At 41.3% G+C, this 72,089-nt stretch overlaps 1 protein-coding gene across 2 annotated transcripts; it reads left to right on the top strand.

The window, feature by feature from the left end:
• The first annotated feature begins 41,560 nt into the window (after positions 1-41,560).
• Positions 41,561-60,641, top strand: CUNH21orf91 (chromosome unknown C21orf91 homolog). 2 transcript variants are annotated; one of them, XM_087759160.1, is made up of 6 exons: positions 41,561-41,907; positions 41,938-41,980; positions 42,373-42,502; positions 55,879-56,412; positions 59,642-59,704; positions 60,173-60,641. In XM_087759160.1, exons 3-6 carry the CDS (start codon positions 42,379-42,381, stop codon positions 60,331-60,333), a joined length of 882 nt encoding a protein of 293 aa, XP_087615286.1. In that variant the 5' UTR covers positions 41,561-41,907; positions 41,938-41,980; positions 42,373-42,378; the 3' UTR covers positions 60,334-60,641. The 2 variants fall into 2 exon arrangements, with proteins under 2 accessions (XP_087615286.1, XP_087615285.1); XM_087759159.1 differs by lacking the exon at positions 41,938-41,980 and having other exon boundaries at positions 41,561-41,882.
• The last annotated feature ends 11,448 nt before the right edge of the window (positions 60,642-72,089 follow it).

Raw genomic sequence — 72,089 nt, 5'->3', positions numbered from 1 at the left:
TGTCCTCAAGTGCCACATCTACATCACTATGAACTTCAAAGTACAATGAACTCCAGTGGATCCAGTCTCTCACCTTTTACGTGAAAGACAAGAGAGGCAAGGGGGAGGGAAGGAGGTCTACACGCCACATTGACATATCTTTTAAATACCTCCAGGGATAGAGACTCAACCACTTCCCTGGGCAGCCTGGTCCAATGCTTGACCACCCTCTCGGTGAAGAAATTTTGCCTAGTATCCAATCTAAACCTTCCCTGGAGCAACTTGAGGCCGTTTCCTCTCATCCTGTCACTTGTTACTTGGGAAAAGAGACCAGCACCCACCTAGCTACAACCTGCTTTTGGGCAGTTGCAACGAAGTCTCTCCTGAGCCTCCTTTTCTCCAGACTAAACAACCCCAGTTCCCTCAGCCACTCCTCATAAGAATTGTTCTCTAGACCCTTCACCATGTTTTGTTGCCCTTCTTTGGACACGCTCCAGCACGTCGATGTCTTTCCTGGAGTAAGGGGCCCAAAACTGAACACAGTACTCGAGGTGTGGCCTCACCAGTGCTGAGTACAGGGAGACAATCACCTCCCTGGTCCTGCTGGCCACACTATTCCTGATACAAGCCAGGATGTTATTGGCTTTCTTGGCCACCTGGGAACACTGCTGGCTCATAGTCAGCTGGCTGTCAACCAGCACCCCCATGTCTTTTTCCGCTGGGCAGCCCTCCAGCCGCCCTTCCCCAAGCCTGTAGCACTGCATGGGGTTGTTGTGACCCAAGTGCAGGACCCAACACTTAGCCGTGTTGAATCTCCTACAATTGGCCTCGGCCCATCGATCCAGCCTGATGTTGCCCCTTTCTGCAATTTTTGTTCAAAGGAGCAAAAATGCCCAGGTTTACCATAGCTACCTGACCTATAAAGATGCCAGAAACTGATCATAGTGGAGACATCTCATCCCAAAATATTTAATCTGATTTTAACTCTGGGAACCTCTACACTTTTATACTTCTAATATTTTCTAACATATACTTCTAACATTTGAACTACTTCAGCTAAGGTAAGAATCATATCACAACATTTGAGGAAACTCAAAAAAGTTTACTTTTGTTTTCTTTCAGTCTTCTTCTTATATCTTTGCATTTCCTGATTCTGGAGAAATACCGGATCTGAAATACGATGGGAAACTTTTCCTGGCCTGGCCAACATACAGTTTCACTGGAAACATAGCAAGAAAATCTTGTTGTTGAGCTGTTTCTAAGCCAAGGGTGTCTGGATAAGCAACCAGTTTGTTGCAAGCTTGTCTTGATTTTAACTTCATGCAAATAAACCACTGTAGTACTATTGATGAACCAGATACAGGAGCTCCACATCTTTTTGAGACACCACCACCACCACCCCCCGGCATTTTACAGCTGGGATGCCTTGAGGAAGTGAACTAATTGATAAAAGCTGAAGAGCAGAGGTAGTCAGTGCTTTCTTTATCATTGCTTTTAAACAACATAGAAGTGCATACCCAATTTTCTTCCCCTTCTTTACTTGTCAAGGAGCCATTGTTGGTTTAAGATCCCAATGCTGCAGAGTCATTTAAACAGTCCATACTGGACTAAAAGTAAAGCCGTGCAGTGGTTAGTGGATTAGCCTACCGCCTCACTCTTATCAGGCACACATCTGACAAAATCGTTCCATTCCACATCTCTATTTCTGTGTGTGAAACAACAGGGTTTCTTCAGTTCATAGGGATGTTGTAATATAAAGGATATTAAAGACTGTGAAATTGTCAGCATAATTATGTCACTTACATAGACACTGAAGGTGTGAATTTGTAAGAAACACATTGCTTCTGTGTAAACTGTTAAAGCTGAGAGGGGGGATATATGCTGCTTAGCACACAATGCTACCGAGTACTACTGAGGAAGAAATACTAAATAGTATTAATTTTCAGTGGTCATTAATATATAATGTTAAGGTACTTCTCAAATTATTCTGTTGACTGAGTAAACTCAATCCCTTTACATTAACTTAAATTAGCAGAAGTGAGTTGCTATACTGCCAAAGAACTACTTAAATAAAATCTATTCTCTTACTGGAGTGAAATAAGTAACTAGTGTTCTTATCCATATAATCAGCAGAGGGCAGAGCACATCTTGCAAAGCACAGAAGAGGATTAATAGAGTCAACAAAATTGCTTGAATATTGCAGGATTCAGGAATCATTATTGTGGATTTTAAGTTCTATTTTTTTCTTTTGCTTTTCAACATTGTCCTTTTATTAATAAAGCCACAATCTTATTATAATCCAATACTGAATAAACACACCCTCTGTGTGCTTAAAATGATCAAAATTCATTAAATGAAGGATGAAACTCCTGCTATGGATAGTACCAATGATTTGGTTGAAGCAGTATTGATCAGATTAGATGGTAAACAATGAGTTAATTAAGCTCAAGTGACTGTGTTTAATTACTGAGTGAATGTTGATTGGTTTTTTTCCTGATCAGCTGGAACTAATTTATGGCTGTGTTGAATTATAGTATTCAGAAAATATTTAAACAGAAATCCATACAACTAAATGTGCACCAAATCTTTTTTAAAGAAAAACAAATCAATATATAACTGAACAGAAATAATCCTCCCAAAGGGTACAGGAAGACCGAAACCATTATTTGAGACTAACAGACTACCTGTATTGGGTTTGTGCGGCAAGGTTTTGGTAGCAGGGGGGGATGCAGGGATGGCTTCTGTGAGAAGATGCCAGAAGTTTCCCCATGTCCAATAGAGTCAATGCCAGCTGGCTCCAAGACAGACCCACTGCTGGCCAAAGCTGAGCCAATCAGCGATGGTGGTAATGCCTCTGTGATAACATATTTAAGAAGGGCAAAAACTGCTATGCAACAGCAGCTGGAGGAGAGGAGTGAGAATATGTGAGAGAAACAGCCCTGCAGACACCAAGGTCAGTGAAGAAGGAGGGGGGGAGAGGAGGTGCTCCAGGTGCCAGAGGAGAGATTCCCCTGCAGCCCATGGTGAGGCAGGCTGTCCCCCTGCAGCCCATGGAGGTCCATGGTGGAGCAGATATCCACCTGCAGCCCATGGAGGACCCCACACAAGAGCAGGTGGATGCCCAAAGGACGCTGTGACCCTGTGGGAAGCCCATGCTGGAGCAGGCTCCTGGCAGCACCTGTGGACCCATGGAGAGAGGAGCCCACACTGGAGCAGGTTCTCTGGCAGGACTTGTGACCCCGTGGGGGACCCATGCTGGAGCAGTCTGTTCCTGAAGGACTGCATCCCATGGGAAGGACTCACGTTAGAGAGGCTTGTGAAGAACTGTCTCCTGTGGGTAGGACCCCACGCTGGAGCAGGGTAAGAGTGTGAGGAGGAAGGAGCGACAAAGACAACATGTGACACAACCCCCATTCCCCATCCTCCTGGGCCACTCAGGGGGAGGAGGTAGAGAAATTGGGAGTGAAGTTGAGCCTGGGAAGAATGGATGGGTGAGGAAAAGGTGTTTTTAAGATTTTTTTTTTTATGTCTTATTATCCTACTCTGACGTTGGATTTGACAATATATAGAAATTAATTTCCTCGAGTCGAGTCTGTTTTCCCCATGATGGTATTGCTGAGTGATCTCCCTGTCCTTATCTCAATCCATGAGCCTTTCATTATATTTTCTCTCCCCTGACCTCCTGAGGAGGCAGAGTGATAGAGTGGCTGGGTGGACACCCAGTGGCCAGCCAAGGTCAACACATCACAGTCCTTTTTGGCACCCAACATGGGGCACAAGACAGTGGCATTTTTGTATAAAGCGTGCTATAGTTATACCTGTTATTAAGTGGACAGCTTCTGTGCATGTACACAAACAGTAGACTATTGTGGCCTGAATGAAGTCATGCCAACACTGAGTGCTGCTGTACCAGACATGTTAGATCTCCAATAGGAACTGGAGTCAAAGGCAGCCAAGTAGTATGCTACAACTGACATTGCCAATGTGCTTTTTTCAATTCCTTTGGCAGAAGAATGCAGACCACAGTTTGCTTTCACATGGAGGGGTGTCCAATATACCTGGAATTGACTGCCCCAGGGGTGGAACCACAGTCCTACCATTTGGCATGGACCAATCCAAACTGTGCTGGAACAGGGTGATGCCCCTGAACATATACAATACAGCAATGACATCATCATGTGGGGTAACAAGGCAGAAATGTTTGCGAAGGGAAAAAGAGTAATTCAGATTATTCTGAAAGCTGGTTTTGCTGTAAAAAGAAGCAAATTCAAGGGATCTGCACAGGAGATTCAGTTCTTGGGAATAAAACAGCAGGATGGACGTCGCCATCTCCCTATGGGTGTGATCAACGAGATAACTATGTCTCCACCAGCTAACAAGAAAGAAACACAAGCTTTCTTTGCTCAAGGACCTGGGTCTACTTGGTGGGTAATGCCGAAGGATAGGGAGACCTGGGGTGCGCCTCAAGGAGATTTAACCTTAGGGGAAAAATAATCTGTGAAGCGAGTTGTATGTTGTAGGAAGTACTGTGGCAGGAACGACCAGAACCAACAGAGTGAGCTTCGCAAGGAACCAGGTGAGTGCAATGATGGCCCAAACCAAGCCAGTATTGGTGCCCAATAATTGAACATGCAGCTTCTCCTGTCCAGAGAACCCATCTTGGCAGATGGGGCCCAAGTCATAGACTGTTATTCTAAACACTTGGAGGAGTGGAGGAACCCTATGGAATGGGAGAAAAACATCTATCTCTAAGGGACAGGGGATGGTAGTTAATGAGAATGTATAAAACTGAATATTAGGTATAAAGATGGTTTACACATCTAGTGTAAGTTATAAACAAGAACTGGAATGATACTCATTATCCTCACTATCCTCACTTTCTTTCACCTATTTTTTTCTCTCGCCTGTGTCCCCTCCCAACTTCTTGCACACCCCAGCCTACTCGCTGGCGGGGCGGGGTTGAGAAGCAGAAAAGGCCTTGATGCTGCGTGAGCACTGCTCAGCAACAACGAAAACGTCCCTGTATTATCAACACGGTTTTCAGCACAAATCCAAAACATAGCCCCACACTAGCTACTATGAAGAAAATTATCCCAGCCAAAACCCCCACAACTGTGTACAGAAAGGCCAGGACATCCCATATAAGGCCAGGCTGCCCCACCCCTCCATGGGGTGCTCGTGCTCGGGGCCAGGCCTCACATATAAGGCCCCACTTGCCCACCCCGGCCCGTGGCAGACGCTGTCTCTGCTCCTGCGCAGTGAAGGCAGGCAGCAGCTGACACACGGTCAGGGGGTTGCCGCCCCTCACAGACCCAGGGAAGGCGACTGGCGGTGAGCATTGGCAGCAGCGTTCGGTAGCCGACGACCCGCTCCCCACGCCTTCAGCCATGAGGCAGGAGGGTGCGGGCTGGAGGGCTGTGGTGCGTAGCTGCCCCTCGCCCTGCTGGGGTCTGGCGCAGGCCCCCAGCAGCCCTGTGCAGAAGGAGGAGCGCCGGCGGGGGCTGCAGGCGCTGTGGGCTCAGCAGGAGGGTGATTGTCTCCACTCCCACCAGCTGTGCCGGAGGGCCTGGCCTGAAGGCCCTCCTAGGCACCAGGGCCATCAGGAGATGCAGAGCTCTTGCTCCCCTGATGGAAATGGGCCCCAGGCCCTGGCAGCGGCCAGCTGCGAGATCAAGCCTCGGTCTTTCCAGCTGGCACTGCAGAAGAGACCCCCCAAAAGCCACAACACTGGGCGGCAGGCAACATGGCAGGCTGTGGCGGACACTCTGCTCCAGGTGCCAGAGCCTGCGGGGGAAGACTTGGTGCTTCCTGGCAGCGCACGCAGATGGCTGCTGGAGCAGAAGGCCTCCCTGCAGCATGCCCTGGAAGACCTGGAGAGGCTACACAGTGCTCTGGAGATGGAGAACCACCTCCTGAGAAAGGGATGCTCTCCGGAATCGTGCAAGGAGGTAGAGAGGCTCCAGGAGAAAAGTGCTAATCTAGCTGCCCTCACCGAGCAGCTGAAAGAAAGATGCAGGCATCTGCAGGATACCATCAAGCGCTGGATGAATCCTCCAGCACCACTGCCCATTCAAAGCACCACTGAGGAAACGAGCATGAAATCCTTGCCTCAGCAGAGGGCTGGAGAAAGGAGAGAGCCTGCCCGAGCTTTGCTGGCACAGGACAAGCAGAATGAAGCCTCACAGAAGGCAGCTGAGGAGCTTCAGGCCCAACTGGCTGCAGACAAAGAGGGCTCATATTATGTGAGCACACTCGGGCAAAGGTGTGAGGAGTTAGAGGTGAAGCTTAAGGAGATGACGAGTGAGAACACCAGACAGGTGGAAGAAAATTCTCGTCTCCGTGGGCAGATGCGCTGGGCAGAACAGGTTCAAGCTGAAAACACTGACCTGAAGGGGCAACTAAGGCGACTGGCAGAGAAGCAAAATTCAAAGTGCCACCCAAGCCACCAGCTGTCTTCAAAGCCGACTGGAAGATGCTGAGCGCAAACTGAAAGCCCTGAGAGAAATGGCAGAAAGAAGGCAACACCTGGAGAAGGAAGGTGAGGAGACAAAGTCAGCGCTTCAGAGGAAAGAAAAGGAAGATGAGTTTTTGCAGCGTGCTCAGACAGAAGGAAAAAGGGAACACCAAGAAGCCATGCAACTGTTTTGAGCCCAGGTGAGTGAGCTGGAGAATTGGTTTCAGGGCCCCTCAGAGTCAGCCTGGGCAGAGGACAGTCCTGGGTCCTGCCTTCTTTCAGAGGAGGAGCCCGCAAGTGAGACAGAGGAACCGGTAGCAGACAAACTGTCCATCATCCTGCAGGCTCTGGGACAACAACCGGGAAAGCTTTGAACATTCATAGCTCCATACAGCTACCATCCTTTGGATGGCCCCCAGTGAGCAGCCTGAACTAGAGCTTCCTCTAAGTGCTGGACAATATGTCTACATCTTTGGACAGGTGGATGAAGACTGTTGGTATGTGGGAGAGCTGGCAGATGGTAGAAGAGGCTTCATCCAAAGAAGTTTCAGATGACGACCTGGAAAACAAGAACTGGAATGATCCTCGTTATTATCCTTGCAGTCTCTTGCCTAATTTGGGCGAAGAGGAAGAGGATCTAGATGGGGGTGTCGGGGGCTAAAAAGCACAGAAACAGTGGATTTTAATAAATGTAGCCTATACGACCTTCCAGCATATCCTTGGCAATGAATTTGTACTTAGGAGGGATTTGGTTTAGACTCAGATTTTTTAGAGTGGGGGGACCTCTGGAGGGCAGCAGGGGCCTCCAACAGGCCCCAGCAAAGCCCAGATAAGGCCCTGGGGCACTGTGGAGGGTAATTAGGGCCCTGCAAAGGCTCCTGCAGAGCCCAGCAAAGGCCCCTGGGGCTTTCCGGAGGGCAACTCTGCTGTGGCAGAGCACCACTGCTGTTGGCAGTGATGGAGACCCTCCTGTCGGGGCTGGTGGCTGTGCATGTCCTCACTGTGGGGAGCTGAGAGCGGAGAGGAGCGAAACAGCGAGTGGGTCTGCCCAAGGGACTGTCTGCTTTCGCGTCGGTAATGCACCAGGAAAGGATTTTTGTGGGTATCGTGTTTTACACCCAGCTAGCAACTAGGCACCAAACAGCCACTTGTCCACTCCCACCATGGTGGGATGGGGGAGAGAATCAGAAGAGTAAAAGTGAGAAAACTGGTGGGTTGAGATAAAGAAAATTTAATAGGTAAAGCAAAAGCCATGCACACAAGCAAAGCAAGGAATTCATTCCCTACTTCCCATTGGCAGACAACTGTTCAGCATTCTCCAGGAAAGCAGGGCTCCATCATGCGTAACAGCTACCTGGGGAGACAAACACCATCTCTCCGAATCTGCCCCCCTTTCCTTCTTCCCCCAGTTTTTCAGTGATGAGTGTGATGTCATATGGTATGGAATATCCCTTTGGTCAGTTACAGTCAGCTGTCCCAGCTGTGTCCCCTCCCAAGTTCTTATGTACTCCCAGCCTACTTGCTCGTGGGGTGGTGTGAGAGGCAGAAAAGGCCTTGACTCTGTATAAGCACGGCTCAGCAGTAACTAAAATGTCCCTGTATTATCAGCACTGTTTTCAGCACAAATCCAAAACATAGCCCCATACTAGCTACTATGAAGAAAATTAACCCTATCCCAGCCAAAACCAGCACATTCTCCACCCTCACTCCATAGCATTTATGTCATGCTCAGGTCCCACTGATTCAGTCACTGCTGCACGTGCACTGCTCCTTCTAAGACTTGTCCTCCACTGGTTCAGGTGGTTCCTGCTATGGTAATTCCTATAACATGCAACTCCAATCATGGGTTACACTTTAAAGGTATATCCATGACAGTCTCCACACCTGCTCCCTCTGGGCCATGATATAGTTTTTAACATTGCTATGAACTCCTCCCCTTGCCCCTAGCCTGGCTAGCAACAATGGGCTCCTGCTATAGTAATTCCCATAATATGCAACTCAAATCCCAGGTTACAACAATTTAAAGGTATTTCCACTACAGTCTCCACCCCTGGTCTCTTTGGACCAGACCATAGAGTTTAACATTGCAATGAAGTCCTCACCTTTCCCCTGCTCCAGCTTGGACTTATCCACAGACTGCAGTCCCTTAGGGGCGTACCTGCTCCAAGTGGAGCCTTATCTATGAGCCACAGTCTTTTCAAGAGTATATCTGTTACAGCATAGACTTAACCACAGCCACAGTTGCTTTGAGGTGCACCTGTTCCAGTGTGGCCTTCTCCATGGGCCACAATGTCTTCAGAGATATACCTGCTCCAGCGTCACATTACCCACAGCCACAGGCCCTTCAGGAGTCTAACCCATGGTTACAGTCCCCCCAGGGGAGTACCTGCTCTGTTGTGGGCTTACCCATGGCCACATGCTTTGAGGTGCTCCACCATGACCTCATACATAGCCACTGATGCTTCATGGTGTACCTGCTGCAGCATGGACCTATCCACAGCCACAGATGCTTCAAGGTGTACCTTCTCCAGTGTGGACTTACCCTTGGGCTACAATCCCTTCAGAGGCATACCTGCTGCAGCACAGACATAACCACAGCCACAGACGCTTTGGGGTGCCCTGCTCCCACATGGACTCATCCACAGGTGACAGTCCCTTCAACTTGAGTTCACACTGGAGTTCCAGCCTGTCCAGTACAGCGGCACAGAAACAGCAGCGATGCCCTGGCCATCTGCCACCCCAGGCACATGGCCATTACTGTTATCAAAATGCTCCCAGGTACAGTAGAGTAAGACAATAAGCAGTACAGCAAGCAGCAAAAGCAAAAAGCAGCCACTAATGAGCACTACACTTTAATATACAGTGAGACAAGCAAGCCCCATGGCAAGCACAGGAGCCTGTCAAGTAATAGCTAAACAGCAATAACAGCTATAAATTCGATCTAGCACATTCCAATCAAACCTGTCATTATCTCAAACCCTTCAAGCCCCATGTTGGGTGCCAAAAAAGATGAAAATTAACTGTATCCCAGCCAAAACCAGCACAGCGGGACACCTTGAAGCCACTGCTGTCCCTGCATTTGCAGCCTGGAAGTAAGGTGAATGAATGGGCTGGGCTTGGCCAGGGCTTTCCAGAGTGTCCCTGTGCCCCTTCCCCAGCCCAAACCGGCCCTGCAGGTCTTTTGGCTCAGAGATGTTTCTGCTGGCTTCCTGCAAGTGTTGTCCATTAAAGCACTTCTGAGTGTGAAGCCTGAGGCCTGGCCACATAGCTGCTAATGGAGCACACCTCGTCCGCCCATCTGTGCGTGTGCAATTGCTGCTCACACACAAAGCACCCAGAGGAGCATGTGCTTGAGGACATGCCCTGTGCTTGTTGCTCATGCTCCCTGGGAGCATTTCACTGACTGCTTCTTCAACAGGCTGCTTTTTTTCTGAAAAAGAGCACTTCCTGGTCTGCCTCTGTTGCTCTTCCAAGAAAACAAAGAGCACCCAGGCTTTCCTCCTTCCTGGATCATTGCACACCATACTCCTGTGGGGCCCCCTTATGTGACCTTCTTACTTTCTTCCCCCCTATCCTGCTGAGGAGGCAAGTGATAGAGTGCTGGGTGGGCACGTGGTGTCCAGCCAAGGTCAACTCACCACACTACCTAACCTATGTTCGTGTTATCTTGTGCTTTTATTTCTTTTATTGCTGTTCCTAAATTCCTGTTGCAGTGAAAAAAATTGTAAAGACTGCAAGAACCACCTGTATTATTGTTTTATTTTTCTCAAATGCACTTTCAGTTAATAGCAATATATAAACTAATAGATATTTCTATAGGTCTGCAGAGAAGATTGACTGAAGTATATATTTCAACAAAGGGAAATAATACACTCTAACAGATCAGCTTTTTCTTTCTCTTATATTTTCTATGAACATGTGACTTTCTCAAATGCTTTTTAAGAGTTTGTAAAATATTGATAAATCATGAGCCATCAAAATTTTTGAGTGCTTCTTCTTTTTGGTCTTTGGGTTTCTTGGTTTACTTTTTCCATTTATTTAAAATACCTTTCTAGTAACATTCACTTTGACATTTCTATTCTTTTGGGTAAAAGGCATCATAGACTGAGGTACAGATGATAATAATTTTTAAGGGACCTAAATTAAACAAAAAATGCACTGCATCTCAGCTGTAAAGCTTCTGTACAAGATATTAATTTTTTTTTTTTTTGGTAGAGTTCTGCATGTTTCTGTAATGTATGTATGGGATGAGAGCTTCTGATTAACAAAAAAAATGCATCTTACAGGACCAGCAGTGTTTTATAATAACATGGAAATCTGCACTAATTTATGACTCTGTTCTGCTGTAGCACATCAGCTTGTTTGAAACCTGAATGTAGCACCTTGCTTATGCACAGGCACAACCCAAAAAATATGTATCAAATATGTAGACCCAAGTGACAAACTTCAGTCCTGGTTCTCCAGAGCTTGGATCTCAAGTTTTGATGAAGCCCAATACAGAAGGAAATCAGTAACACACACAACTGAGTGTCAGGTTGGACCTTCCCTGAAAATCAGGGAAAATCCCAGCCCTGAAGAATAGAGAGATGAGTCTGGGATTTTGAATACAAGATACATATCCAGATCCAAGCCAAGTATCTTACGAACATGCCCATAATTCCTAATAACAGGACTCTTACTGCCTCGAGCCTGGTCTTCAGCCCCAGAAAATTGATGTAGTTCCATTTATGTCTTAGCGCGACCCAACCAAATGGTGACAGGTCTGTATGAGACTCTGAGCAGTGTCAAAGAGATTGAGAACAGAAGAGCTATAAGCTTGCACTCAGGATTTGGGTTCTAAACTCCACAATCTGCTTTAAAAAAAGTATTGTACAATTTTGGGCAAAAATTTACCTGAAGAACTTACTCTGTTTCATAGGTGCTGTTTTGAACTATGATGAGAGATAATCTGGCAGATCGTGCCACGGTGTGAAAGTCCTGTCTTTTTGCATAATACCAACTGTGTTACAAGTGTGCTGCCTCTCAAGATTTTTCGGACTGGAAAGAAGAAATGTAGAACTGAGGCTGTCTTAGAAAAGGGGGCTTAAGTAGTTAAAAGATAACAAGAGAAAGTAGGTATTATTTTTCACAGACAGGCTAGTTGCCTGTGGTAAAGACCTTCTGGTTTGGTTATGCTTCTCTCTTTTTTTTTCCTCTGTTGTTAATTTCACATGTAACTTCTTGTGTCATTTCTCTTCATCTTCTTGTAACAAAGCAATTTGACAGGATCTCTAAATCCAGAAATCCCCTGGATCTAAGGTTCAAGACAGCTTTCTAATCAACCCATCCTTCCTCTGCTATGATGACAGAAAAGGAGAACTGAAAATTATTCAACAACCTGTATGGTAGCCCAACCCTGCATGGTAGCAGTTTTAGGGGCTGTTTAGGTTAAGTGCCATGTTTTCTGTCATCCTGGAACTTTTTGGTTGATCACAACCTTGATCTAGCATCAATGTGCTCCATAAAAATGTTTTTCACTTCTGTCTGGCTTTCTTTTAAGGATGTCAACACACTTTATTAATTTTATCTTCACAGCCAAACCTTCAGTTGCTAAACTGTTGTCTACATTATACAGAAAAGTGTGACAGAGATTAAATCTGATTTGCCTGATTTCAACAGTTTTCTTGAGGAGTGGAATCAGTATTCATGTCCCAAGACAATAGATCTTATTAATTTATCTGCAATTTACCTTCTATTAAGGCAGTCATGTCCCTGTTTTGTTTTTTTCCCCCCATGTTGTTACTGAAGTAATTATTCATTTCATCCACAGGAGGGCAGCAAGAAGTTTAAAATCCTATATGATACATATTTGTGATGTTCTAGCGAGCTATTCAAACTTCCAATTTACATTGCAAGGAAAATTCCATTTAAAATCTTCTTTTCATCCCAAATCAGCATGAGAAGTTAAAACATCATTCTTTTTTCCTGAAATAAAAATTTCTGAGAAAATTAAATTTTAAAATGTTGAAATGTTTCATTCTGTTTTGGTCCAACAGTTTCTCCTTTTGGGCATTGTCACAGTTTGAGTGCTTGGAGTCATAGTCTTGTATATGGAATAGATATTCTGAGTCTTTTTTCCACGTTGTTTTAACAAGAGAAGAGATGCAACCAACTCAGTTAAGACCATACCACACCTAGACCATAAAGGCCAACAGAAGTGCAAGAACACAGGCCTGTCTTTCACGAGGCATTTTATCAGCTCACACAAAACAGATCATTGGAATCTGTCTAAGAATCCAAAATGCCTTAGCTCAGTCTGTTCCAATCCAACATTAAATATTTTCTGGAGAAACAATTTAAAAATGGAAAAAAAATTTAAATGTTCCTTAAAGAAAGCCTCAATCAGTGAAAAGTGCCCTGCCCACTTAAAAATACAATGAAATTCCTAACAGTGTCCCTTATAGAAGATGATTTTCACCAATATTCAGTTAACTGTACTTTGCAAAGGCTGTGAGATCCTGTGACCACCAATGTTTAGGTTTATATTAGTAAATGTGCATTAATAATTCATATTCACACTGTTGTACTAACGTAAAGGAAGAAACTGAAACATTATGGCATGCTGAGATAAAAGTTTTAATCAACTCGGGATTATAAAACATCCTCAGTTACACATATATGTTTTTTAAGGAAAATTAGACTGGCAGAGGATTGTTCAAATGGCTTAGACTGCAATTCTTATTTGCATCTAATTATTTCAGGTTTATGCAGTATTTTTAATGAAAGAATATTTGCTTTACTGATTCTGGTAAGTCAGAAATTATATATCATGCTATAGCTCAGCCAAGCCATAGCTCAGTCTAGCTCAGCTTCTTACCATTGGTGCCTTTCATTTTTGTCAGTAAGTTGAGGCAAAGTAACTTATGATATACCTAAAGGAACACTGACGGCTTCTCAGAACCAAAACCCACATTATAAATATTTCAGAGTGCTATCGAATCAGTAAGTACACAAGTTGGAAAGGGCTATGGCTTATATATTCTTCCATATTATCCGAACAAATATTATGTGAATTTCAATGGAAGTAAAAGACCACTCCACAAAGAAAAGCTATGGAAACTGAGCTGCATTTGTTATACCACTGTAAAAATTTGAGCTTCTGTTTGGTTCCTGAGCTTCAGAAAAGTCACAAGCCATATTGATTCATCTGCTTGAACAGGAGGGACTTTTTTTTTCTTACAGGTCTTTCTTTCATACACCATGTTTTAAAGCCCTCGCTAACTCTATTCTGAAGTGTGGTCAGCACAGCAGAGATCCCAACATGTATTCCAAAATAGTGTGAGTCCAAGGGTGTTCATATGAATCTAGTCCCTTAATATTTCAGCTACACTGTGAACCACCTCCTCATCACCTGCACTCTGACATACGGAAAACATTTCCATCTATTCATGAGCTTCTCTGTTCACAGTAGAAAATTGTGATTTGGCCTTTAGCTTGGGCTGACAGCGCAGGCTTGGTAGAAGGGTTCTGAAACAGAATTACATTTTTTAGTAGTTAGTTTCTCACTGTGAATTGCTTAACACGTGGTGCCTGGAGCCATCCTACAGGACAGTACAGTGGCTGTATGCTCTGTTTTCATTTAAGTAATACGCCAGTCCCTCACTCTGCCTCATTGCACATCTCCGTTTGAGGGCAAAACATTTTCTTGTCCTTCTAGCATTCAGGATCAATTTTGTTAAATAACCCAATGATAGGATTTGGCTTTGGGAACCTGTCAGAAAAAAAGCTGCAGTATGCAGTGTCATCATCTCAGTTTCCCTGAGTTTATACCAAATTGACACAGCGGCACTGAAGTAACACAATTTATTTCTGAGCAACATGAACATTGCTCATAATTAATTTTGTAGATGCCAACACAGAAATTTCACTCCGGCAATCATTACTGAACGTTTTACATCCAAACATCTACCTTACTCACCTATGGGTTCAGTCACTTTGTAGTAATAGAATTCTTTTTTCTAGTATCCTATAACCAAGCAAATATGTTACATGATCTTTAAGAAGTTTGCCTGTACACTGGAAGAAAAGCAGCAATAGATATGTTAAACTGTTTTTTTCTCACTGGTAATGATTGAGCCTGGATCCCCAAATCCCTGCCAAGCAACGAGAGAGCACATATTTGCTATGCTTGGATTGATATTTCTCAGTTTAGACAGCAGCATTTGAAGCTGCATTGTCAGTGGAAAATACAAAAAGCTTAACTTGAAAAGTAGTGAACCCTTTTAATGAGCCCTCAAGGATGTCAAACATTGTTTGTCCAGTTCTCAAGTGCATGCTCTGACATATCTAAAAGCTGGTACTTTTGTCAAAACAGCCAACTAAAGTCCCCATGGGCCTTTCATATCACAGTGTCAGTGCTTAGCTCCAAGTATGGAAAAGCTGCCATAACACATCAAACATGGGGTCCATCTGGTCCAACAGCCTGTCCCTGGCACTACCTGGCACCGGAGGCCTCAGAGTGGCCTCTGTAGTGGACAGTTATCAGCAACCTCTCCAGCAAGGGCTTCTTCTGACCTTCAGGCATTTAGTGACTACTTGTGCATGAATGACTATTTCTGTATGAGTCCGTATGTCCCGTACACAGAAGGGGTTTGAGGTTTGCTTTTTCTTTTAATCTCTTTTAACGCAACTTGTGGATCTCTTCATTGTTCTTATAATAGAAATCTTTTGGTTTGTTCTCTTGTTTTTAAATAAGTTGTGTAAGTACCTGAACATTATTGTATCCTTTGGCAAAGAATTCCAAATAACAACTCTGTGTGTGTGTGTGTAGTCAGCTTGCCAATTATAAACTACCGCATTTTATTTTACGGGAGGGGAAATATCTGTATCCTTTGTATATCCCATATGCCATCCTTTATTATACAGTATGCCTTTGCTCAGCCTTCTCACGTTTGCTGTATGGTGTAAAGCATTCTGTCCTACTCATTCTCTCCCTGTAAAAATTAAGTCATTAAGTAATTAAGTGTCTTGATCAAGTTTGCTGCATTTCTCAATATTGTTTTATTTTGAATATTTTATTTGCTATTTTTTTTTTATTTTGACAATGTGACTAGAAGTCAGCAGAATACTTGGGATGGCTTAAGCAGAAATCATGAAGCCCATGGATCTATACATATAGCTAACCTACAGAGGGAGTTAAATTTCATAGTTTAGCTGATATGAAAGAAGAAAAGGAATGGCCTAGTCTGTCTTCACTGATACTCGTCTTATTATTCCTCAAATTGATAGTCATTCTTTCTTACTCTCTAGCCCTCATTCTTTCTGCTTCAGAGGTAAATTCTCAGCCCTATTAAAACCAAGGGAATTTTGCAATTCAGCACAGCCAGGATTTCACACTTCATATGAAGATGCTGAAGAAACTGGAACATCAACTGTGGTTCAAGATACGATGCAAGTAGGTATGTTGGCACCTAAGTCAAATATTACACATAAATAAAATTTACATTCTCTGCTCAATAGCCTTTTGAAGCACCAGGATACCTAGTTCCAAAGGCACCTGAACCATACCTGTGCCAGCAGCCGCCTAAGGTTTGACAGTACTGTGCAAATAAGCATCCCAGACTAAATGTGAGGCAGTGACCTGGCTTTTCACCTTTCCCTCAGCTGCACAGCCAAATGCAAAGTGACGACCTCACAGCATACCTACCACATCAGTTTCAGGCACAGTTTCAATTACAGTTTACACGATTTATATTAAACAGGTATCCCATAGGATACGGAAGGACAGAAATCCAGGTCCTTTTTTCCATGCAGGGAAGTGTTCTGATACCAAACTGTCCCTTTCTATTGGGACAAATACATTTGTTATAACTTCCTGCAAATTGAAGCCTTTTCAAGGAGAGGCAGTAAGGGTCCTCCCTTCTGAATTGGTCTGAGTGTTAGACTGTTTGCAAGAGATGAGAGAGGCAGATTTACAACTTCTCAGGCAGAGAAAGAAAATTATTCTAGTTTTTTCTTATCTTGGTGAAAATTTTAAATATTGAGCTACTAGATAAAAGAAAGTTACGGTATCTGTCTCCTTACATGCACTTTATATAATAGTCTCTTCTTCATAAAGTAGAGACTTGGTGAGAGCTTGAAGAGGAAGAAGCAGGCTTGTGAAACACAGAATAAATTGTTTAAGGCCAAGACAAGAGCAGACCCACTTGGTTTTCAGTGTTTCCTGTGGCTGTTTCCTGCTCTGCACGCATCAGTATCATCTTGGGTATATTATTCTTCTCAGAGGAAGCCTAGGCTCCCAGCTCAAGACTGTGATTTTTCTGGGAGAGGCCATGTATCCTCAAGGTTACATGTTCCACTACTATGTGTCATACAGTTAGATGCACTTCTATGTTTCCAGCTTTTAACTTGCTTGAAGTAGTAGTAGTAGTAGTAGCAGTAGTAGCAGTAGTAGTAGTAGTAGTAGTAGTAGTAGTAGTAGTAGTAGTAGTAGTAGTAGTAGTAATAATAATAATAATAATAATAATAATAATAATAATAATAATAATAATAATACAAAGAAGAGGCCAGGTTTTATTAGATGGACTGATATGGCTATAGGAAAAGAGGCCAAATTCCCAGACCCATAAGCTCTCCCAGTCTAATGTATTCCTTCCCCTTACAAACCTTGTGACTATATTCTTGGCAATAGTGCAGTCTCGCCAGGAGATTCGGAATGGATCTTAAAAAAAAGACTTATAATTCTTTTTTAAGTAAATCGGGCACAGACAGGTTCTCCCTTAGCACCTAGGTTTGTCCCAGCTCTTGGCCATTCCTGGATGCTGTAACATATCCCTTTTTACGAGATCTGATATTGGAGAAAAAGCACTTTGCTTTTGCTGTTAGGTATACAATAGTTAATCCTTTTTACAGAGCTCTTGCATTTATCTCCAGACTAATTACCATTAGCTGCAGTATATTACTGGAAGGTAACTCACAGTGCAGACATAATGTACCTGGATGGCTGAAGTGCAATGTAGTTATGCCAACAGCTAGTGAGCACTGTTCAACCTCAAGAGTGGTAATGCTACAAATGTACTATACAGTACAAAATAATTCTATGGATAATTTAGATCAAGCTCGGCTTGCATTGCATCATTTTTGCCATGGTGACATCCTTGCATCAGAACAAGTGAAAACAGATTCACTTATCTTCTGCTAGATTAGTAATAAACAAACTAATGAAGTCCATGTATGCATCATTGTGCTTTCATTCATTGAATGCCTATGAAGGAACATTTGCATTCAAGCCAAGATCTTTGCTTGAATGAAAAATTATCCCCACTGGAATCAAATGAGGCTATTTGATACAAGTATAGAAATCAATTTAATATCTCTCTCTCTGCCAAGGGACTCTGGGCCTGGGCCTAGGCCTGCTGCTGTTGAACTTATTGGGTAGATAGGACTCATTATCCTGTCCTTGTAGGAGATTATGGACTACTTCTACAGTCCTGCAGAAGGCTTCTCATTGGCACTAAGACCTAAATGCTCTGATAAGTGACTTTCATTTCTGCACAGGCATAATATTACAAACATTTCTAATGCTATTTCCAATTTCAGAGCAAAATCCTGCCCTCAGACTTTTGGGCTATGGGATCATGCTGTGGCTGTGTGAAGAGAGTTTATCCTCAATATGAATTTTTTCTCTTCCCACTGTTTCAGTGAGAGGAAATTGCAATTAATCTACTTCAATTTCAAAAGAGAAAAAAGTAATTACAAAAATTATAGTAATTGGGGCATTCAGCTGCACTTCAAAGGATATTCTTTCCTTTAGCGTCCTTGCTGAAATGTAGCTTCAGATTTCCTACCGAAATGCCCCCCCGCCCCGCCCCCATCATTAGTCTTCTTAAATACTGAATCTTAAAAAATGATTATGGCATGAGTATGAAGTCACTGAAATCAAAGGACACAAGTCAATGACTGTTATATTCAATGATCCTTGATCTTAAGAAAAAAACAGCAGGGGGTTACATAAAATTAAATCCATATAGTTGATGTTGTAAATGAAAGTATCTTTGAGCTTCCTGCAAATCCAGGGCCTGAGCTGAAATTTCACTGAAATTACAGGAAATTTTTCCTTACGTTAAATGACTTAATGTAATGTAATGTCCAAAAGTGTCATGAGAATAGTGCTTCTGTGAGCAACAGAACTATTAAGCCAGGTTTCCTACAGAAGAATGTCCTTTTCCTTTAAATAACCTCTTCTCACTATTACAGCCCCAGTGCCTTCACCATTTCTTTCTAGTTCCCTGTGCCAGTCCACTGGGTAAGGGATAACATGTGCTACAGCAGTGCACTAATTGCTGCCACAGAAAACAGGTAAGAACACTGTTCTCTTGCATTTTCCTCAGTGGGAGAATTAAGGTCTCTCTTCTGTTTGAGCACTGTTTTTCACCAAGCTAGTAGGGGCATGGTATATTTGAGACTTTGAGACTTTTCTTCATTTTGATCTCAGTTAGTAGGTTCAGAAGTTACCTGATGATGTTGATGATGATGACGACGATAATGGTGATGATGATAATAATAATAATAATAATGCAATACAGTTAAAAATGCTATACACATACTTTTAATACCTACCCCCCCCCCCTTTTTTTTTCTGGTGTTATGCTACCCTGTCACTGCCCCTCTGATTCCAAGGTCAGTGGCTTCAGGCTGGGTGGAGGGGTATAGTGAGCCATCAGCATCCTGACTGATGCCAGGAGGAGTTTGATGTTGATAGCATCTTCTTCCTCCCCATAGGATCTGCTTAGGGTCATTTTTATATGTTTGCTAACACTTTCAAACCTTGCTTTTTCTTCATTGGTCTGCAGTTCATGTTACATTTCAATTTACTATATATGGTGTGCTTTACGTAGTTTAGACATTTTTTCTTTGTGCTTTTCATTGCCCTAAAAACAGTTTTGTTTAGCTCCACGTCTGTATTTCTGTAATGGACTATGGGTGAGCCAGGTATAGCCGCAAGGTCTCCAGGGCCGCCCTGGTTCCCATCTCTGACTGTCCCATGCCTGTGCACCTCTAAGCAGTGTCCTGTGCTCCACTTCTCAAGGCCTCTGCTGTCGTACCAGGGCTGTGTTTCCCTACACTTTGTCTTTGTGTTAGTCATAAATATCTTGTTCTGTGCCGAATAACTGCTTGTGACTACTATCTACTTAATATTACAGTCACACCATACAAAGATAACCAAAGACAAAAAACATGGGCGTAGGCACCTAGTCATTAGAAAGATTGCTGTTACCTCTAAAACACTTGAAGACAAAGCTCCAGGCAGGCCAAGACAAGTTTAAACAAAACAAATCTGACAAGCCTTCATCCTGAGGTCTTGCAAACTCAGTACAAATCCTGTGGCCAGTTACTAGCAACAGTGTTTTTACCAAGCTACTGGGCTGAAGTACAGTCACTGAAACTTTTTTTTCTTTAGAAAACCAAGGTAACATGGAGAAAGGGAAGTAGTTAATTTCCTTTGTGAATTGCCTGTTTTCTTTACCATAGTTCTATATATCTTTCATTTGTAAGTGACTTGCAGTGGGAAAAAAAGCATTTAAAAGGCTGTCATGGGTATGAAGCTAGCCTGAGTACAGAACAGAAAGCAATGTCTAATGGAGGTCTCAGAGGCATGGCAATGAGATGTAGAACAGCAAGAAAAGTCTCTGCAGCCCTTCTCTTACTGGACCATCTTCACTCACCACTCAGGCTACCTTCCTAGATCCGATTTTTTCACATGTTTAGGTACAGCCGAGAACACACAGGTCACATTCAAGTTTGGCAAAGGGTGCACAGTACATAGGGATGCAGGCTGCCCAGGGAAGAGCCAGCAGCAAAAGCCGTGAGCTGTCCCTGGCTTGTTTTAGGACCGCGGGCAGGCTACTGCAGCCCAGAAAAGGCTGTGGGAGCCCAGGTGTGCCCAGAGGTGTTTTGAAACACAGGGAAATACTCCAGTACATAAGAGCTTGTGTATCAGATGATCATGCTGTAAACATGTCTTGGGTGCAGGGAGTCAGTGGAAACAGCAACCAATCTTCCTCTTCCACTGCACTGGTATCCATAAACTCCCCTGCCATCAGACTGAGCCAGTGAGCCTGGCTTTTTTTCACGCCCAGACCTCTTAAGGCATAACTGGCTGCCAGCTGGAGCTGCCACTGCCTGAGCTGCTTTTAGCCTTTCTGCTGCTGACCCACTGCACTCACTGGCTAATTACTGCTCCACATCGGGCAATGGGATCTTCTCTTTGACATAGGTCACGGTACAGCACCTCTGGTACTGCCAGGTGGGTATTAAAAAAGGAGGCACGATCAAGCACCTGGGGAAGAGCCATAGGCAAAAAGCTCCCCAGAGGCTCAGCCCTTGAAGAGACCTTTGAATCAGGAGGGCATTGCAATTGCATGCTACTAATTTCCTACTGATCCCATTTCCACAATTGGAAGACAGATCTGTTGGCCCTTAATATGGATTTTTTTGCTAATCCTTCTCAGAGACTAAGGCAGCTGTGTAAACACTTTAGGCAGATGAGGACAAAGGAACTGATCTGGGAGAGATCCCTGGCAGAAAGAAGCTGCGTATTTTCTTGGCTTTTATTTCATTTCCTACCTGGAATGTACTTAAGGACTAATAGGAAATAAACATAGTTATGGGAAGGGGCGATTGACTGTGAAACTATTTAAAATTAATAGACACTGCATTTCATGGCCTTTTGTGAGATGTGAGTAACATTGTTGAGGCTTCCCATATCCTCAGAAGGTCCATTTAGACTGAGAACTAACTCCCTGCAGTTTTATGGGCTCTAAAACCTCATCTCCAAAACTACTGAATTACCAATTAAAAGCAGTAATGGCAACTGCAGCAAAGAAGCCATGACAGGTAGTAATAAGATCTTTCTTGTTTAAAGAAGAAAATGAAACGGATTTGCTTTCAAGAAATGGTGATCCTCGTAAGACATTAAGAATAGCTTACCTCAAGTTCCATGTGGAGCAGATGGAAAGAAAAATAATACTTAAGCTTTGGGAATGAGTCCCCTGTGGGGCTGGTCTGCTGGCAAGATCTAGTTCATTATCTGTGGAAATGTAAAAGTTATGTCACCACTACAGGGAAAAAATGGAGTGAGCCTCTGTTTTAAAAGAGAGAGCCTCACGTTTTCTCTAATTTAGCTGCAGTAAAATTAGCTGCAGTCTTTATTCCCTCTTATAAAGTTGTGCTCCAAAATCTAAGCTTTTATCTAAACCAACAGATTATGTTTCTGCACCTCTGCTGTGAAGAAAGTCTTCAAAATGCCACCTTAGTCTAAACCAATAGAAAATCATTCTCCTTAAGATTTGAAAAAACAGGCCCAATTTGCAGTTTTGCTAATTTTTTTTCACACTGCTGAGGTGTTGTAAAGGTTTCTCGGAGGGCAAGGACGTGGCCCGTGCAGAGGCTTCCTGTTTTGAGCTCAGCTAACTGTGTTCTGCTGGCTTTCCCTCAGTCATCTGTGTCTGACGCAGAACTAAAGTACGGTGCATAATGAACAAACCTGCTTCCAGGGGTCCACAAGCCTTTCTTTTGCAAATAGGTATCATGAGACACATCATTAAGGTTTCTTATACACAAGATATGAATTAAAGTAAGATTTGGGGTTTCTTGTCTCTTGCTCCAGTTCTTTGCCTCTAAACCATTTACCAGTGCTGCGCTTCACGAGCTTCAGAAAAAAATAAATGATCGTGTTGGTCTATCTACTCTTGTAACTTACCCTACCAATGGCTGATAGTTAACTGTAAGTTAATGACCAATTTTGAAATGCATTAATTGCTTCTCCTGTGCTCTTATTTTTATTCACTGTATTATGCAGAAAATCTGTCTTGCTGAATTTGTACATCATTTTCACAGGTAATTTGATATAAATTTATCACTTTAAAGTAAAAATTAATAAATGAAATGTATTGCTATATTAAAATTCAGCTCAGAATTTCCTGATGTTGTAAGCATTACATTTAAAGTTCCTTCATAATAAGTTTTTTTTTGTTTAATTACATGTGATGTTGTTTAGGCAATTAATTTTTATTTCTCATTATTTTTCATAAAAGGATGTTTATGACATCCCCAGTCTGGTGCCATGCAGAATTGGAGGAAGACAGTGTGAATGACAATTGCAGTGTTAGGCTTACAGGAAAACACTATAAATAGAGCAGCTAAACTCAGGAACACACCTGCTGTTGTGCTTTCGGATTTTAATTCTCGTACACGGTGCTAAGTACCACGAAGTAGAAAGCTCATAGAAATCACTAGGCATTAAGATGATCCATGCCTATATTGCAGAGTGAGGCACACATGAGGGTAATGCCAGTGTTGCTGCAAAACCCCCGAAATGTGTAATTTTGAAGCATACTGAAACACTGTGTGCTGAACTTCATGGCACGGCTCACAGTGCTTCCTCCTCCATGCTAAAAATAGAAGACCAGAAGATGGCTAGTGAACCACGCCACCATCTCCAGTGCAATGTAAGAGCTGCATAACTGTGAATTTCTCCCATAGTGCTTCCAAAAGCACCAGCTCTTCCCAAGAGTAAGCTGCCTTGGTAACTGCCAGAGCAGAAATTCCCTCAAAACCAATATTTAATGCCACTGTGTAGACCTTCATAGAAAAATCCCTGCCTAGGTACCTTCAAAAGTTCAAAATTTTCTTTTCTTGCCTGCCAGTTTTTCAACCAGTACAGTGCACTCATGCCCTTCATTAGGATTTGTGAGCCTGCCCTTTAGCTTAAAGAAAAAACAGTATCACGTACATCCCAGGAACTGGGAATTAAATAAAAATGTCAGGTGGTGTGAGAAAAAGGAGGCTGAAATGTGAAAAAGAAAAATTGATGAAAGGGAAACATATATTGCTGGCACTGTAACTTCATCTCCTTTTGTGTGTTTGTGTATGCGTATGACATGATGATGTTAAGGACAAAGGACCTCAGAAATAAGACAAGAATGGAAAACTTCAGTCACTGAATCTAACACCCTGCTCACACAGATATTTATATCATTGCTTCCATAAACTTGTGAAACTCCTATCTGAAAATGTCTAGGTTTCTCGTCACACTGCTTTAAGTAACTCATTTTTTCTGATTATTGGAAACATTCTGCTAGGTTTCAAGCCACAAGGTACTGTGCCAGTTTATATTCATTTGTTTTTATATAACCACTGTTCTTCGGTGTTTGAGCCTTTTCTATCGCATTCATCTATTCACCATACTAAAAAGGAGCAATCATATTCCTTCGGGCCTTCCTATTGCAAGCTGCACAGAACAAAAGCTTACCTTCATAATTTTTAAGAAAGGACAGTATAATTAATACGAAGAGAGACATATAAGCCAAAATCCTAGTTCTGCCTGGAATAATGGCAAAACTATTGTTTATTTTACTAGGATCAGAATATTATCCGTCACAGTCAGACAGGTGGTCCATAAAACACTCATAGGTCAAATAATAGAAGGAGGACACACCAGAAAGACTGTTAAATGGAGAGTAACATATTAATCCTATTATGAGGTTGTGTTTAGTAATTTCTAGGTGTATGAAAGGGGAATTGTAACTACGACTTCTCTGCTAAGTCAGAGGTTAAAACCTTTATGACCCTTTGTGTCAGGTCTGTGTGGCAAGGTTTTGGTAGCAGGGGGGGCTACAGGGGTGGCTTCTGTGAGAAGCTGCCAGAAGCTTCCCCCATGTCCAACAGAGCCAATGCCAGCCGGCTTCAAGATGGACCCACCGCTGGCCAAGGCCGAGCCAATCAGCAACAGTGGTAGTGCCTCTGGGATAACATATTTAAGAAGGGGGAAAAAAAAAAAACTGTGCAACTGCAGCCGGAGAGAGGAGTGAGAATATGTGGGAGAAACAACTCTGCAGACACCAAGGTCAGTGAAGGAGGGGAGGGGGAGGAGGTGCTCCAGGTGCCGGAGCAGAGATTGCCCTGCAGCCTATGGTGAAGACCATGGTGAGGCAGGCTGTCCCCCTGCAGCCCATGGAGGTCCATGGTGGAGCAGATATCCACCTGCAGCCCATGGAGGACCCCACACAAGAGCAGGTGGATGCCCGAAGGATGCTTTGACCCCATGGGAAGCCCGTGCTGGAGCAGGCTCCTGACATGACCTGTGGACCCGTGGAGAGAGGAGCCCACACTGGAGCAGGTTCTCTGGCAGGACTTGTGACTCCGTGGGGGAACCCACGCTGGAGCAGTTCCTGAAGGACTGCATCCCATGGGAAGGACTCACGTTAGAGAAGTTTGTGAAGAACTGTCTCCTGTGGGTAGGACCCCACGCTGGAGCAGGGTAAGAGTGTGAGGAGTCCTCCTCCTGAGGAGGAAGGAGCAGCAAAGACAACGTGTGATGAACTGACCGCAACCCCTGTTCCCCATCCCCCTGCGCCACTGAGCGGGAGAAGGTAGAGAAATCGGGAGCGAAGTTAAGCCTGGGAAGAAGGGAGGGGTGGGGGGAAGGTGTTTTAAGATTTAGTTCTTATTTCTCATTACCTTACTCTGGTTGGATCAGTAATAAATTAAACTGATTTCCCCAAGCCAAGTCCGTTTTGCCTGTGACGTTAACTGGTGAATGATCTCTCCCTGCCCTTACCTCGACCCACGAGCTTTTTGTTATATTTTCTCTCCCCTGTCCAGCTGAGTAGGCAGAGTGATAGAGCAGCTTTGGTGGGCACCTGGCGTGCAGCCTGGGTCAACCCACCACAACCATATGAGACGAGGGAGCTGTGAATGCTTTCTGTTAGTTTTTTCCCAAGATGGAAGCAGGGTTGGAGCCTTTCATTCTCAAAAGAAGATGAGGGATGGGTACAGGTATGTATGGAGACTATGGGCTGCTGTGCATGTGTGGGGCACACAACAAGCACATTCAGTTTTAGGTTCCACTCACTCTTGAGCTACAGGCAATGTAAATGCACTGAGTTCATCACTGTGTATTTCACTCATTTCCAAAGATTTGTTGCATTTTCTGTTAGTTGCATTGGGTTATTTTTAAAAAAAAAGAAGAATTTTCAATACCTTAAGCTTTTTGATTTGTAAAAAAAGAACAGCTGGAAAACATGCCTTGTATCTCCCATAAAGAGAGGGTGGCATGTTCCAAATAAGGAGTTGATAAATTATAGCATGCAAATATTCCATAAATAATAATGGCAGCTCTCCAAATCTAGTTTTTTTTTCTTATAGTTACTCTGGCCTTTTTTGCAGTAATGGAGATTGTCACTAGGAACTGTAAATTCACTCAGGAGCTAAAGAGTGTCTGAGAGTTTTACAGTATTGATTGGAGGGATGTTTAGTGGTGATCACTAGTATATCAAGCCCAACAGCTATTATGCCTTCCATTGCTTGACAGGGTCCCATGAAACCTACCTGGAAGTTTATGGTGTTCTCATTTCCTAAGGTGGAAGAAATTGCATTTAGAAGAAACCCACAAGGGACTTCCAAACTCAAGGAAATAGCATAGGTCAGGCAGTTAAGAAATAAAGCAAGCAAAGGTGGACATAAATAAAAAGCTGCTGGCAGAGCTGGGTGTTATTGTGCTTCATTATCAGTTTCCCAGGGAGAAATATTTTTGCACAGCAGGTCAGAGTTGAAGGAGGAAGAGAAGGCATGTTGCTCTGACTGTCATCCCATGAGTATGCACGTGTCATCTCGATTTAAAATTAACATCATTTGGGGAGATTAACTTGTAAGTTACACAGTGCTTTATACTAATCAAAATATGTGAAGAAAATTAACACAAAGTCTTTACTTCTTCTCAAGGGAGACACTTTTTAGCGTTGTTTCCAGTTGATTTAGCTTTTAAATGAGTAAGGTTATAATTGGTAATTAAGCTGGCTGCATTTTGGGCATACAAATGAAGATGAAAAGTGGAGTTGCAGCTTCTGAGGGGAAAATGAGAGTAAGCATATGGGAAGCAAATGAAGCTAATATGACACAATTCACAGCTTCATTAACATCAGCATGCAAGTCAGGCAGGCTCCCCTTGATGTTAACACTACATTTGCTGAACTTCATCATCAGGTGACAAGTTCTGCAACAAGCCTAAAGAAAATAAAGAAGTAAAGCATAGTTACTAGATGAGAAAAAGCCTAAAAATAAGTCACATGCAAGCCTCACTCATATTCTGAAATGTAAAGATGAGCCAGAGTCACACTATTGAGACACAGAAGAAGATCCGGAGCTCTGGAAAGCTTAGATGACATATGAATCAGGGTTGTGTCTGCTACAGTAATAAAGCAGCCACAGATATCACTGTTCCTTCTGTTTCGTACAATACAACATTTTAATTTTCTGCCTTTGGTCAAATTTTCTGTATTAACACACTGATTGAGAAGCCAAGTGATTTCCAGCAAGAAATAGGAAGTCCCCATACATCCAAGTGACAGAGCATATAGAAAACTGAGAAAGATAACAACTGAATAGACTGCTACCCTTTGGGCTAAAACCCACTGAAAATAGGAGTCTTTCCATTGACTTCATGAGGTTTTACATGAGTGGGCTATATGCATATCTGGTGGCACCAAAATTTGGGATACTCGCAATAGGAGAAGTCACTTCCCAATAGCAGACTATGATCTTCACTTTCTTCCAGCTATACCTTACTAGTCCTTCCAACTATGTTGCAGCAATTTTGGTTCTTCCTACCTTTGTTCAGGCAGGAAGGCACTCCTCTCCAGATTTTGGCATTAATGTCTCCTGGGTGCTTTTCCCAACATGAGCAGTCAGGAACAGCTGCATTCTGGATCCCACTATGTGCAAAACCTGTAGCAATTCAGAAGCAAAACACAGTACCTTGGCCTCTCCAACACTCAGTAACAGTTTGATTCTACTTATGAAATAGATTTCTTAATGCTAAAGATCCAGAAAATCTCCAGGTCAATAATCTTTTTCTGCTAGGTTTTTTATAGCTTGTACAAAAATGTGCCCTAGATAAATATATCAGGAAGGATAGTGAATGAGTGAACTAGATTTTTAAAAAAGCTCTAACCAGACATATTAAAACCTGTCAGAGCATCAGGCAGACTTGTGAAATGTTAGGTCTGAATCGTGTATATCTTGTGAACATAAACAGCATCTAAGTAAACCTGCACTGAAAAGTAAGAGAAGTTTCATTCAGACTTTGTTCACAGTCCTCAAGATTTCATCAAGCCAGTTGTTACATTTCCCTTCAAAAAAAAAAGTGGCAGTGCTATTTGACACACCTGTTTACTAGTTTACTTTGCCAAAAAAACATCCTAAGGAGCAAATTTCAAATAGTTTCTCACAAGACCATTCCATATGGCTAGCATATATCATTCCACTTTTTTTTTTGTCCCAATAAAGCTATATTTTAAGTTTTTTTTTCTGTATGGGCAAGTGGGAAAGAGAGAAAGAGAGAGTAGCAAAGAGGGATGGCAGGCAGAGTAAGGAAGCCAGAGGAAGAAATAATGAAAATATTTCACCCCTGGACACGTTTGTGTCTGCTTTTTACAGCCAGTGTCCTTGGCTGGCACAAAATCGACTTTCATTTAGTAGACATTGCATCACTGTGATGTAAGAGGTGGCCTTGAGGGCTGCAGATAAAGTTAACAAGTTAATAACTGAGTTGCCAAAAGATACATCTGGTCATTTTATGTTTCGAATTACATGCTGATTTGGGAGGTCACATACTGTTTCACTGAAAAAGAGCCAGCGCTGCACGCTAGTTACTGTACAGCTTGCTCAAGTAGGTCAGCACTACTGTGGTATTACTGTGGCATGTCTGTACTTTTTGTTGCTCTAGTCCATAGAGTATAGCTTTTGTTTACCGAAATATAACTTTATACATGACATATATTTACAGATAGAAATCTCCCATAGTTCCACCTACCTTTAAGTCTTCTGATAATCATGACAACCCAGCATTCGCAAACTTTTATTCTTTTCTGAATGTTATATAGTGTATCATAGTAGCATGGAGAATTGTTATGCTTCTGAGTCATCCATCCAACATGCTGTGCCTTTTAAGTTGTTGCACAGAAGAAGGAAGGATCATTCAAACTATACAGAAAATTAGCAATGTTTTGGGATGATGATAAGTATCTTTTTTGGATCGGCCACATGTGTGAGTCACTGATCACAATAGCAAAGTCTGAAATGCATTAAAAGAATAAAAATTGGTCTGCTGTCAATTATGTGGTGAAGTGACTGAATGCACTAGCACTATTTAACTGATCTTTAACGGAGAAGTTGTAAGTTGCCTATTCATGACATTGAGTGTTATTAGGACATCATGTATTTTCAAATATGCTACTGCAAATATCCTGCTATTGAGCAGACTCTTTTGACTGCTTGTGTGTATGAAGAGGCTGCCCTGGCTTGAAGATTAAACAAATAAACCAACAGAGGATGCTGAAGGGGATGTTGAACGAATTGTTACTGCAGGCATTCCCTCACACAGACAGCTGTATATGCAGGTAACAATTTTTTAATTAAGTCTCTACCCGTTTTAACATGTTCTATATTATTTTACTGTATTTCTAGGTGAATTCTAAGATAAAGACATTTGGGGGAGTAAGAATAATTTTTTTCCCAGGAATTCTGAAATGGACAGAAAATTAATGACAATACAGTAGATGCTGAGAGAATTAGCAGTACTAGGATGATAGCTGACGTCTGAAAAAAATTTCAAACTACTGCCTTAAAATGCAGAGACAGGGAGCTTTGTGATGCGCTATTTCATGAAGGAACTTGGTGCCCTTCCCTGACAATTGGTGAGACAGCACTCGGAGAAACACAGCTCTCAGCTGGCTGCTCCCTGGCCAGGGAAAATGAAACAGAAAATCCCACCCTACCATAGGTGTAGTCACACTTGCTTTATCTGAGGAGCTTTGCTGCTGATGGAAGTGGAGCTGGGTGGCAAACATTAAAGAGACGGCTTGGAGAAGCTGTGTCACAGCAGCAGTTCGATGAATTTAAGAAGGGGCCTTGGATCAAAGTTTTCCTCATCATAAAAATGCTTACAACTTTGTTTAACAACAAATGCTCCTATTCTCTGAAATATCTTTTTCCAACTGATGCATATATAGTGATACAGTTCTGTTCTAGAAAACCGATCTTTGATGATTGCCAATACATAAATATAACATTTTTACATATATATTAATACTACATGCTTTATACATTACACAATAAACTACATAAGATAACAGGCATTACATAAATATATTTCTATTTCTCCTAATATCAATATATAGCTATCAGACTAATATCAAGCTAATATCAATAATCAATTGAACTGGATCATGTAAACCTAATTCTTCATTACCCTGGACCGTGTGCAAGCACTGGTATCAATGGATGTAAACATTGCCAAATTAAAATGGTACATTAAGCACTCACTCATGTTGCTGACATGGCCTTTGACACAAGGTGATGAAAAATGCCTTCCCGGTGTTGTTAATATCTGGTTTTGTAGGTTGCCTACTATTTATTGTTTTTTACCATTTGTTAGTGTTTATAAGACAGCAAGTATGGTATGATGATTAGAGAAGCAACATTCAAACACTGCTAAAGTCCTGAGGATTTTGTAGTTTAAGTCCTTTGCTGGGGTTCCATGTACAAGTAAGTGAAATTATTGTCATTTTTGATACACTGAATCCACCCAACAATATCCAGAAGCTAAAAATAGGCATTTTAGACTAGAACAGGATATGGTTGGCTTTCTGAGCTGCAAGTGCACGTTGCCGGCTCATGTCCAGCTTTTCACCCACCAGTACCCCCAAGTCCTTCTCCGCAGGGCTGCTCTCAATCCCTTCATCCCCCAGTCTGTACTGATACTGAGGGTTGCCCCAACCCATGTGCAGAACCTTGCATTTGGCCTTGTTGAACATCATGGGGCTGACATGGGCCCACTTCTCAAGCTTGTCCAGGTCCCTCTGGGTGGCATGTCATCCCTCAGGTGTGTCAACCACACCACTCGTCTTGATGTCGTCTGCAAACTTGCTGAGGGTGCGCTCGATTCCCACTATGTCATTGATGAAGATATTAAACAGTACTGGTCACAATATGGACCCCTGAGGGACACCACTCATCACTGATCTCCATCTGGACATTGAGCCATTAACCACTACCCTCTGGATGTGACCATCCAACTAATTCCTCATCCATTGAACAGTCCATCCATCAAATCCATATCTCTCCAATTTAGAGAGAAGGATGGTGTGGGGGACCATGTCAAAGGCCTTACAGAAGTCCAGATAGATTACATCCATAGCTCTTCCCTTGTCCACTGATGTAGATAATATAATCATATCTCATTACTTTATATAAATTAAGATATTTTTATATTATTGATTAAGACAATATAAGGACAAGTGAAGTACCCCAACTTTTCCTCTGTCCTTAAACCTATGGTTCATGCAGAGGTTCCCAACTGCAGACGCCCAATCCAGCCTGATATGTTGCCACTGAACTTAGAAAAATTAGATCAGATTTCTTTCCCAGTGGGTAATTTTCTTATCAGTGTTTTACTGGAATTAAAAATTTTACTTTACCAAATAATATAACTTTTACTTTACTCTTGACCTACTTTTTTCTTCTTTCACATTTTGTTTCTATTTTCATTCATATTTCATAGTACTGAAGCACATGGATTTCTCATGTCATATCTGTATCATGCAACTGTTTATTTTCATTATATTGCATGATTGTTAAGTAAAAAACTTTTCATCTGTTACCATGAGAGCCAGAGCTCTTCAGGGAAAGTTTCCAGGACACATGTGATTTCCTGGTTAACTTCTGGGGACCAACGGATGAGAGTGCCTCACCGTGTGTTTGTGAATAGCTGTGTTGGTCTGTTCAAAGAATGCATCTGTCTATTCATCCTCCATAACCCCTGTTAATAATTTTTAGATCTTTCTCCAATTTCAGCCATATTCATCAGAGACAAAAGTCTCAACATTTTTTTGCAAATTTAATGAAAGTGGGCACCTAGGATGGATAGATCTTAACAGTGCCCCTACACAGGAAAAGAGTACAGTATGAGATTATAAAACATTTATCAAGTACTAGAGATGTGTGAGGAGAGAGATGTTTTGAATGTTTCAACCCTAAGACAATCTTCCATATGACTTTATTCCTTCTTACACACCAGAGTTTACTCACAAGGTACAAAGTTGTAGGAAATTTCATTAGTACCAATGCTCACAGAACTCTACGCAAAACTTATTTTCTGGGTATTTCAGTATGAATGAAGTTTGGCATGCAGTTTGGCAGTAAAGATAGTAGTTAGCAATCAATCTTTGGTCCAGTTATAGAAGCAAGTACCTTACCTGAATAGATCAAAAGTATAATGCAAGAAATATGGCAAATTAATTTCATTTTATTTCAGAAATCTGTCCGTGATGTGACAAGACAAGTGGGTACAGTTATCTGTGCTAAGGCTTTTCTTATCTTCTAAAAGTGTTCTCAGAGCTGTTCAAGAAGTACAAGTATTGCTACAGACTAAATTATTAAACTAGATGTTTGCAGGCGTCCTAACCCAAGGTATCTTTTGTTTTCTTCAGTAGTCTGGCTTGCACTTCATTGGATATACGTATTCTGAGTGTTTGCTCAACAAATAAAAATTTGTTCAACAAAAGCCTAAGGCATGTGTTGAAGGATAAATTTAGCAGCCATCACTTCAAAAAGGTTGCATCCATATGACAGTCCCAAAATGACAAGGAGAGTAGAAGGTGTCTGTTGCTGCTTCTGAGAGAAGAATCAAATATTAATTTGATTAGTAGGGCAAGACTGTGTAACACAGGATTTCTACTCCTGGATCACACAGCTGCTTGAGGAGATAGACATACATGTAGCAACAACAGCTCCTTCTCTGCTTTGGAGAATTCTATAGAGCAAGAGCAGGGAGAGCTGGGAACACAGCATCCCTGGCATCTGCAGTCTCTTCCCTGAGGCTATGATGGTCATGGTGATGGTCAGCAAATCTCTCCCCACATGACTGTCAGACATTGCTCTTGGAGCTTCAAAGGAAAGGGTGACCACTAAGTTTCCTTTCCACACCACACATTCTCATCTGATCTTTCTGTAGAGTCCTTCACTCTGTAAAATGGAAGGGATGATCAAGCCCTGCACCATTTATATCATAATGTCAGGCACCTAACTGTGACTTCTCAGCAGAGAGTCAAATAGAGAGGCATCCCCAGGAAATGGTTCAGATGAATCCAGATTTCTGTAGTTGCATTTTAAAAAAAATCACAATTCTGTTTTAAGTATTAAGATATTTTAGGGTTAAAAAAGAAACAGACATAATGCTCATTAAATAGAACCAGCAGGCATCTCATTTGAAATGGGATTAGTTCCCCAATCCTGCTGTGCCGTTTTCATGTACATGGATGGATTAACAGAACAGGTTGGGTTTGAGCTTTTTTTTTTTCCTCATGTCAGTTCGGGACTATCAGTCACTACTTTTTCCTGACTTTGCTGACTAAAACTTTTAATGAATCCATCAGTGGAAACTAGGCCACTGTCAACAATGAGCATAATACTAACTGACACTCTTTGGAGATTAAGGCTCAGCCCGTACATACAGTGATGTGTCATTTTAATTTTAATTAAGTAAAAAGACACAACTAAACACAGCCTTTACTTCTCATTAAGTTTAACAGAGACAACATGTATACTGGGCAGCTGCATGGGGCACCACCTGCATTTCTCAGAGGCTGATAAATTGAATCAGTAAGACAGAAATCTAGCGTGTTGAGGGGTGGTGTTAGGAAAGCCAACAACCACCTGGAGTTGAATCTGGTGAGGGATGTGAAGGGCAACAAGAGCTTCTACAGATACATCAGCAGCAAAAAGAAGACCAGGGGAAATGTGGGCCCACTACTTAACGGAGCAGGGGATCTGGTGACAAAAGACATGGAAAAGGCCATGGTATGCAAAGCCTTTGAGTACCAGTAAAGACCAGCCTGCAGGAATCCCAGGTCCATGAGACTAGTGAGAAAGTCTAGAGCAAGGAGGACTGAACCGTCAGTGGAGGAGAATCAGGTTAGGGAGCATATAAACAACCTGAACATGCCGAGGTCCTGCAACCTGCTGGCATGCACCCACGACTGCTGAGGTAGCTGGTCCATGTCACTGTAAGGTCACTGCTAATCATCTTTGAAAGGTTGTGGCAATCAGGAAAGGTTTCTGAGGACTAGAAGAAAGCAATTGTCACCCCTGTCTTCAAGAAGGGCCAGAAGGAGCATCAAGGGAACTACAGGCTGGTCAGCCTCACCCTCACCTTGGGAAGGTGATGGGACAAATAATCCTGAAAACCATTTCCGAACCCATAAAGGACAAGAAGGTGACTAGGACCAGGAAGGATTTATGAAGGGAGAATCATGCCTCACCAACCTGAGAGCCTTCTTCAATAAAATAACTAGTTCAGTGTATGAGGGAAAGGTAGTGATATTCTTTATCCTGCTTGCAACACTGTCTCTGATAACATCCTTATAGAGAAACTGGTGAAATATGGACTAGATAAAAGTACATGAAGTAGACTGAAAACTGGCGGAACTGAGGTCAAAGAGTTGTGATCTGTAGCATGAAGTCTGGCTGGAAACCAGTCCTTAATGGTGTACCCCAGGGGCTGATGCTGGGCCAATATTGTTTAACATCTTCGTATGTGTGTTTTAGACTAGAAATGTTACAGAGTGTGTCATACCCAGAGGACTCTAAAATTGACAGCCCACATCTATTGCACAAATTCTCTTGATGGGGTTTTCCTCTCTCGCTTTCCATGTTCTCCTATGTTTAGGCATCTAGACTGAATTAGTAGTGGTCTTTTCTAACATTGTGGTATGGCTCTAACTCCTCCTCCTGTTGATGTAAGTAGTTTTTGAGTGTATGGTTAGTGCAAATGCACCAAAACATACCCATCAGAGCTGAAAGAAGGCAAGGCTAAACCACAAACCTGGACACAGTGATCCTAACAGCCATGCTACAGTGAAATTCTCTTTGTATGCATAGACAAAATGTCTTTATAACAGGGAACCTCAGTGAAGTGAGTATTCTGATAGGTTCACTATCTGCACTAGGGAAAATTCATATTGCTGTAAAGTGCTGTTCGCTTCTGCAAGTACATTTCCTCTGATGCCCTATTGATTTTTTACATTGAAGCAATAACTTTTAAGTATGTGTGTGTGTGTTTATATATATATAAACATATATATATACATACATATATAAAAACATACATATATATATATAAAACACATAAATGGTGACAGCAACAAGAGGCAGGAGTAGCAGCAGTGTCACTGAATAAATGAGTTTCCAAAGTGGATGTTTCTGCTGCTGCAGTAATTGGAATTACTGTCACAGTGAACAATTTAGGTACCTGAATCGGATATGTTTCTTGAGGCAAGCACTACCATCACAGAGGCATCCTACCACTTGCAGAATTATTATCATCAGAATACAGAGTGTAGAGAAGAAAGAATTCAAACAATGGCATTCAGATGAGAAAGTGGTTCTCATTTTTGACAGGTTTCACTAAATGTTTTCAGTGTGTTGTACAATTTTACACAGGTAGTTGATTTTTCCTTTTTTTTTTTTCTTTTCCTTTTTCTTTTTCTTTTTCTTTTTCTTTTTTTGTCTACTGAACTTTAGGAAATAAAAGGAGGAAGGAACCACTTAATGGATCAGCCCCTTCTGATACCCTGTTAAAGAGAAGTTTCAGGATTAAAAAAAACCTGGGAGGACAGCAGCATGAAGATGCTGCTCTTGCATTTGCTGCTACAGAAGTCTGTAGTATAAAGACAGCATACTCTCTATTCTGTTAGCACAACTAATGCTATCAGTTCTCTAGGTAAGAATACAGCATTTGCTAAGATACTGAAACACCTACATACTTCAGAAGCCTCACCTTAATCTCTATAGTAAATAGAGACATACATCTTTCTGCTCTCTCAGATAGGCAACTATATTGTATACTTTTCAGGTTGATATTTCAACACGTGGAAAGCCATTAAAGACCACGAAAGTTTCATAATGCTGTAGGTATATATGTAGCTTTCATAATGCTTCGTTGATGCTGTTATAATACATTATTACAAAAATTCTCCTTATGAAAAATCAGGGCTTTCTGTGCTACTCAGTGGTCCTCATGTTTGGGGAGCCAGTGGCACTTGCACTTCCCAAAATTTCTCATGTAATATTATATAACAATTAGCCAAAATGAATGAATCTTTTACTCAAGCAACATGAGACTGCAGGCTACTTAACATGGTTTTCAGCAAGCCACAGTTTGGCAACTATAAGGCTTTGATAACAACTGCATAAGTATTTGTAATAAAATGAAGACTAGAGTTTATAGGTTTGCAAAAATACAAGGAGTAGAACAACTGGGTAAGTAGCATAGGTGAAGAGAATGAAGGGTACAGAGCACAATGACTGCATTTTACATGTTCAGCTCTGGGCAACAGCTCTAGGCAACAATGCAGAAATAAGTCTTGGGTGAGATAACAGCATGAACTAATTTCTTTAAAGTTTGCGAGGAACTTCCAGCAAAGGAACAGGTATTTTGTAAAAAGGCCAAAGGTGACTGCATGAGAAATACACTAATGAGACAATGAAGACTAGTGTTACTGACAGAGAGTACATGAGGGCTGATGCTCAATGCGACAATAAAGCTGATTCAGTACAGAGTCAATCGATCAGAAACTTTGATGAGGACAATGAGTTTGCCTTTGATGATGATGAAACGGAAAGCCAGGAGAGAGACATAGACATTATGTCAGCAAGGAAGATAATCCTCACAGTGCAATTCTGAATGAGCTTTCGGAGAACACGGTGGAAATCACAGGAGTTAAGAGAGAGAAGTTGGTAACAGCCGAGGTGTGAAGTGACAGGGGCGCTGAGACAGTCAACAAGGCTGAATCTTCTAATTGACATGTAGGAAGAAACAAGATACTATAGACAGACACAGTCTTCATGATAGATCCAGAGAGATTGCTATGCTGCAAGTGGTATTCAAATTAAAGGCCTAAATGGCTGGAAGGGCAGCATGGCATTCACAGGAGAAAGAAGGAGAAAGAGAGGTTTGTGAGAGAAAAAACAGGACCTGAATGTATTGTGCCAAGTGTAAGCCGTGGCAGTTGTCCTCAAGGAGGTGGCAAAAAGGTACTGATTTGGACTGGGCATGGAAAGACAGGCCAGCAATAGAGATGAAGAGCCATGATTCACCAGAATAAGATGTGAGTCAATGCCAAGATCACGGGTAAGAGAACTAGAGACAGGGCTCACAACTGTGAGGACTTCAGGGGATGTATTACAGATCCTGATTAAAAGCTGACTAACAAGAGAAATGGCCAAGAATTAGAAGGCACATCAGACAAAAATCGAAAGCCAATATGAAGTCTCGATTTAGAAACAATGGAATGACTTACCCTGTCAGATGATACTGAGAGGTCAAGGGGGATTCAGGTGGAATAGAAGGGCTGGGATTTGGGCAGGAAGAAGGTGTGCTCCATTTGGGACAGCACTTTCAGTGACTATATTATAGACAACCACAAATTTGTAGATTGTTGTGTCGATCAAGGAGGAAAACGAGGCTGTGCCAGAAACAAGGCCGTGGCAGTAGACAACACATTCAGTTAACCTTGAAAGAAAAAGTGTAAAGAGCTTAAAAGAGCACTGTTGATCATTAAAGGGGCAAAAGACATGTGAAGGATATTTAAATCCATGGATGAAAAAGGAATGCATAAACACCACTTAGAAATTAAGTGCTATTTCATCGTTATAATTAATCAATGAGATCTTGTTAGGATTAGGAAATCTTGTGTGTTCTTCCAAATAGAAAATCAGGATAAACTAGTTACTAGGAAGTCTTTTACCAGAATGTGCAAGCAGAGAAGGCACCCCCCTCCTCTGTCTCCCATTCATGACTTGTTTGAATAGCCACATACTGATTCATCGTGTCTCTGATCCACTGTAGCCAGCAACCTGCTATAAGCTTCTGTTTATAGGACACGAATTGTTGTTGCTCCACCCCTGCGTGCTGTGACTCAGCAGTAATTTTTAATTTGGCTCAGCTTCCTCCATTTTGTGGCCTATTAGATGTACACAGTTGCAGATTTGTTTTTCTAACCTCAGAAAATATAGGGCATGACTTTCCAAGGAATAATTTTTCACACTAGCTGGGTATTTAATTTCAGGGGCCAATCATGAAGCCAAAAAACTTAATAATGAGCAACCTCTCCTTTTCTACCTGGTTTACTGAGATGACATCTGTGAATTAGACCAGTGGTATCACGGTTAGCTTTTAAAATTTTCCTTAGCAGTGTCTCTTCAAGTTCAGTGCTGAGTTTACTGAGTGTCCAGAACAGGCCTACATCTTCTTCTGGCACTGATTAACGAAGAAAACTAAATTTCCACAGGAGAAGATCTGTTTAACGAAGGCACACAATTCAGTGAGTGCAAGAAGAAGAAGGTATAAGAGATAAAGACTGGTGGTGTGCCATAGCATAGACAGGAATGCTCTACAGAATGAGCAGTGGAGAAACTGGGTGGTTTCATACAGCAGAACAGGACGGACATGGAGGAAAGGGACTAGAGGAAAATGGTCATAAGGGGAAGAAGAACTGAAAAACCGAAAAAGGCAGAAGAAAGACTTAGGCTGTTTTTACCCACATATTCATGCAGATGACTTCAGTAGTCTCTACTACTGCCTTCTACTCCTCCTGCCATCTTGACACAGACCTTGCTGTACCACAATGAATGTCTGCGCAATCACGCAGTGAACTGGACAGGAATCTGACCGATATTGGTTACTTTTCAGCACATAACCCAACAAAAATTAAAATAACAGGGGAAAAAATGGATAGAAGCAGGGAATACTTCAGCTGGCACTGCTGCCAAAAGGAGGATCATGGGATCATAGCCTGGAGGGAAGATATAGCAAAGGGACTGGGTAAATGAACAGAAGGACTAGGAGCAAGAGATAAGACTGGTGCTGTCACATTGAGTTTGACACAATTTCAGACTGCTGGAAGGTCAGTCGCATTCCCACCCCAAAAATCCCTACATCATATCTAGCAATAATGTAGCTGAAGATATTGCCATTTCAATAAGCTGATCAAGAAAAGTTTTGGGTTTTTTTCAGGTTTTTTTTTTCTTTTGGATCACCTCAGTGACTCAGGTCACCTTGCAGCAGCCATCAGATCATCAGATCCAACACAAAGGAAATGACAGGGAGAGGGAAAGTGGAACTGCCTCTCTTCACTTAGGTTTTATACCACACACTAAGGGGACTAAGACTAGTAAATAAGGTTTCAAATAATACATTACAGAAAAGGTTGCTCACGGAGTGAAGCTGAAAGACTAGGAGGATAAGAAGAGATAACAGGTCACAAAATAGAGGAGTAAAGATAGGGGGTACAGCAAAGTATTCCTATCTATATTTCTTCAGTCTTCCAGGGGTGAAAGATAAAATAAACTAGGAAAGGTTAAAGAATACAGAAGCAAGAAATCTGTAAAAAAAGACAGTAATAAGTAAAAGAAATGAGGAAAAAACCCACCAGAATACAAAAAAAAAACCAAAACAACAGAAGAGTTGGAGAAAATATATGTGTTTATTAGCTTCAGACAGAGAACTGCCTGAAGAACACGAAGATCTGCCAGAGTGCCTGGAAAAGCTTCAGTTGCCTGACTTACAGAGGGGAAAAGATATCCCCAAGCCCAGGGGCAAGCAGAGTGAAGAGAGCAGAGAGGGAAGCAAAAGAAGTCAGGCTGATTTCGAAATGCTACTGTTTAGATGTTTTCAGCAGGGAGACCTACCTCACCTAGACTGTGAGTTTCAAATTCAAATTCTTTATAAACTTTTCTCCTTTCCTGAGTCTCTTTTAATATACACATGGAAACCTACACAGATATTTTAATTTGAGCATTGCCAACACTATTCATTATCTCTGCTGGGGATTTGCTGCAGTATTTTTGTTAATGCCCAAGCAACCCCACCTCTCCCTGGACTCCTATTTAACACTGTATATTTCAGTAAAAATGTCTTTTAGCTTTAGAACTTCTAAACCTTCACTCAGGAAACTGGAACTAAAAACACTGACACAAGTTTTCATTTCTAATTGAAATACAGTGGCCAGAGCACTCATTTTCATCTGTGCGTTACCCCTTCAGCTGCCTTGCCACCAGTGCTTATAGGGCTGCGCTGTGAAGCGAAGGAGTGAATTGATTTGAGGTAGAATTCATTTTCTTTCTTTTAAATCGGTGATCCAGTCCCTTGTGTCAACTCACAGACACTGAAACACAGTGAGGAAATAGGGTGGGAACACGACCAAGCAGCTGGGGGAAGGTGAAGCAGTGGGAATTATTAAAACATGATCACTGCCAAAGCCTCCCTATAACAAAAATGCAAACTCAGGAGGGAAAATGAAACATAAAAAGACAGAACAGATTTGTTTGCTACTAAAATAATTTTCCAATGTAAGTAAGTGAACTGTTACCTAGAATAACGTGCACTGATGAAACAAGGGTCTTGCAAGGAACTACATCTGTGTATTTATACATACAAACCATATCATGGGTGGTAGTTAAGATTGCACAGATAATCTTCATCTTGGCATTTACTAGGTTTTTTCATAATTTTGCACCTCAAACATTAGTTTTCTTTCACTGTTTTTAATGCAACGACCTCTATATTTCAGAGCAATTTTTTACAAGAAAAGCAGCTCAGTTACTGAGAGCCATACTGTCTCCCACATGTCATTTATTAACAAGATTCACGACTTTTTTACCATTGGATTTCACAGCTGCTTCTGCACTGTGGCGATGGGCTATTGAGACTCAATAGCCTTTGGATCTACATCACATTCTGGAGAGGAAAATACTCCAATATTTACAGATTCACCATTTACATAATCTGTCCAGTCTCTCCTTTCTATTTTTAATTCTTCTGCCCCAGCCTCATGTCTTTTTTTCTGTCTTAATATTGCTTTTGCAATGAAGTCAGGCTGCTGTTTCTTCGCCACTCTTCACGTCTATCCAAAAAGCAGACAAGCATGGGGCAAAGGAAATGCAACCCCTCTCTCAAATCCAGTGTCAGCCAGTGGGAGAAACAATTTGAGGAAGCTGCGGGATGAAATATGCTCCGTCACCCTCTGACAGAAGCAAATCTAAAGTCGAATCGCTACTTAAGGAGCTGTGAAGGAAGGGACTCTAACACAGCGTGGGATTTCTTTTTTCTTTCTTTTTGATAAAATTGAAGAAAATGGCCCAAGAAAATACAGTAAAAGAAACAATAAAAACTGTAGACAGACATGTGTTTCGACAGAGGAGATTCTGGGAGATTACTTTGTGCTTTCACACGTAGGAATGTGTTGGACGTCATTTCCGTCAGTTGTGGAAATTCTCAAGACGATACCACCTACCAGCTGTGGCTTCATCTCCGAAGTGCAAGCACAGACCTGGCTTGGTTTTACTTTCCATTCACGTCGTACTTACAGCCCGTACGTGGTATGTTCCATCACGTCGAGTATGTATGCCTGGGACTTTAAGACTGCTTCTATCTTACACACATTCTCCTCTCTCCTCTTTTTCCTTCCATGCACACCAACTTTTAATCCTGTTCAACAGTAAGTTTTTTCTTTCCTTCCTCCATAGGTACATGAAGTGAAAAATAACAGCAATCCCTGAGGAGCAATTTTTACTTCCTAGAAAGCTCAGGTTAGAGTAATCCCATCCTGCGCCGTGAAAGGACGCCGTTAAAATCCAGCACAGATGTGCCAGTTCTGCACACACACGTGGCAGCAGAGCTTGGCTTCGTTTTCTCCCCGCCGTTCAGCAAACCCTCCCTGCGCCCCGTTCCTACGCGCAACCGCGTCTGGCACTTCGAACAAAACCGAATCGACGCGAATCCCAGCCGTACTCCGTATTACGCACCACCAGCTAACTAAATGCGAAGGTACGCTGCGCTAACTGCGGAACCAGGCCCCAAACGAGAGGCGAACACCCACACACCCCCTATCCCCCCCGCCGGCTCCCCGGGGCGGGGCGGGGCGGGGCGGGGCGGGGCGGGGCGAGGGGACGGGGCGGACACGCCCCGCCGAGCCGCGGGGGCGGGGCTTCCGCGGCGCCGGGCGGACTTACTCCCGCCCCCCCGCGCGGGGGAGGCACCGCAGCCGCGCTCTGGGAGAGCCCAACTGCTGCCGGGGGCAGGGGAGCTGCCGGCCCCTGTGGCCGCAGGGCGGAGCGGGGAGGCGGCAGCCCCTAGCTCGTTTCGCCTCTTCGCCCGTCGTTGCTGCGCTCTGAGGAGACGCCAGCCGCCGAGGTGTGGCGGAGCGCGGCTCCAGAGTCCCCTGTTGTCCCCCCCTGCAGAGCCGTGGTCTCTGCCGGAAGCGGCGGGCGGTGCCTGGCGCCGAGCTCCGGCGGCCGAACAATAGTGGAGCGCGGCGCTGGGGCGGGCGGCGGCACGGCACGGCACGGCGCGGCGGTGAGCGGGGCCGGGGCCGGGGCCGGGGCCGGGGCCGGGGCCGGGGCCGGGGCCGTCGCCGTCGCGGTTCTGGCAGTGGCAGAGCGTCTGCGCCGCCGGTGCGCGGAGAAGCGGGGAATGAGGAGCCTGAGGATGGAGCTGGCGGGGAGCGGGACGGGACGGGACGGGACGGGGCAGCGTCCAGGGAGGGAAGGGGTGGGTGGGCGGCGGGAGGGCTCGGTCCCTGCCGGCCCCGGCCCCGCCGTGCGGCCTGGCCGCCCCCCGCGCCGCGCTCCCTGCGCTCTGAGGAAGAAACTTTCCCGGGACGCTCCCGCCCTCGCTACCCGCCTCGTCCCGGCGGGCCGGGGCTTTCGGCGAGGGGCCGGAGCAGCGGCCGGGGTGGGCGTGTGGTGCTGCCCGCCGCCCGCCCAGGCGCGGGGCGGCCGGCGCTTCGCCGCGGCGGCGGTTAAGTAACGCTGCCGTCCTTCGTCGCCCCCTCCCCTCCCCCCAGGGCACTATGAACGAGGAGCAGTTCGTGAGCATCGACCTGGACGATGACAACGTCTGCAGCGTCTGCAAGCTGGGGACCGAGAAGGAGACGCTTTCGTTCTGCCACGTCTGTTTTGAGCTGAACATCGAAGGTAACGTTTCAATAGGAGCCAAACTTCAGTCCCAGGCAGCTTAGCTTGGAGCTGAAGGCGAATTGAGCTTATCTGAAAGTTTTGATGAAGGCTTAGGTTTGAAAACGTGCGTATTTAGAAAGTTTTCTTGCTGGCCACACTAGTTTGTTAGGTTCCCAAATAGCTCATTTCCAGTGAAGGTGGGTGCCCTAGGTGCACTAGCACCTGCTCCTCTACATGTAAAGATGTACCCCTCTTTCCAGAGCTACTGAATTGCTCTGGTGTTAATTTCACCTTCTCATATTAGACCTCTGGTGTTAATTCAGATTGGAAGGAGGTTTTTTTTCTGTCTTTATTCAGGGTTTTTGTTCAATAGTTAGAGAGGTCTATGTATAAAATTTACTTAAATTCTAAGTTTTAAAGCATAATAGTTTTTTTTGAAAGCAGATGAGTGTTTCGCTTTCACTTGAAATAATCAGAGGTTTGTTTATTTTTGCTTTCATAAGGTGATAATACCTGTAATATGATAAAACTGGGTTCATTGTCAAAGCTTCTTAAAGTTTGCAAATTATAAAGTAGGAATTTTGTCTGTCTCTTAAAAGACTAATCCTGTAAGCGTCCTCTCTGGCCTCCAAAATGGTATTTTTAGAAGTTCAAACCTTGTTTTGTTGAAGAATTTATTCATCTTGTTGCTCTTCTTCATGTATGAATCAAGTGGTAGGCATGAATGAGCAATAGATCAGTTATTTCCCCTTTTTAAGTCAAATAAGGATTTTTTGAAAGTATAAATGTTGTTGCTTGATTTTGGGGGCAACAAAATAATTTGTTCCAGTTATATGAAGTGGTATTTGCAAATTGTACATGCATGTGACAATCCAGAGTGATCTGTATTGGTATGGGGCAATGGAATATGAAGATCTTAATGCTGTTCTGTAAATAGTCCCATTTCTTGATGACAGTAAGATTTGCTGTGTCTCTGATATATATGACAGTACACTAAAGGTCTTAAGATCAAGTCTTTCTGGGGGTAAAGTGCTGTGAGATATGAAGACTGTACCCAACGATCTCGTTGCTTATTCTGAATACTAGAAGCATAAAACTGACTGGAATATAGGGGCTTGTAAGGATATGTATTGCCATACACTGTTTCTATTGTGCATCTGACTTCTAATGCATGTATAGGTAATAAAATTTTGTTCTTACATTACAGATAGCTGAAAAATGCTTTAGCAAATTGGAATCACTTTTAAATACTGACTCAGTACTGTGTTTTGATTTAAGAAAAGTGATGCCTTTAAGGTCTTTGCTACTAGAGGCAATTTAATCTGAACGATACTTGTATACTTCAGTAGCAATTTGCATGCTTTATGCTTTTGTTTGGAAGAGACATGCTTGTGTATTTGCACTTTTTGATAAAACTCGGAGCAGCTGTCTAACCTAAGACAGTCTGTCAGTCTGCTTGAGTTTTCTTACTACTTTAAAACGATAGGCTTATGGTTCTCAATATGAAGTGGAGTTAAGAAACATCTTAACTCTAGGCTTTAAAATGAGAAAAAAACATATTGCTGTAATGAGAATTAAGTACTTTGATTACATTCAGAATCTAGTTTTGTTTTGGAAGCGTTGAAACAAATAAAAAAAGATGCATTAAAAATTGCTGGATGGTTTCTGTGCTCCGTTGTTAGAGATAAGCCGTGGATTTGTCAAAGTTACTTGATATGGATATTACTTTACAAAATGATCATGTATTTTAGCTGGAACAGCTTCTCTGCCCTGGAACTCTGAGTGGTCTTGATAATAGTAAAGACATAATCTGTGCAGCAGACTACTTTGCATAATCTTCTAAATTTTTGGTTAATTTTAGAAGAAGACTACTTGAACAGAATACTGATGAAAGCTCACCTGAAATTACATGAACTATTATATTCTTAATCTTTCTTTTACGTAGTAAAAGTATTAATATCTTTGATCATCGTAGCATCAAAATACCTCAATTTCTGATATTCTGTCTTCTGTGTACCACTTTGAAAAGATATACTGTTACTGGTTTTATAGGGAGAGGAGGCTTAAGAGTGGCAGAGGTTGTGTAAGTGACTTTATAAAGAATCATTATAAGACTTTTTAGCTGAACCACTGCGTCAGCCAGCCCTTTACCATGTCCATGGTCACGCTTTTCCTACTTTTGATATGTCTATTGCATTCCTGTATTTTCCTGTGACAAAGACTGATTTATATACAACTAAAGTATCAGTCTTTTGGCAGCCCTGGGTAGGGAATGAAATGGATAATTCACTAACTTAGAATGTTATACTAGATGTTTTCATACTAACCTCCTGCTTACATTTTGATAAAGTTCAGATGCGTTATAACATAGCTAGCTGTTGAACAGAATCAACTGTAGGTTGTATCAACTGTGTAGATGTGCTATCCCACGCTTGCAAATAAGTGTCATGCTCACTAATAGTTTACCTTTTTATTTAACATCATATTTAAAAACCCAAGCGATTAAAACACATCCGTATATTTTTAAGTAATTCAGGAAGTGAAATAGGCTATTCTTAAAAAAAAAAAAAAATTCATGCAACATCTAGGACAGTGCTTAAGGCTTGCTCATTTTTAGTGTTGATGTGCATGCGCAACTTCTCCCTCAGTGAAGTAGGAAATAGCTGCTGTTCAAGAACAGGCAGGCTATTAGTCACAGCTCAGCATCTTGCAGGATGCTTAAGTACTCCCACTGTTTGCAACACCCTGTTAACTTCCATGTGTTAAGTGCTGTCTGACTTAAGGGGAATGTGTAGCGCCTCTTCCATCTTTCCTAACTGTCCAGTCCTCACTAGGAGGTGGGTCAGGACAGAAGAGAGAGCATTGCAGATGAATGTGCAAGGGCAAGTGGTGGGCTCGGCAGTGTTAGGTTCACAGTTGGACTCGATGATCTTAAAGGTCTTTTCCAATCTAAATGATTCCATGAGTCTATGTATGAAATTCTGGAAGTAGGTTTCCCAATTTCCTTTTTTAAAAAGGTGTCATGTTCTAGTGCAAAACTTAGAGCAATTCCGTTTCCCTTTGTGCCAGCATCTGATTGCTTGAAGCTGTTTATGGTAAATCCATGCACTTGAAACTGATCTAGCCCAGGGCTTAACCACCTGCCACCTGAACCCCCTCTGTTTATATACATTTGAGAAAGTCTGTTTCAAAACATACAGAAATGTAATTTACTTAGCTGTGCTTATTAATTACATTATAGTTTAGTATTGGTGAATCTTTGTGTCTTCTGATATCTGTGAGTTCAACAGCTGTACAAGTTTGCTTGTGTGTAGATGGTAATGTTGTAGATCATCTTGGTTAAGTAAGATGAGTAATTAGAAATAAGCAAATCAGAAACCATCCCCATCTATAATGACTCAACAGACTTCTTCCTGGATGAGTGTTGTGATGCGTCTCAGCATTTACCTTCCTGACATTGGGGTGGTGTTTTGTAACCTTTATTGTGTTTGGACAGTAGCTCGATAATGATACATAATTGAAAATATTCTTATAGGCCTGTATAGAGAAGACTGCTATACAGAAAGCTTAATCTATGGTATGCCTTAATTAAATGCTGAGATTCTAAATGAGGAAGTTACTTAGTGTCATAAAACCTTTATGGTTTTTGTCAGAAATCAGGTCTCCATCATGATTGTTTTTAATAATAGATTTTTAGTCTTTTAATGAAATAAAATGATAGCTTAGCCTAAAATGTGGTTATGCTTATTACTAAGTTCAGTTAATTTACATAAACCAGTGGTTTGAGTGCAGTTTGGAGTTCAGCTATGGTGTCTGTCCCCGAATTTATTCAGGATTGATGTATACAGATTATAGGGTCTGTTTCTCTGAAGTTGACTGAAAGAGTGGTAGCAAAGGGAGGAGAAAAGGGAAAATGGGCATACAGAATAAACAGAAAGCCAAGGTGCAGATTTAAACTTTCTCCTATTACATGTCATCAACTTTTCTTGAACGGGGAAAGAGTAATGTTCTTAGGAGAGTGTAGAAGTGCTAATCGTCAGTCTAAACGAGGGGGAGAGAGGTGGTGGGTCTTGAACAGACAATATTTTTGTCCCTGTTGCGCTTGCTCTTTCAGCTCACTTAGTTTGAGGATTCATGCTCAGGGAAGCTGAGTGGACTAAGCTACACACAAATACTTTTATTGGAAAACTAGCTTTTGCATCTGAAGGATCATTATTGGGTGATCTAGCACAACAGAATACTAACGTGATTCTTCAACTTTAAAATATGCAAAGTACTTACATAAGAAATACTATACTAACATTTTAAGACATGAAGCTGCTTCTGTACGGTGATTTTAAAGTTCTCAGTTTAGAATATCCTGGTGGTGTGGGTCTGCTGGCGTTTGATGTTGGCTTTTGTTCGCCTGGTGCAGGCGAAGCGAGCAATCAGCAGAGATTGTTGTGTACTGTTACGTTTTTCTGAGGAGGTGTCACAGTGGTAATCTGTGGATCGAAACAGGAAGCGCTTTAAATCATACGTAGCGAGATTGCATAAGCTAGGAAATCACATATTGTGTGTTAGTTCGAGACAAATTTCTTCTTTTTAGTTTCATTATCATACGGGAAAATGATTAACTGAACTCTGGTAGCAAATATGCAATACTAAAACAGATCTACAGTTATAACTGGAGGGCGGGGGGAAGATGATGAACACACAAAAATATATGTGTGTGTATGTATAAAAGCTGTCTGGATGTGTCTATATCAACAGAACAACCCCCTCTGCCTGAATATGGTGTCCCTACAAGCTGCTTTGAAACTCCAGTGGTAGGGTTTCCACATCAGAATGCGGTGCTGTGCGGAGATACCTTGGCTGTGCTCTAATTTTCCTATTAGGAGGCTGCAACCCTCTAGCCTGTGTTTCACAGAGCACGCAGCGGCGGCTAGAGTGCTAAGCAGTTGCGCTGCCTGTGGTGCTGCTTAGAGTTGTTTAGATATCTTCACGTGGGAATGCATTGTGCAATGCAGATGCGTCCTTCGTTAACGCACGCTTTGTGATCCTCTGGACGGTGCCTGTGGAAATCTCGGCTTCAGGAACTTAATGCTTGAATATATTTGTTCAAACATCGGACTTGTCTCTGAAGGTTTCAAAGTTGTAATAATTATGGTTTAGCTTTACATTATTTGTCATAACTAATATATCTATCAACCTGTTTTTATGCTGGTATGTCTTAATGCAGAATTATTTAAAACTCTGAGTTCCCTGAAATTCAAGGGTTTGTGACAGAGACAAAACCTTAATAGAAGGGGAAAATCTGATTGATTGAGCAGATTTTTATTCACTCTTTTGCTTATCTAATGCTGGTAACTATTATTATTATTACTTATTATTATTATTATTTTACATTTTAGAGAACGCTAGCTGACAGGCAAACTGGCTTGCTTCCATTTCTGTTTAGAGTTGAACAACAGCTGAATAGCAAATAACAGTTCATATCCCAGGTCTTGTAATATAAAAGAAGAGATAGTGTAAGCACTGGGCATCTATTCCCCTGTTTATGTTAACATATGTTACATTTCCATGGTCCTTTAAAGTGCTGATAGACTAATAGCATTTGAGGCAATTTCAGCATGAGGTTGGTGCATTCCAGTCTCCAGGTTGAGACAAAGATGATATAAACAAATCTGTCTTACTGCATAGCTTTTTTTTCCTGTTAAGGTCTATAAAATCTTTTGTAATATCCTCATTCTATGTTCTTTGTGTTCATCTTAACAACTAAACCACTCTTTGTTTTTTTAAAAGCTGTAAGCACTTAAATTTCACCTTTTTCCTTTTTACACTCTACAGAAGAATATCTCACCGAAATAAAATGGGTCGTGAGGTGTAGCTGAAAGCATTGGAAACTGCTGGTTTAATTTCATTCTGTTCCAAAATATTACATATCCTTATTTTTTTTTCAATGTTAATGAAATAATAACATACAATATATTATTCTGGCAACAAAAGCTAAAAAATTTCATCATTGCCCTTTAGGCTAGACAGATCAGAACTTGTTTTAAGGTAGCATTTGCAGTCCAGGGGTATGACTCATTTCTGTGAACTTGAATGGACTTGTGGAACTAGCTGCAGTTTCCAGTAAACCACTTAACTATGAAGTCGAGTCCAAACATAGTTGGAGAAGCTATTCTTAATCTTCTGAGTGCCATATAAGCACTGCTGAGTAGTAGTAGAGTTGTGTGGCTGGTTCTAAGAATACATTTTTGAATTCTCTGTGTGTAAATTTGGGAGGTTTGTACATGCAAGCAAGTAAATTGAGCAGTTATGTTACTTACTGGCATCATCCAGAATGCAGAAATACTGTCTCATGGCTTCCACTCTTTTCTGGGGCAGTTTAATTGATTTTTTTTTTCTTACACAGTGTGAGACATCTTTAACATAGTAGTTCTTGTAGTAAAGCTTTCATCAGAATGTATTGGCTTGTCTAATATAGTAGTAAACTCTCTTCTTAGGCAGTAAAGTAGTTTATAGGGAACATGAATTTTGAAAATGTGTTTAAAGGGTCAATTGGATCTCTGTTCTGTCTCATATAGGATGTCTTTGTTATGTGCTAAAATACAAATGGGCTAACAGAAATGCAGCAGGAGATGATTCGTGTGCACACCTGATGTATGGAATACACTGGCTTCATCATATGAAAGTGAGGAGAGAACTTTAATTTATGAACAAGATAATATCTAATCTTTACCATGTGTCTGTTTTTGGAAGTTATTGAATGGCACTGGCGTTTTCCTTCTAGCCAATCTAATAAATCACAAGATTTAACTCAAATGAAATTGCATGCATACACTTAAAAATAGCAGTTGGCTTTATGTCTTGTTAGGCAGATGTATTGGAGATATGTCTCTAATGATCCCATTTTTGAGTGTTGGCAGAATTGTACAACTGAAGAATATCAGTTTTCCCCACCCTTTGTCATTTAGATGTGTGGATGACTTGTTGTTGGAGGTCATCATGGGCTGGTTTTATTTAATGTATTTTGAACAGGTCTTGGAATCTGCTCTGAGCAGACTAATATGCAGCAGTGGCTTAGAATAGATGAACGTTTAATGTCTTGTGAAGCATTTCCCTGTCTGCTGCAGGTCTTAGCCCTGTACACTAGGTAAACTTCAGCTCATCTGATCTTAGCGTTGCAAGTGGACGCTGGCAGTTGTTCAGGACCTGTTTCATGGGCTGCCTAAACACCCCTGTTTCCAGAGCGGTACTGGATGTGTGCGAGATGGATGGCTGACGGGAGCAGCAGCTGGAATGTGTAGTGAAAGCTGGGGCTCTTGAAGTAGGCAGCCACAGACTGGTGCTTTTCCCAAGGGTTCTTGCTCACTTATAGGATTAAAGAAAAAAGCATTGGTGCCTATCACAAATCTTTCTATTTAGGATGCAGTGAATTGTGCCTGAGAAGCATTTCTTCACTGGCTTTGAAGGCAGTCTCCACAACTAGCTAAAGCTAGAGGTGAACCTTTTCTAAGTGTTCTGACTCAAACAGATAATTTCATCCGTGTTGCCAGCACTAGACAAATTTGTATTATGAAGTGCATTCACTCTCCTTTGACTGTCCTTAATAACCGCGTGTGCTTTAAACATTTATGAAAGCTATATGTATGGTGGACGCTAGCATTATACTGAGAAGGCAGCTTTTCTTTTCCTTTCTCTATGGTCAGGTATAAATCTTATAAGTGTTTGTGAATTCTTTAAAGTGACTTTAATATGGCTTTAATTAAGGAATGTCATAGTACAAACTTATAATTGACTATTTGTATGTCTAGAAGCATTCTTGTTAACTTCAGTTCACTCCATCTTAAATTCTGGGGTTTTTTCCTCTTAAGCTGCTCAAGCTACAGTTATTCACTATTGCAAAAACAATTACTTTCCAGCATTGGGTTATAAATTGCTAAGAAGGGAATGCAGGCTTTCTTTAACATTATTTTCAGCTGATGGAGCTGAAAGACCAAATAAGAAGTTTTTTTTAAAAAGAATAACAAACAAATTAAAAAAACCCACTGTGGACAATAAACAAGCAGGCTAATGATCACTGTTTGTTTTGTGTTTGTTTTTTTTAAATGAAAACATTTGTTTGTTAAGGGATGTGAAGTAGTCTTGGTATTAAAGAGCATTCCTCTTGAATTGAACTTGTTTGTTATTATTATAATCTCCAAATAAGACAACTATTCTAGTCAGCTTTATATACTAATGTAAGCAAACATTTCAACTTTTGTATCTTTATCATGAAGAAGAGTTATACATAATTGTGAAAGAATCAGTTGCAAAGGCAGAAATACAGTCTTTGTAGAGTTCTTCCTTCAAAAAAACCCCCCAGAACTTTAATATGATGGAAACTGATTTACTTTCAAGTACAAATGCTTTAAAATGGGGTGGAATTTATTGAGATGTGATTACACACCTGGTTATATGGTAAATATTCTCCCTGCTCTCTGCTACGTTGCACTAATGAATAAGTAGAAGTTAAAAAAATGTGTATTACTGTATAAATTGCCTGATTGCTAGTCATTCATTTACAAAATTATTTTGTAGGAGTGGATTAGGGCTCATTATGTTGAGAACTGTACCAGTATAGAGGAAGAGTTTCTGCTGTGCATAGCTTACAAATGGAAATATTCAAAGGGTTTTTTTTTTGCCTAAATACTAGGCTTTTAAATAAGCAGTCCTGTTCTTAGAAGTGCTCAACATACAAAGATATTGCTGAGTAAAGTGATACAATTCATATTTAGTCTGGGACACATGAGTTACCAGAATCGGAAGCAAATAATGGATGGTAAACACTTACATTCTTTTATGATTTGTCTTGAGGTTTCGTATCATCCTGTGAATCTTGTTCACTTGACGAATGATCTCTGGCGTGAGCTTGTTTCCTAATAGCATCTGCTGTCATAAGGTAGTTAGATATGGTCTTCTAGATGTTATTGAAATTTGGTGGCATTTTTTTTGCCACAGATGAAACTTCCCTGCTTTGGATGGTTGTGGGCTTTTTGCTGCTTTTTGAGGTTCTTTTTCCTTCTCTGAAGAAATAAGTATCAAGGGTAGGACATACTTGGACATAGTCTGCCATCCTATTCTTGGAAAATAAGACAAGGGACAAATGTACACATACGTAGAAATGTGGAAAAAAAAATGTCGATGGCTGTATGATTGCTGACTTGAAGAACCAGCCAAAAAATAAAAAGGCTGAGGTGGATATTAACAAACAGGAACATTGAGACAGAACTGAAACACTGTGAAAATCCCCAGAACTGACAATAGCTGTTTATCAAAATTGCAATATTACTTCTTGTAATGTACAGAAGTTTTACCTTGCTTTATTTGTCTCTGTGTGTGGTGTTGAATAAAGTAATGTCTTCTAAAACTGAATCATCTTTATCATTTGTTTGATCCATACCAGTTTACCAGCTGGTAGATTTTTCTACAATTGTGATGAAGGGTAAAATATGAAGTAATCTGACTGGAGTATTAAGTCTTACCAAAAAGAAACAGGCATCTTTTCCACCTCATAAAGCTGATGGTATTGCCCACAACAGAAGGATTTGTGTCAAAGAAATGTACTCTCACTTGCTGTAATGCTGGTACGTTATTACTAGTTTGTGCTGGCACAGCAGCTGCTGTGAATGCTCGGCTCTTGGGATGCAATTCCAGAAGGTTAGTGGCTGATGTTATTCATGTTTTCTGTATAGGAAAGGACTAATTGTCACCTTAGTACAAAAGAAAGATTGAGGGTTGGTTTTTTGTTGTTGTTGTTTTTTGTATGTTTTTTGGTTTTTTGGGTTTTTTTTTTTTTTTGCATGTGTTTGTTACAGTAGAGATCCAAACCAGTTATATGAAAGCTGAAGCAAGTCTGTTAGCAATTCTGTACAAAACTGGTTTGGTTTTGTACATTTTGTGTTCCCTACTATATTGAAGAGTATTTGGATATTTTGGTTTTTTTCAGTGGAGTAAGAGATGGGGAAGGCTGTAAATTCTGGTCTGTTGGGGGGGGGGGGTGTCTTGTGTACTGGATATATTTTGTAATAACTTCCCCTATGTTCAGAAATAGTGATGTTATGGCTAATACGTGGCATATAAATAGCAAAACTTAGACTTTTGAAGTAACTTTTTTAATAGTTGCTAATTTCAGGCATACACGGTATTAGTGAGTTCTGGTAAAGGAGATTACTTTGAGCAGCATGCCTCTGGAGTGGGGTAGTTAACAATGTTCAGAACTCTTTTAAAACATAAATTTGTCAGAAGGAAAGACTTGACTAGCCTTGAACTTGTGGCTTAGATGTAAAAATCAGATGGGGCTTCATAAAGTTGTGCTGCACTTGTTCTTTTTTTGTATAACTGAAACTGTGTGTTGTTTATTTTGTGTGGTCTCACACCCTTGTCCTATTGGACAAGCAACATGTTATTCTCATGAAAATAATGAAGCAGAAAGCCTCAAAGGAATTTCTTTTAAGTGAGACTGCAGTATTCTATAATTTGTTGTGCAGGTGTTTTCTTTTGTGGTTGCTCCAGAAGTGATCGTGTGTATATGCGAGGAAGTGTAGTCTGACCTGCTTCTTCAGATGTGCCAGGCAGAGGACCTAACTGCAAGAGGCTATGCCTTTAGTGCCAGCTCTAGAAATATTTCATTAAACTTGCAAGATTCAGTTTTTCTGTTTTTAATTGAAAAAGTGCAGTAGTTCTTACCCTAGTTTTGGGGAAGGAGGGGGATGCAGGGGAGAATAAGGAGAAGTAAAAACTTGGTAGGTATGTTTGATTTTTGAGTTGGGAGAAGGCTGGTATCCCGAGAGCAAAAGAGATGTTAGTGGCTGTTAGCAGCAGTGAACTAGAAACAGTCAGTGTAAAACTGCATTTGTCCTAGATTTACTAACTGTGCTTTCTGCAGGTCTCTTTCCTCTTCTTCACCAAATCTTCAAGTATTTGCTTTAGACAGGATTACTCTGTTCTGTGATCAGAAGACATTGGCTTCATTCATTCACCTTACGGTCAAATTGTTAGGTGCGTTCCTGAGCATTATTATATTGAAAATTATGTAAAACTTGTTTTTTCAGCCAATCTGATGATGCTTACAGAAGTAAGTAAAAGAAAGCGCTGTAAGAATCAGCAGTATAGCATGTTGAAGAATCACTTGCGTAAAGCAACTGACATTGAACAAACCAGTCTGTTTTTGTAGGGTTTGCAGTGTTGTGAATATATGCCTTGTAACTTCAATTGACAGTGTTTGCTCTTCCTTGGTGGCTTAAAGATTTAAGGGTTTCCACCATGCCCCTTGAGTTAAGCAGACTTGCTATATTTAAACTGTACTGATAAGGAAAGAAGTCATTTGTTTTCATGACTTGTTTTCACTAGAAATGTTTAGTTTGGGTTTGTTTTTTCTTTTTTAAAGTCACTGTAGAGATAGAGAGGGGAAAGTCACCTTGCAAGTAGGCAGTGATCATGTAGAGCTTAAGAAAAGTTAGTGAATGTCTGTTTGCTGAAAGAGGCTGAAAGATATTCTGAGGTGTAGAGTGAGAATCTTGACTCTGTACCCGTGAAGACAAATCTGTCTTTGTGCTTTGCTGGGGATCTTCCTTCTTAAAAGGTGCCTCTGGTTAGGATGTGGTTTTTGTTTGTTCTAAGACTTAGTTCATGGACAGGAGGAGTGTCTGTTTTCATGACCTTACCTTTCTCCCCTGCTGCTAAGCACAAAATAAATTCCATTGCTGTCTTCTTTCATTTTCCACTCTTTTTGTTGTTTTGCCCCATAAATTTTGTGTACACTTTTACAAACTCAGCCAGAACAGTAATACTCTTGAGTTTCAACGCTGCCCAAAGAGTGGAAAATCAAAAACTTATTATGGCTACTCTCAATATTTGAACTCTCCAACTTGAAACACCAGTTACCAGCAAGTGAGATAATCAAAATTAAGTGCTTGGATTTGTTTTCAGTAGTTTCATGTTAAGAATTTTACCTTTGTAGTTTAGTTTTGAGAGTAGTTTGGGATTTTGCAGAATTTGATCAATTAAAAAACCAGCTTATCATTTGTTAATTGTTTGGGGTGGGGGGCTTAAAGTTTACCACAAGAATTTAAGAGGGTATGTCAGATAGAACTGAGAATTGTTGTAACATGTAGCTTTCTGCTAATTGCTCGTTAAAGTCTCTTATCAAATTTTGTTACCTGTTGCATTTCATGGTTTTCCTTTAATTTTAACCACCTGCTTCCTTATGTGCTAAAAGGTAAAATGGCTGCAGCTTGGTTTATGTTGCCTAGTTTCAAAGATCAAATTACATTTTCATATGTTGATTTAAGTATTCTGGTGTCAGTAAGCATTGAGCACTTTCAACCAGTGGTTCACAGGTATATTATTTGTTACGTGCAATGAGAAACTTGTTTGATAGAATTGTTTTTCATAATATTGGGAACTTCCCAAGTAGTATACTGGGTGTTGAGAAATGTTGAACTGTTCACGATTCTGGACTTGGATACTGAATCTACTGTGTAGGTGAATCTGAAGAAAAATAAATACCTACTGAAGTTGCAGAAAGTAATTTTGTACTGGAGTACTATTAACTTTCTGAAATAGTAATTTCTCATACCATCTGTGTTCACTCACCAACTGTAGATCTTCACAGATTGTGTTCCTTTTTAACATGTCAATCACTATCAATTAGTTTGAGGTTTGAGTAAGTTACCTGCTGTAGCTATATGAGTAGTCTTTGAAGGAGGACAAGCGAAGAGGAGAATAAACATCCATCTTACATGAAATTAACTTCAGGACAGTTTAATGTTGGCAAGTGTCAACAGTATTAGAACTTGCTTCTCTAGCTAGGCTACAGCTTTGTACTGATGCGAAATAATAAACTAAGACTGAAGCCTGAATTATGTTTGACTGCTTGGATGACACAAGCTTGCACACTGCAGTATTTGTTGAGTGGCTGGCTCATAACGTTATCCATAGAAGATGGGAGCATGAATGACTGCTCTCAAAATGCTCTTCAGTATTGTTCTATAGAACTTTCTGATATATACTTGGGATTATTTTACTTCTACAGCTTACACGCTTGTGTATAGGTGTGATGCAATATGTGCAGAGTTAGCAGTTTGCTTCACCTGTGTTATCATCCAAGAGGCACATGCAGGTAATCTGTAAGTCCTGCACTAGAGATTACTGTGTGCAAAACACTTTGTATGCTAAGGAATCAAGACTGAGTGGAGTTTCAAAAAATGTGAGACTATCACATATCCTGGTTTGCTTCAGTGATTAGACTGTTAATAGGAAAACATCAGTTAAGTTTTTGTTTTCTTGGTTGCTTGTGAGTAAAGATTTTGAAAAATTAACTTGAGTATACAGTAAGTGAACTTTTTTCTATTGTGTCTTTACAGGAGTCCCAAAGTCAGATCTTCTACATACAAGATCTTTAAGGGGGCACAGAGACTGCTTTGAAAAATTCCACTTAATAGCAAATCAGGACTGTCCACGATCAAAGCTCTCTAAAAGTCCATATGCAGAAGTAAAGAATATCTTGAGCAAAAAAATTAACTGGATCATACAGTACGCACAAAACAAGGACTTAGACTCTGATCGTGAAAGCTCAAAAGCATCCCGACACCAGCTTTTTAACTTCAGACATCAGACTGATAGAAAATTACTCCCACAGTTTGACTCCCCAGTACCTAGATACTCTGCAAAATGGATAGATGGGAATTCTGGAGCCATCTCGAGCTGCTCACAAATTCTTTTGGAACAAAGAGAATCCACTGATTTCAGACTCGGTGTGTTACAAGAAACCGGTGCTACCTTCTGTTCCAGCAGTGTTTTGTGGTCTAATCACAACCAAGCCCAGAAAGCTGAAAAAGCTGAAGATGGTTCGCTCACCAGTGTTCATAGAAGGCATCCTCAATACAGCAGGGAAGAACGTAAGTATATATCTATTTACACGCAACCTAGCAAGTAAGGGCATTCTTTGAAATATCTCTTGACCACTTAATGTCCCCACAGGGTATTAATTCACAGCCTGAAATGCATCTCTGAACAGTTTGGAGTTACTGTAAAATCTGAAGAAAAAGGCTACATGGCTAGGCAAATAGTGTGGAGAGTATGGTTGATGAGGAGGGGTGGTTTGGTTGGTTTTTATTTTCCTCTTCATTAGACTCCAATGTGATACAGGATGTGCCTAATTTATGAAAAAAAAAAATACTGTTATGGTTGATTGCAGTCACTTTAATGTGTCAGTCCTGGCAGTTGCACGGTCCTGCCTGTGGAGATAACTAAGCTCCTGAAAACAACTGTCGTCTTGAACTTGTGCGGTGCCTTGAGTTAACATTTTACAGAGAGCTGCCCTAAGCAACAGGGGAAATTAGAAGTAAGGTAGCAGAGCAAACTTGCGTAAACATTCTTAATAGTAGCAGACTTCCCTTGTGCATTTTACTAATTTTTTTTCTTCTGTTTATTGAGCATAAGAAAATAAAAAGGCTGTTATGCCACCGTGTCCTCTTAAAGGCTGTAGCAGTAGACCTGAGCAATTCTTTTGATACTGAAAGCAGCTTTTCTCATAAGTTTTCTCATTATTTAAGAAGGTCACTAGAAGAAGTATTTAGAAAAATCTAGGATATTGAAGTGTCTCTGGAATTGGCCTACATGAAATGTGTTAGGCCGTAGGTTCCTAGAGATCTCTGCAGATACCATCGTGCTTTTAGAAAAGTGCCTGGCCCCAAACTGGAATACATCCACTCTTACGTCTGTAGATGAGAAAAGCAATTGGATAGAGTTTCTGAATTTCAAAAGACTTGAGAAAAGACAAAAAAGCTGGTAAAATATTCAGTGGAAAACTAGGTAATGAAAAAGAAGGTAATAATGGAATTCAGAATGTCGGGAGAGTGAGAAAGAGGTACTGTAAAAAGTTGGAATCCGTTTCTTTAGACTCCCATTTTTTTTAACAAACATGTCCTTACAAAGTTCAGTCATTTCACATTCTTTATAAAAGGATTTCATTTAACTGCTATATGATGCTTTGTATTGCATTTGTAGTGAATTAGTAGTCTTAAAGCCATAAATCAAAACAGATATACTGTGCTGTTTGACCACCTGTCCTCTGGAGTCATAAATTGGGATTACATAAATCAGGACAGGAGTTAACAGAGGAATTATGAAAGCTTGACCTGGTTTTATGGGGTTATCTAACTGAAGTTAGTGACTTGGAATTTATCTCTCTGATCTCTGATTTTGGGACAGGGGAGCATAAAGCTCTTTTGAGCATAACAGATTTTTTTTTCCTTCTGTCAGTACTGTGTAATGCACTTTTGAGGCATTTTTGCTTTGTATTGTAGGGGTTTTTTAAATCTTTTTACAGTATTTAGCTTTAAAAGACATTCATTTGGAGACTCTATTATTATATAAAGTTTGTATTTTGGAGAAAAACTTAAACTTTCTCTGCCAGCATTAGGTACCACCTTATTGCAGTACCTACACTGTAACAACATAGTATTCTACTAAAAAACTGTATTGTTAGTGTAACTGTAAATAGCTTGGTCAATATTTCTTTATAAATTACCTCAGCCATGGATAGAATAATCTTTATTTAAATTCTGTGTTCTGTTCCTTCTCCCTTTCCCATCTGTATCAGAATCATGTGACATGAAACAGTCCTGTTCTGATACACACATGAAATGTGTATATCAATTATGGAAATTACTGAATTTCTTTTTAAAGCTGTCAATTACTATATTAAATCCAATCAGGGTTTTCATGGAACTTAAAAAGTGTTAACTTAAAGGATGGTAAGGTGTAAGAAAAGAATCTTCTGTTCTATCAATAGCTGAAGGTAGGAAGGAGCACCACTGTACCTGGCTGTTGGAAGAGAAAGGTGGATGTGGTTCTCTCTTAAATGGCTTTGTCTTGAGTAAGAAGTAGGTTATCTTAGCTATTGCCAACTTCTTTGGTTTGGTAATAGCAAGAGAAAGCTAGTATCCTACAACTGCAAGATGTGAGAAGGGTTGAAAAAGAAGGCTTAGAATAATCAAATCAAAACCCATCCTTTTCAGAACTTATGCTTTAAATTTACAGTATAGAAAACTCTTGCACTGAGAAATCTCTGAACAAAAGCTGCATGATTGCAGCGTAGGTTTTTCCTAAGTATACAGTGAGAGCTTTGCTAAGCTGCAGCATTGTTTAAAAACAACATTTTAAAAATTATAAGATCTTAAAGCTGTTTCAGTGCCCTGCATCCTCTTGTGGTGATCAGGCTTGTCACTTTTCGCCGTGCTGCCTTAGGGCATCTCAAAAGCAGGCATGGCACCAACCTGCTCCCCCCACTGCTGGGTTGAAGGGTTTCTAGGAAGCAGGGCAGTGCTTCCCTACTTGCTGCTGTTGATCAAGGGCAGCACAGAATACCTTTACAATTACCTCCTCTGAGATTAAATATATATATATTCAATAAGGAGGATCACTGTACACATAACCCGAGATACAGAAGGGTTTTTGGATCATGCGGAGGGTCTTTTAGTTCTCACTAGGAACATAGCACAAGAAAGTGAGAAGTAAACCTGTTTTTATATGTTGGTCTTTGTATCAAACTAGGATTTGTCGTCTTCATTTTTCACTCAGTTTCTCAGTGGAAACTGTATACATTATTATTATATGCATGAAGCACAAAACTTGATAGCCAAAACAGGTTGCTGCATGCTGCAAATTCTGTCCAGAAGCTGTTTCCCGTAGGCTTGCAAATGTAGCAGGACTTCACCTCAGAATTGCCAATTGCCCACTTGCCCACCATTAAACAGATGTGTTTGCAGCGGTTACACTGTGGAAACCATGTTTTACAGTCAGAGGAGAGTACAGTATTTAAAGGTGTCAAGCAATTTACAAGCAATTCTGATGCTGGACACTTCTATTCTGAGGGCTTGAGTTTCCAGCTTTTTGACATTGAAGAAGGGGCTTTCCTATGGAGTCAATCCTTGTCTATGTCAACATAAAAGAGAGACTTTTCAAACTTTCCACGAAGGACTGATAAATAATGTTGCCTCTGACTCACTGCCACATATCTGTTGATTATTAGGATGCAAATGATGACAATTTGAGAAAATGGGAGTCTGCTTAGGGATGCTTATGTGACTTCAGTAGCAGTAATAACAGATTTTATTGTTACAGTGACTGTGATGACTCCTGGAGAGTTAAAGCAACTTAATGAAAAGCTGCTCAAGCAAATCCAGGGTGAGAATTTTTCAATACTCTTTGTTTCGGGTTTGTGTTGCTTTGTAATAAAGAAGATCCTGTTTAAAAAAGGAATTCTGATACCAGCTAAGTTTTGAACTGAAATCTCTGTATATCATGTTTCCATGTAAAACAAGAAACTTCTAGGTGCTTTTATTATGTAACCTCCTTGTGCATTGCAAACTGGCACTTGAACACAATATTTTCTTTAAGTTTTTTGACTGGAATCAACTTCATTTTGAGTCATAAACTGATCTACCCTGGCTCAGGTGACCTAAAACTATAAACTGGTGATCCTGGTGAGTTTACAATGCATACACCAGGCTGTGCTGGAACCAGAAAGAGTGGTGTTCTTGTGCATGAGCCCACTTAAATGTCCATGCCTCTGTCACAGTAATGTTTGGCACTGCTTCTTAACTCTATGGAAGTACAGGGACCAAGTGCGTTAACCTAATGGTGTTCTTGCAGATGTGTTTGAAGAGCTGACGCAGCAAGTCCAAGAAAAGGACTCTCTGGCCTCAGAGCTCAACGTCCGTCATATTGCTATTGAGCAGCTGCTGAAGAACTACTCCAAACTGCCGTGTCTACAGATGGGACGAGCAGGGATGAAATCAAATGTCCCCATATAAAGGGGATTCAACTTCTATCCCCCTATAGAGCTAACTTTCCCTAACAACTTTGATAACCATTAAGTACAGCTGCACAGATATTTAGAAGCTTTTGAGGAAACTTGGGCAGCTTTCTCTTTGCATTCGTAATCCATGAGAAGTCTTATTCCACTTCGGTTTTAACAAAAAAGGCAAATATTTTTATATATTAAAATCTACTGTAATAAGGTTTATTCACACTTAGGGATATTCTTTTTGCCCATAACTACGCATGAGCCTTGAAATAAATTCTGTGTTTCATTGATAATAAAATTGTTTCTAGCAAAGAATGACTTGAAGCCTGTAAACCTGCCTCCTTCATACAGAGAAAAAAATAAAATTAGAGTTTTGGTCAGGTCTGATCATGTTACATCCAAGAGAGCTTTAAGGGGAGAACAGTATTAATGAAACTCATGTTTTCTTATTTATTATAAGCAATATTTTATTATTGAAATTTTATACTAAATAAATATCACTATTTTAGGTACTTTTCCAGATCTCTTTATAAAATGTCTGAATTACTCTGTGTAATGTTTATGCCTTGTGTATGATTGTTTATCCTTTTTCAGGTCTGTATCTTTCATGATACAATTTAAAAAAAAAAAATCTTTTTTCCCAAAGAGATGAATTTAACATGTTAAAGAAAAAAAAAATGTGGTGCATCACTTATTTTTATCAGCTTTATAACTGAAGAATTTGGTTCATGAGATGTTTTAAAAAAAAAAAGCACAGCACTTCCTTTAAATAAAAAAAAAATCCATACTTCGGTTTTAATGCATAGAAGTTGAAGTTGTTTTATATGTGTGAAATTTTCAATTCTGAAAAATTACTTTGAAGAAACTAAATAAATTTGTAATACTACATTACCTTGCGATGAGTTTTTTATAAAGTTGGATCAGACTATGATAAAGCGTTTTCCCTTTGAAATGCAAATAGTAATGATACATTATGAAACAGAACAGCCTCTGCTTTTTAAACACTTCGATCAGTCTACCACACTGAGAAATCTTGGTTAATCTTTGCCAAAAAGACTGTTTGTAGAGCTGCATTTGTGTAACTGAAAGTTGCTGAGTTGCACTGAAAAAGTCAGGGGTGGGGGGAGAAAGTTCCTCCCACACACACTAAAGTTAAAGTCTTTGTGCTTTCTAATTTTATCACTTTAAGTGAAAACAGGGAGTAATTTATATAGCTGAACTGAAAGGATGACTAGCATGAAGAAAGGTTAAGATTTAATTTTGAAATCAAACTGAGAAGCTGAAGTTCAGACTAGGTTTATTGCTTGCCCTCCCTATAGTGTTATCTGGACTACATAGGACAGGTTGATTAATTTTTTTTTTTTTTTTTTTCCATAATGCATTTCTGGAAGGAGTTTGGAACAGCTTGAGAGTATGCAAGAGTGGGGACTTGAACTTGTCTGTCTCTGAGTGTTTTGTGGTTAGGAGGGGAAAAAATCGGTAGTGTCATTGCTTGTGTACACAAGTGCGTCTGTAAGTAAATATGCAGTAGCTAATCCCTAATTATAGTTGTCAGAAGATGGATTAATCTCCATGTGCAAGTCTATAAGCCTTATTAATACAGTACTAAGATAACTGCAAGTGTAAGGCGAGAGGAGAAATACTGTTGTTGTTCATATCTGTGACAGCGACCGTCCTACAGTCCGAGTGAGAATTCCCCAGGTGTCTGATCAGACCGATGAGGGTCTCAATTTCATTTCTCTGGGCAGTGAGGATAGTTAAGTTGTACTTACCCTGTTACTCTTCGCTCTTGTGGGAACTAAAAGCATAGCATCTACAATTACATCCTTCCTACTACATTTCTGTCTTTTATTTTTGTTATATTAGGTTTTTGATCCAAACAAGGTTGCAGGGGCTAATTTTGATTTTAAGATGGATTGTAATGAGGAAGGATAACTTCTGGGGTACATAAGCTGTGGAAGCACAAATTCTTTTTACCGTTTGCCCTCGATACAATTGTGAGCCAGGGGAAAAGGAGAGCATACACCTAGCTTATGTGCTTAAAGGAAAGGAACTATATAGCTGTGTCTTCTTATGAAGCTCAAGATGCAGAGCGGGTCAGCGTGTACCCCAGCTATCTGGCAGCTCCGAACTGGAGTTGCTGCGGCAGATCTCTGTAGCCCAGAGGAGCTCAAGAAGATAGAAGTGGCTGTGTTCTTGGGTACTTTGGTTTAAAATAAGGTGCTATAAGAAAATGCTCATACCATCACATGCATGGGACTTTGTTCCTCATTGCTTTCCTGACTTTCACTGGCAAATCTGTCTGGTGTAAATCTTGCATTAAATTTGAGTTGTTTCTGTATATGAAATGCTGATCCTTCAGCTATGAGATGTGTGTATTTTGCGTGAGTAGTGAACAAGCTTTATACAAGGGGGGGGGGGGGAAGACTTGCATTTGCAAAAGTGATGGTTAAGGCCATGAACACCTATCAAATTAAATCCACTTTGAGACTCTTAACAGCTTAAAACCTACCAGTTTTCATTTGCATTATAACCTATCGCTTATTTAAAATGGTAAAAAGAACTGGCCAGAAAGTGGCATACTTAAACAGAAGGACCTTAATGAAATGCTCTCTGAAAACATAGGCAGAATTGCTACAGATTTCTTTTTTTTTCTTTGCAATTGCTAGTGGTAAAGGGCAGAAACTGAATTCTGGTTTTTTTTAACAGAGAAATATATTACCAATAAAAATACTAATCTAAAATTAATCTTAAAGCCTTTTGTTACTTCATTTGTATTGCAGTGCCTGGAGACCCCAACAGTGAGAACACAGCTGGATCTAAGACTTGATTAGACAGTAATTAAATTCACAAGGAGGAGTCTTGATTGACCAAAATGAGATCCATATGAGTATAAAAGAGCATGCCACAAAGTTAGATCCATTTAAGAGCTTTATCTATTATTTTCATGCAGATTTTTCCTTTTTTAGGAGCAACTTGGTAACTGCATTACAAAAACGTTGCTCTCCCTTTTTCCTAACTTGAGATCTGATGTTGGGCGGGGGTATTTTGTTAGCACCCCCGAATGATAACGCCTGCTCTGGTTTCCATGCCGACAAGCCATTTCTAGAAAGCGGGTAGGGGGCCTGGGCCTTGTTGCTGCTTTTTAGTTAAGCAAACAAGAACAGGATTGACTTTGTTTTTATTAGAAACATTTCTGCCATGCAACACTTTCTAGATAATGCAACTGTTTGTGTCAAACCTGGAAATGCTAATTACATGTAGCAAATATGTAATAGATTGCACGGGCAGTTAAATTTGTTCTGCAATTACAGATTTAGACTGACTTACACATACTTGAATACTGAGATATAATTTTGAGGGAAATGTAATAAAACAATCTGTTAATTTCTTTTTCAGGTTAACATATTGCTTACTTTATTAATTTTTCTCCAGGATTTTTGATTCTAAGAATGAATAAAATTGTTTTGTTGTTTACTGGATATAAAATTAGTGATGTATAACTGAAACAACATTAAGGAAAGTGTGTCTCTAGTAATAGCATTGAAGCTATTAAAGTCAGTTGGATCGTATGTTAAGAAAACTTCCACACAATAGCTGTGGTTCTAAAAAAATCTCAAAATCATTATGCTTCTGGCTAAAGAAAAAAAGGATTTAAATTCATAAAGAATGCAAGTATATCTACGGGGTTTTAAGAAGTCCTTTTTTTTTATTGTGTTGTGTGAAGCAGCCACCTATTCACTTTTACAATGATTAAATAAGTTAGCATCTCATGGCTTAAAGTTTTCAAGTGATGATTTCATAAGGACGTTATGTTAAGACCATATGTTGGAATAAAGGGAAGTAGGAAAGCCGGGAAGCATAGTTCTCTAGGTAGATTAACTTCTGCAGTAGGGTGGAAAAAACAAAGATGCTACACTAAATTCCTGTGGTGGTTTGGTAGTGTGTTGTGGTTTAACCCCAGCTGGCAACTAAGCACCACCCAGCCACTCGCTCACCCCCCCGGTGGGATGGGGGAGAGAATCAGAAGGGTAAAAGTAAGAAAACTTGTGGGTTGAGATAAAGACAGTTTAATAGGTAAAAAAGACAGTTTAATAGGTAAAGCAAAAGCTGTGCACGCCAGCAAAGCAAAACAAGGAATTCATTCACTACTTCCCATCGGCAGGCAGGTGTTCAGCCATCTCCAGGAAAACAGGGCTCCATCACACGTAACGGTTACTTGGGAAGACAAACGCCAGCACTCCGAACATCCCCCATGTCCTTCCCCCAGCTTTATATGCTCAGCATGACGTCATATGGTGTGGAATATCCCATTGGTCGGTTGGGGTCAGCTGTCCTGGCTGTGTCCCCTCCCAACTTCTTGTGCACCCCCAGCCTCCTCGCTGGTGGGGTGGGGTGAGCAGCAGCAAAGGCCTTGACTCTGTGTAAGCACTGCTCAGCAATAACAAAAACATCCCTGTGTTATCAGTGCTGTTTCCAGCACAAATCCAAAACATAGCCCCATACTATGAAGAAAATTAACTCTATCCCAGCCAAAACAAGCACATAGTTTAATAATAACACAAGTCAATTGTGGATCCCACTATGAAATGAAAGGCAGAACTTTACTGGGTTTTTAGCCTCCATTTAATTCGTATCCCATACAGTTCCCATTGCCATAGAGTCCCGAAACCTGCAGGAAATGTCTTGCAATCATTTTTTTTATCTACCATCTGCTTAAATGTTTATTTAAAGGTCTGTTTTCCTCAATTACTGAGAACAAATTAATTTGCCAGTTGAAGGTGTAGTTATGTAGTTATTTCTTTTCCATGGGCCCTTCCTTAGGTAGCCACGTCGGACACCTCCTGGTCCTTGCCTGCATTAGCATCCTCCTCTGCTCACTGTAGTCTCCACTCCTGAGTCGCCATGAAAAGCCTGAGAAATGTCATCGTTCTTCAGTTACCATAAACAACAGCAAAAAAATCGTAGTTAACTTCTCAGTACTTGCAATACCTGAAAATTTCCTCTCTGCCCCTCCGACAGTCACCTTGCACTCTTGGTAACCCACCAGTACCTTCCCTGCTCACCCCCTTGCTGTTTGGCTGCCAGCCTTCCCTGGGTCCCGGGCACAGCTGCCTGACCCCCGCCTGGGTTTTGGAAACGGTGCTGCCATGTGAGACAGCGCCGCGAGAAAGAGGAGAGGTAAAATTATAGGCTGAAGTAGGATTGTTGACAGAGCAATTTACTGGTAGCTCAAGGATCCAAGAATAAAGCATGAACTTGAAAAGGTAGAAAATCAGGAAGAAATGAAGGGTGTCAAGCCCACAGCTGGCAGTCAGTCAGGTCACCGGTGTCGACAGCATTGGTGGATTTGGTGCGTGAGTGCAGTTCAGCAGTCCCCAAGATCTACAGCTCTGTTCTCATGCCTGGCTCCCCCATCCCCGCCATCCCTCCCTGACCGATGCCTGCCTGGTCAGCAGCAGCTCTTCAAGCATCTTACCGGGGCTCCAGCACACTGGTGCTTAGCTGAGCAGCTCAGTAAGCCCTGCTGATCTTGGGGGAGAAACAATAAATATTTGCTTTGTACTTGTATGTATCTCTTGCAGAGTCTCTGCATGGCTACAAATGGCCAAATATAGTGACTCAAGCAGTAAAAGGTGTCTGGGTTTCTATGGCAAATACAGTCTCTAGGTAGATGCAGGTCTACTGTTACATGCTGGCTGAACCCGAGACAAGCATGCAGCAATGTCCTTGATGCTACATATGGGTATCAACGCTACAGGTCAAGTATTTCAGGGAGGAAAAACACCTGACTGCTATGTACAGGTCATAAATTTGCAGTGAAGGTGATCACTTGTAAAGTTAAGAAAGTTTTGCTTGTGCACAACTGGAGACAACAACATTCTAACTGTGAAATTTAAAGTTGAGTGTGCTACGGGTACACCTAAAAAAAAAAAAAAAGGAAGAAAAACTTGATATTTCATTTGCAATAGCATACCTATGTGCCCCTATGCTAGCAGAAATAATGAATATGCACACTGGTTTTGCATTTCTCATCTTTTGAAGTTATGTAGGTAAGCTTCAACTTTTTTTTGTATTAAAAAGGGTGACCAAAAAAAGCAATACTTCTTCATATAGTCTGTCTAATGGAGGTGCCTGAGGGAAGATCAGGTCAGGCAACAGGCTACCTTTTAATTAAGTGCACTGACCATGAGGTAAAAAAGGGCCTACCTACATACTAAAGAAAATGTTCAATATATGTCATTTTAGGGAAGACATTACTTACAGGTCATGAAAAATGTGTGATTCTTAATAATCACCTTATATCTAACAAGAGAAGGCTTTTGCAGTTCTGCGTGTGTCTGTCCTGTTCTCTCATTCTACCCCAGTAACTCAGGAATCCATTAATTTTACCTAAGCTTGGTAGAAATTTGATAGAAAGTTAAAAATCTCAAAATCTTTATAAGATGGTGTGCCTCAAGGAGATTTTATGAAGCCCTCTACAGGTGTTCCACTTATGAAGAAAGAAAGAAGTCTGCAGGACCGGGTCACACCAGAGCATCGGCAGAGGAAGAGCGGTGCGTGTGTGTGTTTGGGAATGCCCAACCACAAGGAAAGCTTTGCTGGGTGCTTAGAAATAAGGGGGAGTCACAAGGCTGCAGGCAAAAGGGCTTTTCTCCTCCACTGCTGCAACTGTGTTGACTTCTTGAGATGCTCTGATGCTGGTAACGCAGTCCCGCAGTGTCCCTTCAAGCCGAGATCAACATGCTGGGTTTCCGATTGATTACTTGCCGTGGGTTGAGGCGGCAGCAGAACAGCTCCTGCTGGGTTACTGGGACAACCTCGTGATGTCATCTTTGCAGAACACATCAGATCTATAGATCATCATGCCACCAGAGAGAGGCATTGAATGAACTAGTGATGTTTCACTTGAGGGTGGCAGCAGTGTCGCCATTAAACTTGCGCAGGGGCACTTGACCAACTGTGTGGAATGGCAGAAAAACACCAGCTCACCAGGATGGAAGTTGGGCTGCAAGCTTTTCTTTCTAAAATTACTGACGTCGCACACAAGAAATTAGGTTAATGAGGAGAGTGGTTAATAAATCTGATGCAAAACCACCAGGAGTCTTTGGAACGCTTCTCATACAATCATAACTTCTCAGCAGGTCTAAAATCTGACACGACCCAATGGTGCCTTTTCCAATTTGTTAAAATGTAGTCTGTGTATTAGGCTGGCATTGAAAACACACTCTTGTAGCATCCAGTTTTACTCATAAGAACAAAATAATTAATGCAAGTTCAGTTCAAACCTTAGTTCCTAAGGTACTATTTTGACTCTAGATCAAGATGCCTCTGAGTAAAATCCCCAGCAGCAGCAAAAGGCCTACCAAGTCTGGTCCTGGAGCAACTCATACATGAACCTCTCTTGCAATAGCTTCGGGATCTTCATCATCATCTTCATCCTTATTTTAAAAGTAGATTGCAATGCTGAGAGACTAAGCAGAAACAGGTTTTTTGACAGAGGTAGCCTTTGCAATCTAAGTTGCGTGGTGCGTCTGTGTGGCCATATTCATAAAACTGATGCGATACATTCGTATGTAAAATAAGAACTTGGCTAGGAACTTTTTCTGCCTCTTATTTGAAAGCGTCTAAACATTTATTGTGCTTTTCTGTGTATTTTGAATACACACGAGTGGGTGTGTTGGTTCTGCGGTCACTCAAGCACATAGCAGCCTTCATTGACTTCTGGTAAGGACCCACAATACCTCTGTATATACCACATACGTATAAAGTATATATAACAGTGTATGTTACAAAGCATGAATCGTATCCCATAAGTGAAGAAACACAGCTAAAGACTGGGTTTATTAACCAAGGGTAACCTAACTTCTTTTTTTTAATAACACCAGTTTGGTACAGGTTCCTGAGTAGAACAGTTCCAGTAATTCCTCTTTAAAATATTTTTTCTTCCTGATACAGCAGAAAAAATAAGTACACTATGAAGCCAAATGCCAGCTTTAAATGATAAGACTTAATTAATCCTCCTAAAGAAAAATGAAATTATCAAAAAATAGTTTCATGGTTTTCACCTTTTTAGTGATTTTTGCTAATCTGCTGAAGCTAAAAAATACTGTGGTGAGTCAGTTTTTAGGGGGCTGGGGGAGGAGAGGTAGTAGTTTGTGGCTTCCAGTAGATCTATTAATTAGAATTCAAAATCCAAGGCAGACAGACTCCAAAATGAAAAGATCGTAGACTACAAATTAATTTGTTTAGAGCTGTGCATTGACATAAACAATAAGTGACTTCTTTGCCAGGGTAGTTTTAAAAAGTGATCCTGTATAGATGTTTGTGTAGGCTGCACTTTTGAAAGATATTTGTGCGTCTGTCTAACTAGAGGTTTGTTTGAAGTGCCATGGCTTTAAGCACTTGTGTGGTTAATCTTGAAGGAGGCTTTTGTACAGGTGACTTTATTTAAGGATAGATTGGCCTTTCAGCGTGGAGGCAGGTGAAGGAACAATACAGTGTGAGTTTGCAATTAACTTTGGAACATGCAGTATTTCTTCGCCTTCAGCATGCTATATAGGCTTCAAAGAATTTGATAAACAACAGCATCCTCCATGATGCTGATGCAGCTGCCATTCAGAAGAAGCTGGACTGTGTTCTTTGTCCCGAAGTTCCGTCACCCAAACATAAGACCATTTGTAACAATCTTTTGATAATTAACTGCTGCCCGCAACGTGCAGCAAAAGGCAACGCGCAGGGCCGTGCCCGCTGGGGCCTGTGAGTACCGCAGCTGCGGATGCTGGGTTCGTGGGAGGGGAGCGGGTGACTGTGGGAAGCCAGGCTCCCATGAAGTCGCTACATAGCCTCTCCTCCTGCCGTTGCTGCAGTCGCGCTACTGGGCTAAATGGGCCGTTGCTCTGGCACAGCAGGGCATTTCTTACATACTTCTCTTTCCAGGCAGATTAGTTGGAGCACACCAACAGCCAAGTAATTGCCCTGTTTGCTGTGGCTGCTGCTATTTTTCTTTCTTCTCTCCCCCGCTGCCCAAAAAAGAAATTGTAGAAATTCTTTCTCCCTTCAAAAACATGCTTTAAAAAAATCATCCTTTTGTAGAATCATAGCTATTGGGGGTGGAGGGGGAGGGCAGGAAAGAAAAAAGCTTTAAAAAGTGCTGAATCCAGTCATGGGAAAGATGCACTCACCTATACCACTAACCAGCAGGCAGGTCAAACTGGTCTCCATTAGCCTGAAATCATCCCATATATTTTTTTCCCAGCAGCAATGAGCACTTATTTTTATTACTGTATGTACTTCTGAAGCATTCCCTTACAACAGTTCCATCCAAACCACTTGGTTCTCAAAAATTGTATTTTCTCTGCACAATCAAGTCTTGAGAAGGAAAGGAGATTCATTTTTGAAGGCACTGTGGTGCTATATATTGACAGACAAAGGAAAGGGAAGGAAAAGGCAAGGCCTTTCTTTTCCTGTTGCTTAGCTTTTTTAAAAAAGATATTAATAAGATTTCTTACTACAGTAACTAACAGGTGATCATAACCTCAGAGGAGGCAGTCGGCGTACATCCCCAAGAGACATAGGCTGGCCTTCAGCGAGCCCCTGTCAACGTCAGCTGGCTTTGTAGTTGGCTCCACTAACACTTTACCCTGAGATAAGTGAGACGAGGAGGAGTGGGAGGAAGGCCAGTCTTTTCCAGCCCCCACCCTTCCCAAATTAAGCTGTAACTCTGCCTTGCTTGAGATGATAGCTCCATCTGGACCCCAAGAGTTGGGTTTGTGAGCAGCAGGCATAGGACTGACTCCCTCCAGCGCCTCCGCCCAGCACAGAGGGGCTGACAGTGCTGGTGGTGGTGTGCTGTCTGACGGCGCCGGCCGCCTGTCCTTGGGCTTCCCAGGGAGAGGGCTGGGGGCGAAGAAGAACAGACCATACCAAGGTCATGTTTTTCTTCTGTGTGAGAGTGACCCAACAATGCTCAGAGCCCGGGCGCTGCGATACACCACAGCAGAGACGGCTGAAGCGCTTCAGCTCAGCCACAGAGGCAAACCCGCCCTGTTGCTCGTGAGCAATTGCACTTCTTTCAATGCGACAAGTGGCCAAGGTTGTTGGCTTGCACTTATTTTTGTACTTGTTAAAATAACACAGCACTTAAAGAAGAATTTGAGTTTTGGCATATGAGTCAATGATGACATTGATCCAATGGGAAAAGCAGACCAGCTATTGCTGCCAGTAATGTGACGGTGTCCTTCAGTGCCAGAAAAATAAAACCAGTAGCCAGATGCTTTGATCTGTTTCCCGATTTCTGCTCTGTCCTACTCAATCACAACAAATCTGTTAATTAACTGCATTGATCAAAATTAAGTGCCTAATGTTTAGATTCAACAGTGTTCAGTGCTGCATCATGGTTAATGTAATCTCTTTGCTAGCTCTAGTTTTGTACTCATTTTCTTACACTGTGCATCATTCAGCAGATGAGATTTTCCACACAGGAAAAATCAGGTGAAAAAAATATTCTTCTAAAAGCAGATAATTTATACTCAGTAACAGTTAGCATTTATGTGTAAATAAAACACCTATCTGTCTGCAAACCTCAATCACAAGTATATTTGTTGTTTTATCTGGCCAAGGCACTTTAAAACAGTTCCAGTAGTGACAGTGGGGCAACTGGTTCAGCATCATCTTCCACAAGGCACAAGCAGGCCCTGCTAAGGAAGTCACCGTGGGGACGTGTTACTTCACGTTGGAGGTCAGCTCAAGGCTTTGCCAATTTATTGTTGATATTCTTCATGTTGTTATCGGAGAGGCAGATCTAGACACTGCATAGCTAAGCATGCAATGCAGCTTTTCGCCCTGCTAAAAGCACACAGCTTAATTGTCATTTATATTATTTATGTTAACCTTCGACTTCGGTTCATCAATTCTTCAGCACATAATGCCGTTTTCTATATTGCTGTGAGCAATTCGGTTTTGTTTGCTGATCACAGACCTTTTTTAAGGTGTGGCTGGGGCAAGACTAATCTTTTTTAAAAACTTGTTTGTAGCTGCATATTATGTCTCGGAAAAAAAAAATATCCATTTTACATAGCTGATATAAACAGGGAAAATAGCATTGCCTAGCATTACAGTTTTCAGATTCATCTGCTCATAGCATGCTGCCTCAGTTGCTAGTTCAGCTGCTAAATATTACCCTGTTGGTGTACGCTCCTCCACATGAGGTGTCTGCTTCAGAGGCTGTCCTTTCTCACCTCCAAATGCCGGTAGCCATAGCTCTGACAAGATCCTGTGCATTTGTGTGTTGGCATGAGGAGACAAAACGGTCCCTGGTGCCAAGCCTTTGCTGGAAGGGCGCCTTCTCCTGCCCCTGTGAGGCTGCGCCCAGAGCTGACCAACCTACGCACTGCTGAGAAACCCCTTGCGCTGCGACCGCTGCCTGTGAGGTGGCCGCTTCGAGCGTGGTGGCAGGGCTGTGTCTGTCTGTGCCAGGCTGAGCCCTGCCTAAACCCAAGCCGTACATGCTTTGGGGCTTTAGCTGGGCTGTGCGAAAGCGGCTGTGTAGGTCAGCTCCACCTCCTGCCAGCTCAGCACCAGGTCTGGTGAGGCGAAGGGACCTGCCTTTGGCCACCAATGGGTGTGGGTGAGGGGCATCTGTTCCCTTCCCGTTCGTGACCATCCTGCAACAGAAACAACAATCATAATTCATGGCGTTAAAGTCAAAATTAACCTGGCTCGTGTTGAAAGAAAGTGAGTCAGAGACCAGCTGAGGTGAGC

This window comes from Nipponia nippon, unplaced genomic scaffold (genome assembly GCF_047370975.1).
Source record: "Nipponia nippon isolate SJK-2023a ecotype South Korea unplaced genomic scaffold, ASM4737097v1 scaffold_2, whole genome shotgun sequence".
NCBI lineage: Eukaryota > Metazoa > Chordata > Aves > Pelecaniformes > Threskiornithidae > Nipponia > Nipponia nippon.
This window is presented reverse-complemented; position numbering and strand designations above follow the sequence as displayed.

What these genes read in the sequence shown, in the direction of transcription:
- CUNH21orf91 (XM_087759159.1), top strand. Translation starts at nt 42,379, where the DNA reads ATGAACGAGGAGCAGTTCGTGAGCATCGACCTGGACGATGACAACGTC. An exon ending in TCAATACAGCAGGGAAGAAC is followed by an intron (nt 56,413 to 59,641) that starts GTAAGTATATAT and finishes TTATTGTTACAG; the next exon opens with TGACTGTGATGACTCCTGGA. An exon ending in GCTGCTCAAGCAAATCCAGG is followed by an intron (nt 59,705 to 60,172) that starts GTGAGAATTTTT and finishes GTGTTCTTGCAG; the next exon opens with ATGTGTTTGAAGAGCTGACG.